The sequence below is a fragment of the Tasmannia lanceolata genome, unplaced genomic scaffold, assembly GCF_043159265.1.
Source record: "Tasmannia lanceolata isolate RefF3 unplaced genomic scaffold, GAP_Taslan_0.1 ptg000025l, whole genome shotgun sequence".
Taxonomy (NCBI): domain Eukaryota; kingdom Viridiplantae; phylum Streptophyta; class Magnoliopsida; order Canellales; family Winteraceae; genus Tasmannia; species Tasmannia lanceolata.
Window position 1 is genome coordinate 13,330,162 of NW_027518702.1, and position 71,199 is coordinate 13,401,360.

Here is a 71,199-nt window from a genome sequence, read left to right on the forward strand (position 1 = left end):
GTGGGGTTGTAGACGACGAATTCCGTTTCATAAAATTTAACATCCCGAGAAGTGGCAACCTGGAGGAGGTGTTGATGTTTGCGTTCAGCCACACCATTTTGTTGAGTTGTGTCCATGCAAGTTCTTTGGTCAGTAATCCATGCTGGTGAAAGTAAGTATGCATATAATGATTATAGGTAACCAAAAGTGGCTCTTAAGGCCTTGTTTGGATTGCAAGAATTTTGTGTAAAAGTTTGGAAGGAAAAATATTTCTAAAATCTCCTACTTTTTTACCCACTTAGAAAGATAATCGGAACCAACTCAATTCAATTTTTACTTAGAAGGACCTTCAATTTATGACAATATCATTCTAAATTAACCATAATCCAATCATTTCCCTCTAAATTGTGAAAAGAAAATATTTTCTCAGGATTTTTTTTTCCACCAGAAATGTTTTTCTTACAATGCAAACACAAACAGGGTTACAGGGCCACGTATGGTTTCAAAGGGAAAAAAAAAAAACCACAGAAAAATAATATCCGCACGAACATGTTCTGATAATGGGACGAGCTCATTTTGTTTTACATTCATTGGTTGGCTGCTGAGACTTTTTTGTGAATTTCAATAGCCTTTGACACTTGCTTGAATCATGTTAGTTCGTCCCATTATGAAAACATGGTCGCGCGAATATCAATCGCCATTGCGGACTAACCCTACATACGTGTGGTAACACCAATTTCCCGCCTTCCAAAACAGGGCGCCAAAATCCTCTTTTCTGCTCCATCATCTCCTTCCCGCAAAAACCCATTTCATAGAATGAAGGGAGGGACAGTTCAGATAAATTGGCACGACACCAAACCCGTTCTAACCCTAGATTTCCACTCTCTAACTGGATTTCTCGCAACTGGGGGTGCTGATAACGATATCAAGGTACAAATTTTTCTTTTTGATCTGATATGTTTCGGCTTCAAGAAACCCTAATTTCTATGTTCTTTTCTCTCTTTTCAATGATACCTTGTAAAAATCTTGCTTTTGCCCATAACCCAACTATGTATAACAAGTTATTGGTTAAAGCCTCTCTTCTAAAAGGCGGCCGCCTAGGCACTGGGTGCAGAAAAAACGCACCGCCCAGGCCTAGGCGCTGGGCTTTTAAAAAAGCGGTCTCACCGCCTGGGCGTTATTAGGCGGCCGCCCAAGCGATGAGGCGGCGCCTGGGCGGATTTGATGACTCAGATGAAGATAGAGTCTTGGTCTTGGAGGGAAATGACAATGATTGGTGAAACTGAAGAAGTGCTTGGATTTTAATTTTTTTTGTCATGGATTTGTGTTATTGTTAATACTTAAATTATTAAGTACTTTATGCTTAATTTCTTATTATGTTTTTGACTTTTTGTTATTATTTAATGTTTAGTGCTTATGCATAAAATTGTTTGGATCGTTATGTATTCAAGTATTTATATTTTATATAAAAAAATGAAAGATATTATGAAAATATATTAATATCTAAAAAAAAAATAGAAAACGCCTCAAAACGCCTGGGCGCTGGGAGGTCAGTTAGCCGCCCAGCGCTTTTTAGAACACTGCCTTCCAGCTGAATTTCTTCAGTGTTTTAAGAAAAATGGCTTGGATGGGTTTTGATAGTTTATCTATTAGAACTTAGAAAGTGGGGTTTGGAAAATGACTTGACGGGTTTTGATAGTTTATCTATTAGAACTTAGGAAGTGGGGTTTGATAAATGACTTGATGGGTTTTGATAGTTCATCTATTAGACTTAGGAAGTGGGGTTTGATAAATGACTTGATGGGTTTTGATAGTTCATCTATTAGAACTTAGGAAGTGGGGATTGAAAAATGACTTGATGGGTTTTGATAGTTTCTCTATTAGAACTTAGGAAGTGGGGTTTGAAAAATGACTTGATGGGTTTTGATAGTTTATCTATTAGAACTTAGAAAGTGGGGTTTGAAAAATGACTCGATGGGTTTTGATAGTTTATCTATTAGAGCTTAGAAAGTGGGGTTTGAAAAATGACTTGATGGGTTTTGATAGTTTATCTATTAGAACAAAAACCCGTTAAAGTAGGGATTTTCGGATGTTTGAGGGAGGCAAGTGAACTTTGTGTGGCACGACCGGGTATTCGTTTAATGTGGTCATAGCTCTAGAGATTCAAAGGAGTTTTAATTGACTTGGTATGCAAAATGAAGATTTAGACAAAAACACGGCCAAGGTAAAAGCAACACAACTCGGGTGAGTTGATGATTGACGCGGAGAGTTTTGTAACAGTGTAAGAGATAACTAGTGGATTTGAAGACATTATGGTTCAAAGCTGTGGTGACCTACTTTTTTTAACAAAATAGTCAAAATCTGGATACGTCTGTTTGCGAGTTAGACACTGTAGAACTTGATCCATATGCTTCAAAAATTGGTTTTAAATTGTAACTGGATTCAGTATAAATCATATAAAAAATTATAAAGAGAAACAATTAGGGTAACAGGACTTAGTAATAGGTTGAGTTGATAAGGCAGATGGCTGCACCATCTTCATGAATTACAAAGCAGTGTCAATGTCTGCTGGTGTAACCTTTGCAGCTAAGTAAGTCTTCTATATAGAAGACAGCTAAGAAGCATGGGTACTCTCCGGAGGTCCACGTACCCGTGTCGGGTGCGTATCGGGTGCGGGTGCTCTTGGGTACTCTTTGGGTGCGTACCGGGTACGCACCCGGGTTTGTGTACGTATCGGGTGCGCACCCGGTTCAAATTAAATCGAAAATTACAGATTTACAATATATGGGTTGTCCAAAAGGGGGGTTGAATATATTAAAATATCTATAGTATATATCCCATAATTAAAAACCTAACAACTTAGAAGTAATATTAGATTTTGGTGATGTTAATGTTATTTGATTGTTTTCCAATTAAATTGTTTGAATTCTTGAACAAAATTTTTTATTTTTTATTTTTATAAATATATAATAAAATATAAAAATATATTATATTAAGCGTACCCCCAACGTACCCGTATCCTATTTTTTTAAGAAATCACGTATCCATGTACCCGTATCGTGTCGTACCCGCACCCCATACCCGTATCTGTGCTTCATTGGAAGACAGACACCCTTTGTTTTGGCAAGGTTCTTCCTCCGTCGACATATCTGAAATCAAAATATGAAATAGAAGAAAAGTCTGGAGAAGAACAAAGATGAAGGCAAGTGTGAGATTCACTTAAAAGATAGGATTCCCAGATAGGATTCCCCTTTTGATGGAGAGTACTCTAGGAGGTAGTGAAATGTTAATTCCACACAGTTCCACCTGTAACTGTCTATGCAGCAGCATGGCATTCCCTATTTTGAACTCTGCACTTTATTAACCACTTTTCTAATTAGCTATTGAGACCAGCTTGGGAATTTTTCAGTGTTCTAAAAAGCGCTAGGCGGAGCTGGGCGGCTGACTGACCTCCCAACACCCAGGCCGCCCAGGCGTTTTTAGGCGTTTTTCATTTTTTTTTATAGATATTAATATATTTTCATAATATCTTGCATTTTTTTATATAAAATATAAATATTTGAATATATAACAATCCAAACCATTTTATGCATAAGCACTAAACATTAAATAATAACAAAAAGTTAAAAACACAATAAGAAATTAAGCATAAAGTACTTAATAATTTAAGTATTTAACAATACAACACAAATCCATGACCAAAAAAAGATTAAAATCCAAGCACTTCTTCAGTCTTCACCAATCATTGTCCTCTCCCTACAAGATCAAGACTCTATCTTCATCCGAGTCTTCAAACACAATCTCCTCATCCTCTGTCTCATCATCCAATTGAAAATTATCTTCATCAAGTTGTCTTACATTCCTGGGAATGGTACGAGAGGAAGATGAAGAACTACCATCAACTCTTCTACTCCTCTGTGGTTCTAAAGCATCATCTGCTTCTCCTGCCTCTCCAACCACTCTCCAAGTAAGTCCCGAACTGGGGTAGACTTCATCTTCTTCTTCTTCGTCACCACCATCCACTATCCATCCTTGAGCCTTACTAGCGTCATTCGCTAGTAACACATTTCCTCCTCGTTCTTCCCTCCTTTTCTTCTCATCGAAGAGCTTAGCATTGAATTGAACATAAACAAGATTGTTCAATCTTGAAGCATCTAGCCTATTCCTCTTCTTCGTATGAATCTAAAAAAAGAAAATGCAAGTAGTTTATTAGTAGCAAAATTTTTAATCTTTAAAATTTTCTTTAAACTATTTTTAACACTTACCCCCTCAAACGCCCAATAAATTTTCGCCTAATAACGCTCAGGCGGCGAGATCGCTTTTTTAAACGCCCAGAGCCTAGGCGGTGCGTTTTTTTTGCGCCCAACGCCTAGGCGGCCTCCAGGCCGCCTTTTAGAACACTGGAATTTTTCAACAGCCTTCAAATTTTATTTTTTTTGAAAAAGTGTAAAGCAAAGATTGGGACTGCCATTTTTGAAACGAGGGTGTGAGGATATCATTTCCCTTCCAGATTTATATTTATGTTATTTTTGTTTGTAGTTTGTACATTGTCATTTTCTCATTTAATTTTTATACTTTTTGTTTGTAACTAGGTATTTGTTGTTCTCTACTCTGTAGTAGCTTGTACATTGCCATTTTCTCATATAACTTTTATACTTTTTGTTTGTAACTAGATATTTGTAGTTCTCTTCTCTTTCGTGCTGTCTCTATTTTTTGACTTTAAAGTTGAAAACAATATATGTAAACATCTTTCCTTTTGTGTCAAAACCTTCAAGGTTGTGGGTTCAGTCTGGATATATCCAAAACCAGAAGGAGCTCTGAAATGAAGCATTTAATTCTGAGTTGTTGTTCTTGTGGATGTGACCTGCTGCTTATGGCTATGATTCTATGAGACAAAATTGTTATTAGATGTAATGTACTTGATTATTATTGGAATGTAGACTTATATTTGACATTCTTGGTGTTGCACCACACTTTTATCACTTCTGTTGTGTAGATGTCTTGTATTCTGGCATTATATAAGACCCTAATGGACTAATGTGCGTGATAAACACGCTGGTCAAGCTATGCGGTTAGCTTGCTGGGGGTGCTGGGGGTAGTGCGCCCCAGCCCAGGTGCGGGGCAGCGCCCCATTAGAAAATTTTAATTTTAATTCACTAAAGGGTATTTTGGTGAATTTCTACATGTAGTGGCGCTGATATATAAGCCACATGTTAGGGTTACGGGATCAAGTTTTTCTTTGTGTTTTCTTGGCCAAGAAGGAAAGAGTTTATAATCCTAGACCGAAATAGTGCAAATTCTTCCCCCGTGGACGTAGGTAGTGCCGAACCACATAAATCTTGTGTTTCTTGTGTGATTGTATTTCTTTGTATCGTTCTTTTGGTGCTTTTTGTTGCACATCACGATTGATCCTTGTCGAGAAGGTATTTCTTAGTTTTTCTACTATTTCTTTGCAATCTACTCGATACATTACTTGACAGAATCTTGAGTTGACTCGGACTTGAGTTCTCATTAGTCAGGGCCAAGTTTCATTTTTGTTAACCTTATTATTGCATTTACTACTTGAGGAGTTTGGTAAAACCATCTGTAAGTTAAGAAAATTCTATTTTACAGCTTTGGCTTATAAGTCCAGGTGAAGTGCAAAAGAATGCTCCAACAGCTTCCTATCAAAGTTGTCTTTCTTACCATGGCTCCGCTGTGAACATTTTGCGCTTCTCTCCTTCTGGTGAGTTCATGTTTATGTTCTTCAGAGCATTGTCTTTTTTAGTGAACTGAAGTGGTTAAAATATCATATATTAACATAGTTCAATAATTTAGGAAACTGTGTCAACAAATAGATTACGAATGCTAAATACTAGATCTATATCTTTGGCCAAGTACAATAGATAATGGTTAGGTGCACTATGACTAATTTAATGATATTTTAATTGTTCATTGGAATTTTGGAATTACTCTATTTGATTAAAGCATTTGTTTCCTTTTAAGAAACAGAAAAGGAGTTCAATGTGTCAATTTGTTCACGCCCAAAATGATATTTTAACTGAAGGTCACTAAATCTTTTAATGGGAGAGAAATACCGAGCAACAAAGGAGTTTATTTCTACCTATGCGATCATGCTTAGGGATTTTGCTAAAAATAATCTGGAAGCACTTGACACAGTCCATAGAAGACATTAGGGACTGTCAGAAAGGATAACTAATCATTAAAATAATAAAACGTATTATTAATCTCCCATTTACTGCATAGATCCATGGATCTGTTGTCAAATCCATGTAGATGCCTACCTACGTAGCTACTGAACTCATTAGCATACTCCTAAAGAAAAATCCCCAAAACTGGGGTATTATTGCATAGTCGGATTCATCGATCTGTGCTTCTATCCACATTTAGCTGTGTTCAATCCAAGGAAAATATGTTTCTCCTTTGATTTTGACCCCAAATTGGCAGAAATAAAGAAGAGTAATAGGAGATTAAGTTTTTACTCTTACGGTGCAAAGTTCCACATTCTGCCAATATCTAGCTTTTAACTTGGTATTTTTAGATGGCAACACACCTCTGAAGTCTGAATAGACTCGTTGGATTTTCTCTGGGTTGAATATCGAATTTAAACTTCAGATATTATCAAATTACCAGGATAAATAATGTTGGAATGCGATAAATATTAAATTTGCGTGACGGATTCTTATTTGTTTAAGCGTCTGTCTTGAACTGATACTGTTTCTAATTCTGCCTTTTAAATTATGCAGGTGACCAACTTGCATCTGGTGCAGATGGTACGGTACCATGTTATTTTGTCATTGGATTGGTGTTGGTTGTCCACCCACAATTTTGTCTTTCTTTTTGTAAACTTGCCATATCTATTACAAAGCATTGAGCTTGATATTTTTGCAGCCTATTAGTTAGACAAGGTCTTGCTAACAGGTTTCTTGAAAGGTAGGAGGTGAGCTACTTATATGGAAGTTGCACTCCACTGATGATGGCTATACTTGGAAAGTACTCAAGACATTATCGTAAGAATCCTTTGTGGGAAATTATTTCTAGTCTTTTGCTACATCCAAGTATAGTTGAATAACTCAAGTGGGATTTTTTGGGGCAGATTTCACCGCAAGGATGTTTTGGACCTGCAATGGTCTACTGATGGAGCATTTCTTGTTTCTGGATCTGTGGATAACTCATGTATCATATGGGATGTTAATAAAGGTTTATAGCACCACAAATGACCATAAAGTTTTCAATTTATATTTGTCATTTTTATAGCCTTAACTGTTATATCATACTTTAGGTTCAGTCCATCAGATTTTGGATGCTCATCTACATTACGTTCAAGGTGTTGCATGGGATCCACTGGGTCAATATGTGGCTTCTATCAGTTCAGATAGAACTTGCCGAATTTATGCTAATAAGCCTCAAGCGAGAATGAAAGGCCACGAGAAGATGTATTATGTTTGTCAGCATGTTCTCACAAAGGCAGAACAACAAAAGCTAGATGATTCTAAGGTTAGAAAAAGCTCTGGTTTCATATTTTTTGACTGTCAGAACTATGAGATGGACTTGATGTACACATTGTACCATTTGCATTTTCTTTCAGTCACTGTCAGCTAAAAACCATCTTTTTCATGATGAGACATTGCCATCCTTCTTTCGAAGATTGGCATGGTCCCCGGATGGATCATTTTTACTAGCTCCAGCAGGTATGGCCGGCGTATTAATCTTACTAAACATAGGCTACATCCATACTTCACTTCTTCATATTAGTATAATGCTCGAATATTAAATACTCCAGAAGTTTTATAAGTTATCTTATTACCTTCCTGGTATAAGGTCTATTGGTAACTACTAGTTGATGTTCTTCATTGGCTGCTTGCCCGTGTTGATCCTAATACATGTTTTTGGTTTTGTTTTTCCTATTTTGATATTAGCATACCAATCTATAAATGCATAGATATTCGATCAATCGTATTTGCTGAAAGTGGATGGCTGCAAAGGCCATAATTTAGTACATGTTTCGATTGGACAATTATGTTCTTCAGTTGAAAGATGTAGCAGCTCAATTAACAATTTTGCTTTTTGAAAAAAAATCTAAAATGGTACAATTGTAGATTGTAGTCCACGACTAAAGATTACACCCTGATCTAGCCACTTGATCTGAATGAAATCTTAATGATTCCTAAGAAACGTTATTTCTGCTCTCTAAGTCTGCTTGCATGAGCATTTGCAAAGTCATTATGCTTATTAATATTAACATTGTATATTTCTTATTAATGGTGTTTTAACTGTTTCAGGTATGTACAAGGATTCACCTGCTTCAGACATAATTAATACAGCATATGTATTTTCACGGAAAGATCTTTCGAGGCAAGTTATCTACCTAATATGTTTTCTTTACTGACGAACTTTCTCCATTTTTTGTTACGCCCAAGGAAATATTGATAAATATCATGATTGCTAATAAGATTCTTGTTCAATCAACCACTGAAAGTTAGCCTGCTGTCGATGAGGTATGAACATGGATTTAAATTTCGGTTTCAGTTTCTGACCAAAATTGAAATTTCGGCCGAAATCCGGTAATAAAAAAAGTATTATTTTATTCTTTCCGAAATTTCGGCCAAAATTTCCGAATAATAATATAGTTTAAAAAATAATTCAATTTCTCCAAATTTTGGCTGAAATTTGGGAAATCTGAAATTTCGGATTTCATGAAATTTCGGTTTCAGTCGCAACCGAAATCCGAAATTTCAGACCGAAGTTTAAAACCATGGGTATAAATAGTCTGCAGGTGTAAACAGAGATGTTCATCATGCAGTCTTCCATGTGAAAGGACTGGTACATGACTGATTTGAAAAGTGAATCTCTGTTTGTGTAAAACATTAGAGGTGTACTTTTAGTCTGCTATGTTATTTATCTTTTTATAAAAGTTAAACTATCTAACTTTAGTTCTATACGTTAGTTTTCTTGTCAGCTCATTATATGATTATTTACCATACCGATTACTGTCTGCTATCTTCTGATTATGTGATAGATTAGACAATCTGAAATTATTTACAATCAGATGTTTGCTTATCCCTTAGTCTAGTTGAGGTATGTAAAAATATGATTCTGAGGGAGAATCAATAACATATTATATTAATTGCTTCACTTAGAACAGAATTGTTTCTTTCTGGCATCCGACCACGCCCTCGTATTTATTTGTACTTTTAGTCAGCAAAAAGCTTGTCATTTGATCATTTACAAAATTTTCAGTCTTTAAAGCCTCCATTTTGCAGGCCTGCCTTGCAACTCCCTGGTGCCAGCAAACCCATTGTGGCAATACGCTTCTGTCCTCTTGTTTTCAGCCTTCGAGGATCTAACTCAGGTAGTTCAGTGCTTTCTCAACATATTGCTCTGAATTCCGAGCAATTCCAATAGTTTTAAAGAGGGATTTGAGTTTTTTTTTTTGTTTTGATTAATAACAGCTGGTTTCTTCAAGCTTCCATATCGAATTATTTTTGCGGTTGCCACCTTGAACTCTCTATATATCTATGATACCGAGAGTGTTCCTCCTATAGCGATCTTGGCTGGTCTTCACTATGCCACCATAACAGACATTGCATGGTAAAGTTCTCACCATGCGAAATGCATCTTTTTGGTCCATTTTATCTGTTTCTTTTGATCTAAGTGATCTATTTTGTCTATTTTGATTGGTTACCCATATGCTTTATGCTTCCTCAAGCCTATATCTTAACGTGTGTCTCACTTCTAAATATATTATTCCGTTGTTGCAAGGTCATCTAATGCTGAACACCTCGCATTGTCCTCTCAAGATGGGTATTGCACCCTTCTCGAATTTGAAAATGATGAACTGGGATCACCCGTTTCGATGTCAGGTTTGTTTCTTTTACTCGTATACATTTAACTTTTTTTTTTGAATGGTACATTTAACTTATTATAGTATTATTGTATTTCTTTGGTCAAAATGTGATGACTCTCTCTCTCTCTCTCTCTCTCTCTCTCACACACACACACACACACACACACACACACACACACACACACACAGCAACAACAACAATTGTCTAACACAAAATGTTGGATCATAAAATGACAAACATATCCTACCGCAGTACAGCACATGGTAGGCTCACCTTTATCGATCTTTCCTTGCTGTGGTGGCACTTATACCTTATGCCAAGATCTCTTTCATGTCTGATTAAAAGCTTGCCAGTGGATAGCGAATGGAAGTCAACGATCTACATTCAACTTCCAAAATATCATATTGATCATACGATACGAGTTTCCAATTAGGGTTTTCTTTGCCCATGGCTAATTTATGCTGATGGTCCCGAAACTTGTTGATCTAGTATGATCCTTTCTTTATATATGTATGAAAGTTAGATGCAAGTCCCAGCCCATGATCCGATGAGTGCATATATATTGATCCTGACCTTAATCAATGAGCATCACATTTAATAGAGAAATAATTTTATGTAAACAATCTCTACTTCCTAATTGGTGAACAAGTCTATACACCTATATTAAATTTAACCATATCTGTCTAGTATAAGATTCCTATGTTTTAGAATTCTTACAACTGTTCTTCATTCTGCTGTAGAAACAAAGAAAATCCCAGAAGAAAACACAAGTACCAAGTCTCCGAAACCCGAGGATGTGGTGTGCATGGAGATTGACAGAGTCGAGGCTACCGTTAACAAAACAGATCTAAGCACAGATCAAGCGAAACAACCAATTCCTAACCCTGTGAGGACTTCAAACACAGATAAGCCTGCCAAGAAGCGCATCACACCGATAGCCATCGACTAATTGTAATCCTTTCCATTTTGTGTCCCCTACTGTTCTAATTTGCTAATGTTCAGAGTAATCTATATTTAAATTTAATCCACAAGAAGTTGAAGGTCTCTTTTTTTTTTGTGTGTAATGTATTGTGTATACTGATTTAATTGGGTGTAGAGAGTAAAGATCAATGTGCCAAAGCTAATCTAGTCACAGCATATGCAAATACGTACTAAGGGCCTTTTTGGATTGCAAGAAATACATTTTCTGATGGATAACATTTTCTTGGCAAATTATTTTTCTTGCCATGATTTAGAGAGAAATGGTATAATAATGTTTAATTTAAAGGGATATGAACATAAGTTGAAGCTCCCTCAAAATAAAAATTGAATAGGGTTGGTTCAAGTTATCTTTTTTTGTGTATAAAAAGTAGGAAATTTTAGAAGGGCAGTGGTAAATTCACTCCCTAAAAAGATGAATTCACTCCTTTGCCGGTAGTGGCTTCACAACCGGTACAACACGGTAACATCATCTCTCTCTCTCTACCCAAGAATTTAATCCAGTAATAACATGTAAGAATAGGAATCCACAACAGATGTGTGTGTGTGTGTGAGTGAGAGAGAGAGAGAGAGAGGACATATTTTCCTCAGCAGATCTGATTTTGGATAAAAAATCTTAGTCTGGCTAACTGAAATCACTCCCCTCACATCGGCTTTAACTTACTCTAATTTTTAGGGTTTAAAACTCAGGGGCCGTTCGGATTTTAGAATTCGGGATTTCTTCAAAATTGTAGCTAAGAGACGAGAAGAAGCGGATCAGCTGTCGTTTTAGACTTCTCGCTCTTCTTTCCGACAGCAAGAGAGTAGCAGTTCCTCCCATTTTTTCAGGTTTTAGAAATCTCAGGATGCAGGAGAGATTTCTAAAATATGAATTTCTCACTTAAAATCCAAGAAACACAGTCAGGACAGCATACAACAGCTTGATCATGAACCCTCTTTTACACTGTTTTCAAACTAAAAACCTGGATTCTAAGATCCGCGTATCCAGTCGTTCGGATATCTAGATTTTAGAATCCAAGATTTCTTCAAAATTGTAGCTAAGAGACAAGAGAATAAGCGGACCAGCGGTTGTTTTTTACTTGTTTTTGACCTCTCGCTCTTCTTTCCATCAGCAAGAGAGTAGCAGATCCTCCCATATTTTCAGGTTTTAGAAATATCAGGATGCAGGAGAGATTTTTAAAACCTAAACTTCACTTTAAATCCAAGAAACGCTGTCTGGACAGCATACAACAGCTTGATCATGAACCCTCTTTTACACTGTTTTCAAACTAAAAACCTAAATTCTAAAATCCACATATCCAAACGGCCACTTAACAGCTGCATTTAAAAAACACAGTATTTTTTACCCTCAGATTGGCAGTAATGGCTTTATATAATGAGAACCTGGCCATCCTTTTCTTTTGAACAAAATGATATAGTATGTTACAAGAAGAAAAAATACAAAGCAAACAAGATCCCTCACAAAGAGCATGCAGAAATTACAAGGCACTTTCATGTAGAACAAACATATGACTGCTGCTCGGATGCCCAAATTATGTAGAAAATATCCAAATTATAATGCAACTTATGACAGAAATAAAATCCAAGAGTCGATGTGTAGCTTTTGATTATTCTTGTAAACAATATACCTCAAATCTGGAATAAATAAAAGAAAGCTTATTGCAGAAAATCACAATAACTAATCCTTCAATGGATAACAAATCAAAATGACAAAAATCTGTTGCAGAAATAGATTTAATCCAGGATTGACTAACACCATATATCAAAACCCATGAAAATCCTAAAGAAAATTGCCACAGAAATCTTCAAAAATTACTGATGATCTTGTGTTTAATCTCAATACCGTTAAGACGAGTATAACTAACAGCTCTTTCCTTCTCCACAATTTTTTTTCTTCATCCAGAAAAAGACATAAAACGATCCCAAGAATCAATTCATTATGTAATGCACAGAGAAATACATTAATCACAAGAAATTTTGTTAATAAAATAGGAATATACGTATTTTTCTGCAACTATCGACTTTAAAGTTTAAACTGTTCTTTTCAATTTCCTATAATGATTAGGCTGTGCTGGTAAAGAACCCTATCAAATTTTCGATACAAACGAAGCGAAAGAATAAATCAGAAAGTAGAATACAATCGAACTAGACGCAAGGAATCAAAGGGAATCTGCAACCGCCACTCTCTTTGCTTTTTGCTTAGTGGTCTCCCTTTTCCTGCTTGTTCTCTGTTTATCTTAACATCTGCTAAGCTCCAAACGCAATGGCTTGATTCCAAATCAAACGAAACAAGCCTGAAAACACCATCCCTTTCTTGGCATGAGCCTGTCTCAGTCACTTCACTGGCATACTTTACATACATCGGCAAGTCCTTGAACCGGTCCAAATCTTGTGGAATTCTAACAATCCTTTCGACACCAGGAGAAGACACCTGAAAAACAGCACTACTATTCAAAGCATGAACAATTCATACAAGTACATTGCCAGGAGTTTATTATAATGAGGAATGATAGAGGCAAGGGCCCTCTTTATGCAAGGGCTGGAGAAGGGCCCTTGAATAGATCCGCGTCATTTTAAAAGTCAGTTGAAAAATTGAATTCAGTTACACTTGATGACGTGGATCTATTCAAGGGAACATCTCCGGCCCTTGCATAAAGATGGCCCTTGCATCTATCATAAAATAATTCATGTGCTCTTACAATCGGGATCAGGGGAATTATGAGGAATTTCTGACTGATTCATGTGTAACAATAATAATAGTAGACAAGCTGGTAGTGTGTGTACTGCATACAACCCACATGCAAATGAAATGTGAGAAAGAGGCTAGAAATTCTTCTATTCCTCCTACTTTGTTTATGAAAATCCTGACTCGTTTAGGAAGTTTCGAACAGAAGTATAGCAAACATTTTATAGTAGTATCAAGAAGTTACAGAAATTTTCTTTTTTCTATTACTTCATTTTAAAAAAAACTAAGACTTCTGGAAAGGAAAATTGTGTGCAGCTATGATCGAGTGGACGAAGTAAATGTTGAGCTACTTAAATGAGCTCTTTTGCTTTCATGGAGTTTTGCATGAGTTGCCATTAAGAGGTGGTAGTGGTACCAAGTGATGCAGCTCTAACTTAAAACAACATATGAAGTCATCAAAGTTTGAATCTATAGGCACCTTTTGAGGTATGGAACATCTAAAGGAATTAGTTCATACTCCGTTCTTTACCTTTTATTCAAGGGAAATGATAAATGCGCCCCTTTTCATTACTTGGGACACCCAGCTGCAGTGTACGATGCCAATCAGGTTCATGCATTCCTTCTCATGTGATATACATCAGCCACTTTGCAGTCATAGATACAGTGCAGCTGGGTGTCCCAAGTAATGGAAAGGGGCCCATTTATCATTTTCCTTTATTCAATTACTCTTTTTATGACCATAATTAAAAAAAAAATACTCTTTTTATGGTCTGTCACGAGCCGGGTACCACAGCCATTTTAGCCATCCCATTTACTTCAACATTATGTAGTCAGCATTTTAAATCATAATTGTATTCATTATCTAATCTTAAATGATGTGCACGATTTTACCCTAATCATCTTTCTGTGTCCCGCATTATTTGTAATTTACAGAAGTTATACTCTTTACAAACTAATTTTCAAAAAAAAGAAGAAGTTATACTCTCAACCCATCTGTATTTTTTTTTTTTGCTTTTATTTACCAAAAGATCAGCTAACCTATCATTATCCATTTTCTTTCCCAGAATTGAGGCTCATTTATTGGCTTTATGAACAGAAAAATTAAGGTTTTCTTCTCCAGCTGCAGTGTTCCAGCAGCTGTTCTGTTTTCCTTCGGGATTTGAATGTTCCAATGTTACGCTAATTTCGGTTTTCAGTTTTGGAAATGAAGCAACAAATTTTGAATAAAAAATAAAAAAATGGAAAATATTTAGACTAAAAATGGTGTCATAGAGCTAAAACTTAGCGATCAAACTCGAGCTTAAAAAGTTCCCTTATTTATAATCAGTGTTGCATGGATTCGGCGTGTCGGGATCCGACACGGATTCAAGGTGTCAGATTCGGCAAACCCCCAAAAGTAGGATTCGGATTCAGTAATTTTTAAATAAAATAAAATTTTCAAATATATATATATATATATATATATATATATGTATGGGAAAAGTGATGCTACTCGGCTGAGTAGATAAGCTTATCTACTCGGTCGGATTAAATAGAGTGGGGGCCCCACATTGTTTGGGTGATCCAAACCATTCATTTGAAAGCCCCTTACCTAGATAGGGTGTCCACAAAAAATCAGATCCATAGGATCATCCTAACCCATCCAACAGCGAAGGGAAAATGGGAAAAAATGGACAGACACAGTTTGTCCACAAATCTGCCCATTTTTCCCTCCACTGTTGGGTGGGTTAGGATCATCCTAAGGGTTTGATTTTTTGTGGACACCCTATCTAGGTAAGGGGCTTTCAAATGAATGGTTTGGATCACCCAAACAATGTAGGGCCCCACTGTATTTAACCCGACCGAGTAGATAAGCTTAGGTACAAGACCGAGTAGCAACACTTTTCTAATATATATATATATATATATATATATATATATTCATGAAAATTTTGAGGGTAGAGGTTGAGGTGAGTCTTTGTATTAAGAGAATTGAAGGAGGAAGAGGGTCGAGGCGCTAGGGTTTTTATTAAAGGAGTACGGGTTGTGCTTTCATATAAAAAAAAGTTAAGAAGAAAATACGATTAAAGGAAAAATACACAGGATTCGCATTTCAAAAGAGACAATGATGTATTGGATTCGCCTGAAAAAACAGGATTCATGTGAGACACGGCTACGACAAGAATCCGGGTGTGTCCCAAGTGAATCCATGTCCGATTCGGATGCGGAGACGTGTCGACACGGATTCGGCATAGGGGGCAAAGAATCCATGCAACATAGTTTATAATCATATGTTGCATGTCTCTGTGGAGCTGTTTAGCATTTGTCGAGCAACTTTTGTGTACTTGGCCAGTATCATCAAAGACTCAATATATTGAAGCAAGAAATCTTACTCTTAGAACCAATTTAAGTATTTCAATTTAGGAACAAAACAAACAAAAGATGTTTTGGACTACATCAACAAATAATTGGAACAAGCATCCCTGTTGCAACTAACTCATCCCACATCAATCAGTTCAAAGGAATGGAGAGAGATGGGGTTGAAAATCACCAAGTCTGTTCCTACTGCAAAAATGCTGGTCATAACGTTGACACATGCTAGAACATACAATAAAAAAATAGATGATAGGGCTAATAATACTAATACTCCACGAGAATTATCTAATAATGGTTCCGTTTTCATCAGTCTTACAATTGCTTACTGTAAACGAACTCAATAAATGGGTGATAAAGTGCTCCTTAAACCTGCACTAATGATGTGGGTATTTCATATTCTTTGCACCCGTGACAGTTTTTTTTTTTTTTTTGCAAGGCCCAAATAAGTCGTGGAAGTTGACAGTGCAGAGAACATAGCTGTGGCACTACTGACAATAACTAAACAGTGAGTCAATCCAGTTTCATAAATGATAAATATAAAATATAAAATCTAGTGACTCACCTCCAACAATATGTTATCTGGTATAGCTCCACGACTTTCGGCTTCATCCAGATGTGATCGATAGGCAGAGGAGAAAACTTCAATATCCGTCATACTGGGGGATCCATACCTAGAACATGTCCTTGTCAATTATAAACAGTTCTAGAACGTGAAGCAAGCAAAAACTGTTAAATGGTTAAAGAGAAACAAGCAAAAAATATTTGCAAAGGAGCAGAATGAATGAAAACATTTACAACCTGTAGATGGTTTCCCCAGAACTACAGTTCAGGTTTATGCCATTTGAAAAAAAAAACACCACATAACTAAATATGATCAAAGTTAGGTTTGCAATGAAACAATTATCTGAAAATAAGAGGCAGATGCATGAATGAACTTCCAAGTATCGAAATTGCTTTCTAAAAGAAATCTTACAACAGATTACAAGTAGATTGGATGAAACACACAAAATTGAATAAGTAATAACAAAATAACAAACTTTGAAAAGAGGCTAGGGCAATCATAATGTAGAGATCCAAATGGGAAGAGTAGACTTGGGAAGGCTCCTTTAAATTTGTGAACTCCAAAACTGATCATGAGATGGAATGCCCTCGTCATGGACTTCATGATGTACCTCCAAGCAGTGATCCCCTACGGTGAAAGAGATCCACCATCGCCCACTCACGAATTCCAACCCCAAACTTCTCCATTATCACTGCTCACCACAGCAATTCCTCTCCTCCCTAAATCACCAAATTTGTTTATTGAGCAGCGCAGGGTTCATCTCTCTGAGAACCCACTCCTCAGCTCAACAAACAAGCTTCAAGCCCACCAAGTGATGTTTCTTGCTCTCTTCCTTATCATTCCAAACAAACTTCTTCCTACCTCGGACCAAACTATAAGAGGACCAACTCTAGTAGTAGTGTAGAGGCACAACTGTGATAAAGCCTTAATAGCCTTAGTTGTAATTTCCATGCTTAGTAGGTCTTAACTGTAATAAGGCAAACTTGTAATAAGAATGTACTAGTAGAGGGTCATTTAGTGAGTTAGTTTGAAAAAAGAGAGAGAAAAGTGGGCTCTTCGTCCATTTTAAATAGTAGAGTAGTTCTTTGTTTTGGGACTTTTGCTGAATTTTAAGTTAGTGTTTAGAACTCCAGCTTGGAGAAGAGGCTGCTTATTGTGGCTGCAAGCAAAGGGATCTTTGAGTGATGTTACAAGGGAAATCCTGGAATTTGAAGGCCTTCCTCCTCTTCTTCCTTTCAGTTTTGAGGTTTAGCTAAGTACGCCCATTCCAGTTTACCTATACATATTGAATGAAATTTCAGTTCCTATCCATGTGTTTTTGTTCTTGATCATTTTCTTTCTGATTTTCATCAATTCTCAGCCAAATTTTCGCATTTTATTGCTTACTATCTATTTTGGACAGCAACTTTCTGTTTTGCACAGTTTTCTTCTTAAATTTCTTCATTCCTTGTTAAATTTCTGCAGTCCTTTGTGGTTCTTGGTTGAATCTTGGATAAATATGAAAGCTATTAGTAGATCTACCAAAAATCAACATCACCAGTCTATCAATCACATTGATCAGACATCAAAAGTGGGATATGTAGTACAATGGAAATTTGAACATTGCATTGATAAGCATAACCCTCCCTAAGAAAAAAGAAGCACTTCTTCCATTGAGAGAGCTACTCCTCTACCCTCCCAATCACCGAGTCCAAGAGGCAGTTTGGGTGGGGTTGGAGGGGGACACGAATTAGTCAACCCAATAGCCAAGCAAATCTATTAACCCCACTCTCAGCCACACCCCCATGACAGGATTTGGAGAAGTTGATTCGCAAGCCATAAATGGCTTCATAGCATCTGAAGACCGGCTTCCTCTCCTTATCATTTGTAGCTCTAATGAATAGAAGGGTGTCACCCGCATAATGCAGATGAGAAATCTCCACGTCTACTAATCTGGCTCTAAAACCCTTGATGAGACTATCCATATGTGCTTTTTCCATCATGCGGCTCTGACTCTGTGATCATGAACAGGAAAGAAGACAAAGGGTGCCCTTGACCAAGACCCCTAGAGCTTTTGAAAGAGCCTTTGGGAGTCTCGTTAAAGACGGAAAACCAAGCAGACAAAAAACAACCATGCATCCACTTTCTCCATATATTCACAAAACTAATGCAGCCCATCATACTATGCTACCTGGATAGTGGTGTGCTTATCCTTTAGTACGTTGTCACATGAGTTGTACAAACCAAGAAAAAATCTAAACAAAAAAATGGGTGGAAATATAATAGATGATGGTGAAGCTAAAAATATAGCATGGTCATGCCATTCAATGTGCATTTTTTGAAGATCACTTAGCATAGACATATCAGTTAGAAGTTCAAGGATAGTAGAAAGAACAAGCTGGTTCCAAATATATGAAGGTGAAGGTAGAGAACTACTGATTCAAATGGACTCAACCTTTTGCGTGCATGCCTACTTAAATTAAACTTAGATTACATACTTATTAGAAAGCTTCTCAATGCGCACTTGAATCGTGAAACTTGTAGTCTTGAAAGCATATATTTTCAAGTCACCATCAAATGACATAGAGACCTTTTCTGCTATAGACAATGCTTCTCTGTCCCACCATGTCCCAGCAAGCATAATTCCGCCTCCTCCGCCTCCATCTCCAAACTATAAAAATAATTGCTATCAAGAAGTGGTACCCTTTAATTACTGAACAATCAAATATACAGAAGATAACTTACATAGAGTTCTGTGTCCTCCAAGTCATCCTCAACATAATCATCACCTTCAACAAATGTCCCTATGCCATTCAAGAAATTCACTCAAACACCTAAGTTTAGACCTTGACACCATATTTTTTATATCAAGGCACAATCATTTTGCTAACAAGGAAGACATGTCTACTATTATCTTAGTAATTATCTATTTTTATCATTTGGTTATTTTCTATAGGATTCATTTCATAGAAGAGTGGTAAAGTTTACGGCCAGCTGCCAACCTGACGCCAACCCTCCTCCTTTATCCTGGTTTGGGACAGGCTGTGAAAAACACATGCGGAGTTCTAATACAAAAAGAAGTTGTAACTTTCCATTGAAAAACATGAATGAAAATTCGTCTACTTCTTCCCCTATTCTTCTCTTCTATTGAAAAATATAATAGATGATGGTGAAGCTAAAAATGGGTGGCATTCATATATCTATTATTAGGAACAACCATCAAGGGAGACACTACCAAACTTTTAAAAAAAAAATGGAACTTAGGGAGGTAGGAACTTACCATCTTCAAGCTCCTCCTCCTCCTCCTCCTCTTCTTCTTCTTCTTCTTCTTCTTCTTTAGTGGTGGTTTGTTTGAGAAGTGGTTCGAATTGTGAAGTTTTCTTTCTAGAGTACCTCATGTGAGAGCTCTTTGGAGAATATTGAAATGGGCGGGGGCAAAATGGGAAGGAAAAAGTATATGTAGAAAAAAGAGAGCTGTAAAAGAATGAGGGACTGGACACAGGAGAAACCCTCAGGCCACCCAAATTCGTAGCTGTACCCATTTCCATCTATGGGGAAGATTTTCCTTCTTTTCTTTTCTTTGTTCCTGTTTGCGTGTGGTATGTGGTAACTGCTAGGAGATATAGAACATGTGAGGGGCTGGGTAAATAAATTTTGGGGCACAACCTAGGTAAGACTGTGGCCCCACGAATGAACGGTTTGGATCATCATATGAAATGGGCTGTACAGTACTTTGTGAAAAATACGTTCACTATATAAAAGGAGACATTATATGATGAAGGGCCGTATAAACAAACACATACCCATCATCCCATCCTTGATATTTGATCCAATAGTTGGGTCAAATATCAAGGGTGGTACTTCTATCGAGCCACACCCTTGTAACATGTATGGGTGTGGCTCTTTAGCTTAAAGTCATAGGCATGCTCCCCATTGATGCAAGTTCGAATCCCCTGGGCTTACCCGGCGCGTGCTTTATGGGTGATTGCACGCATCCACAAGGAATAGACCCACGCCAAAATTGGTGGGGATACCTATGTCATCGGAAAAAAAAAAGGTGGGTGCGTAGGGTGGGTGGGTGGGTGGGGGGGGGGGGGGGGGTTACTACCCTTGATATTTGGTCCAACTGTCGGATCAAATATCAAGGATGGGATGATGAGTACATGTTTATACCGCCCTTCATCATATAATTTCTCATATAAAATTTCTGCTAAACAGAAGGATACATAGGGCGTGAGGGCATTTCATTCTAGCTGGAAGATTCGGGTAGAAACGGATTGATGAGAATATGGCTGAGTGAACAAAAAATAGAAATAATAGAAACATGCTTTGCGGGCCATGTTCCTGGACAAGATTTTCGAGATTTTATCGCTTTCTCACCTTCTCACCTACAAAATCAGTGAAAACCCAATCTATGATGGTTGCCCAACACGCCCTTACTTTCTTCCGATTTTTTGTTAGAATGGAAAGAGTGTGTCCAAGGAGGGAGAGAGGGGTGACCCTGAAATTTGCGATTGTTTATGTAACTCGATTTAGTTAACATTTTTTTAGTAAAGTCCCTATGTTGTAGCCTTTTTTTGGTAAGCCCGTGAAATTCTAGGTAGCAACCCCAGAGGGGAGTGAATTGGATTTCTTAAAAACTTTTTGTTAATTTTTGAAATCAATTAAAGTTGAACCCGTTTGGATACCTCATATTTTGTATTTGGATTTGGAATTGAGTTTTGAATGTAAAATGAATAGATCCGGCAACTCATGTTGAGGGAGGCAGAGAGGGAATGGCGTACTTCCTAGTGGAGGGGAGAGGTTGAGGAGCAAAGATGGTGAAGGAAACTGCCAGATTTGTGGATTTCCATTTACTTATTTCCACAGCATATTTGGAAATCTGAATTTTTTCACTGTCAGTCGCTGATTTGGATATCCAAGGATTTGGTCCAGATCCAAATCACAACATAAAATGGGCTGCAAAGGTGAGAAATCCAAATCAAAATCTTCTCGGCATCCAAACCGGCACCTAATTGAATATAAATACTCAAGGAATAAAGAAGAATAAGCGAAGATGTTACCAAGCACCACAAGTGTAGGAGATGAGATAAGAGAGAGCTTGAAAGCACAATTTTTATAGTGGTTCGGGAAATCACATATATGAATATACATAGCCTTAAGTTCAATTATTGAGAGATTAGGACGATAACACAGTCTGATAATGCCCCCCCTTGACTCCATCCCTCCCTATGATAAGCACATTGCCACGTGGGAAGGCCTCATGGCCATTTTCATTCATCAAGATGAGATGTGCAAATGGAGGGATCAATAGTAGTAGTGTACAAGGCTTGTGTTGGCCTACCACATAAGAGGATCCAATCAAAATTCAAGTAAGCGACAAAGTTATTGGGCGCAAATGTCAAAACAAGGGGCTGTGAATATCATTTTATCATAGAATCCCAACATGTGAAAGACAATAGGCAACACTGAAAAAATCTCCTTTATAAAACTGGGATTTGCCAGGGACAATCCTAGAAAGCATTTCACGGCATTGCTAGACCCGGCAAGAATTGACCCGGACACGGGTCGACCCGGCCCACCCGTAATTTCCGGGTCAACATTTTGTGATCCGTTTCTAAGTTGACCCGCGGGTGCCCTAGAAGTGAAACAAATTAATTTTTCTGTAATTGTCATATTTCTATACCTCTTCTTTGTAGTTTTTTCCATAATTGTCACATAAAAGTACCATTTTTAATACTTTTTTCCGTAATTCTTCTACATTGTAGCACTTTTTCCGTAATTTTTCTGTGATTATTACTACTAGCCACCTTTCCAGAAATAGTATTTCCGTGCAGTTTTCACCACGTCTAATAAGACTAATCTCTCAACACATACAATTTGCAAAGGATGGTCGAGAAGTAGCCTTTGGAGAAGGTGGCTAGCAAATACCTATAAAAATCTTGAAAAAATAGAAAAATACAAAAATTCATTAAAAAAACCGGGTGACCAGTAGGTCGACCCCCATACGGGCCGGGTGTGGGTCCAAGCTTAGTGACCTGTAACCCGGTCCGTTTGACCACGACTTGTACTGGCCAGATCTAACCCAGCTCGGCCCGCCCGTTTGCCAGGTCTAGTCGTTGCATGTGAGAGTAGCCTCACGGGTTTAGTTTTCTGCAGATTTTGTCTTGTTCATGAGAGGCTGCTCTCACATGCAACAGTCCATCCGCAAAATGCCTTCTGCGATGGTCCTTAGCAAATCCCAAGTACGTCCTTGGTCTGATCAATGCACTATAATTGCACTGTTCGTGAGCTGGAGCTCATATAAGCTTATATAAGCTAAGTGCTCAAACACATGGATCCCACATTTTTTGTGGTGATCCAATCCATTCATTTGCAAGGGCCATCATAGATAGGGTGTGTACCAAATTGTGGAAAAAATTTCCTTCTCCCGTTTCTTAAGATGTAAAATGAGCATAAAATGGGCGTAAAACAATGCACTCAATGCGCACCTGATCGAATGGCTAGGATTGTCAATCAGATATTTGTTTGGAAGTGGGCCCATCATGGGTCTTTGGTCAAAATAACGTTCTGTTTTTTCCTGACTTTTGTATCCAGTTTCCAGCCAAAAGTAAGAAAACCAAAGCTCACGGCCTAAGACTAAAAGTAAAGGTCATAGATAATGGCACTACCTTGTTTTGATAAATGCACTAACTCAACTTGTCTTTTCTGTTTTTAATTGGCTTAAGATTGCTTTTTGGATTTGTAATAGACATTTGACAGCTGGATAAGTAATAAAAGACAAGAAGAGTTACTGCAATTATAAAAATGTGGAGGTGCGAATATCAATAGCCAAAACAAAAGTCTATTTTTAGTCAATAACAGCCTTCACTCACACTGCTACTGAAAAGCTGGTACTAAACATCAGAATTCCACGTGCATATCTTATCACAATTGGCATAATACACTTCCCTCTGCCTTTTCATCTTCTTCTTCAACCCATGGAAGAAGATAAATAGATACATTCTCTAGTTTTAGCTCATATTTTTGCAGTTTTTCTGAGATGGGTCTTTGGTTTTGTGGGTTTTTCTTGGTGTTATTGGCTTTGGGTGTTGATGGTTACCCAAATGAGGATTTGGTTTCTATGTTACCAGGCCAAACAAAGGTGGATTTTAGACAGTTTGGTGGGTATGTGGATGTGGATAAGAAGGCAGGGAGGAGTCTCTTTTACTACTTTGTTGAAGCTGATGGGGATGCAGACAAGAAACCCCTTACTCTTTGGTTGAATGGAGGTTTGTTCCTCTGTTTTATTGGAATGACTTCTATGTGGGTCTTTTTTGCGTTATCAAACTTTTGCTTATTGTTTATGGTCCCATTCGATTTTATTGTCTTTAATTCATGGTATGACATGTGACACAAAAGCAAATAGTCCCACAACGGCTAAGTGACTTGCATGCGGATGGGTTACAAGGGAATGGGCACCCTCCTTCTAAAGGCTAGCTTTTAGGGGTGACTTCTACCCAGTTAAATTCACTACAAATGGTATCAGAGCTCAGGGCGTGTTAACCCCGATTTCCCTCCGGGGGCGGGAATGTCCCTTCATGCAATTGATTCTAGTTTTCAAAGAAAGAGGGGGAGAACTTTAATTTGAATCTTCCCTCCAAATTTTAAACACAAAGCAAAAGCATCTTTGACTTTTCTATTTAAAATATTTGAAATTGTCCAACAATCCCCTACAAGATTCAAAATACAGTTACAGTTTTGAAAACGGAAGTATCTGAGCACATTAGAATAATAGAGCGGGTTCATACCGGTGTCTTTTGGACTTCAACCGATATTTAGGATAAACAGATTACGTTACCGATTACGAGTAGAGTTAGACTCCTTCAACCTTTCCTCGTAGGTGTAACCAGACTTGAACCCAAGACCTTGATGTGTGTGTGAACGTTGTGCTCTCTAAATCAAGGCAAAATAAATAGTCCCACATAGGAGCTTAAGAGAAATTTTCTCATCCATATAAGATGGAGAGTTGGAGAAAGGCTTGAGCCTTCAAGGGGTTTTAGAATTTGTTGGGTCTTGGGCTTTTAGAAGAGTACAAGCCCATGTGTAAAAAACACGCGCGCGCGCCTCACCGGGCAGGCCCGTGGCCCGAGGTCTGGGTTTGGGTTTAAATGAAAAGGTTATTTTTATTGCAAAAAAACCGTTTTGATTTTTACCCTTTGGTTTTGATATGGACACACCACCTTAATTGCAAAGAACCGTTTAAAATCTCAACGGTCACAAAAATGACTGTTGGGAGAAAAAAACGTTATTGGCCTTTAAGGGTGTGTTTTAATAGTGGATCTCCTCAACAGACACTTTCAGGTCTATAAAAGGGGACGAGACAGATTGTTTTGAAAACAAAAATTACACAGACGTTTTTGCATATTCTGAAATTTATAACTCAAGGCTTTATGTTCTGTTCTTCTTCCTCCTTCGTTTCGTTCATTCTGAGCACAGTTCCGTTGGTGATTCTGGGTGGACCAGTCAGCGAGTGCACGTGGACCGGTGCCAATTTCGGCTGTTTTATCTTGGAGCGTCGGTTCGCAAATCCCGGTTGCACCGGTAGGGGGCGGATACGATTCTTAAGGAGAGTGACCAGTGGCACGACTCAGCCTTATTCTTTTCAATCCGATTTCCAAAGGGTTTTCAACCAAACAGATAAGTTCTATTTTATTTCTGATTTCCAAACAGAAAGAGTTTTTTTCATTTCAAGTTGCAGATTTTTTGGGTTCGAATAAACCATTATCCAACATAGTATCTCGTGGTTCCCACGTTGCCGCGCGTGGAGGGGCGAGATTGTCCACGTTGCTTCCACGTGGAGGGGGGGATTGTTTGGGTTCCATGCAAAAGCACATAGTCCCACATCGGATAAGTGACGGGTGATCAGGATGGGTTATAAAGGAATGGGCACCCTCCCTCTTAAGGCTAGCTTTTAGGGGTGAGTTCTACCCAGTTAAATTCCCTACAATATGGGGTTTGAAGATGGGATTGTTATGTTTACCTCATTTTCTTTCTCTTAGCTATGTGGTTTCTCTATGATTATTTCATATGCTTATTGAGTGGTTTTTTGGGTTTTGGTAGTGTAATTTAGCTTCTTCCCTGATACATTTGATTTGATTTGATTTGTCACTCCTAGTTTGGTATTTATTTCATGAAAAAGAATTACTTGTTAATCTGCCATTTTGGATGTCAATTTCTTATTTCTTTTTACTTTTTGGTTTTCTGGTAAATCATTACCTGCGAATTTTCAACTGTTGTAATACTTATCAGTATAAGAAATGGCTGATTAGATTAGCATTTGAAATTTGGGTTAACATATTAATCCAAAGAAATCTTTTGTTTCAGTGTATTAGAGGTAGGGCTGTTAAGAAACTGTGGATTTTTTTCCAGAATAATCCAAAGAAAACTTTTGTTTCAGTGTATTACAGGTAGAAATGTTAAGAAACTGTGGATTTTTTTTTTCCGGTTCTGCTTATATATTACTTTCCATGGCCTAGAACATTAGGTGATTAGTTTCCATTGCAACATGATGTAGAAAAACTAATCATGCGGCTTAGCCTATGGCCCATGAAAGATATGGCAAGTTTTGAAAAAATAATTGCAAGGCTCCTATGGTAATATTCATCTTGAAGATGTGAAGTATCGGACCTTGCAACAAAATTAGGAACCTTTCCATTGGGTTTCGATTTTGCAGTCCTCCTTCAGTTCTCATGAAACTGTTGAGCGTACTCCACAAAATGTATTACTCGATCTAGTCCAATCAGAGGAAACTGTGGATTAATATTCACTTTCCCATCATAATTGAAAGTAGGAGGTTTAGAATTCCTAACTTAGTGTTTGTGCTTAAGAGGATATAAGACATTTGTCACATTTTTTAACAATATTTTTGTAGATTGTGTGTTCTTATTAGCACAGAAGTGCAGGAATCACAAAGATATTCAAGAGTTTTTCCACCGAAACTGACATACGATGACCAAAATATTTTTGTTTCAATCCCCACTGAAACACATACCGAAACCAAAACCCAAAGTGCATTAGTGGTATACTATATCAGCATGTTTTACATAGTTATATTTATATTAATTGCATGTGAAATCTGGTAATGTAATATGTATCAGGGATTTCCTAGGGACTTTCGCAGAAAGGCATTTTGCAGCTGACTGTTGCATGAGAGAGCAGCCGCCTAGTTGAATTAAATGAATAAGACAAAATCTACTGAAAAGTGAGCATGCGTGGTTGCTCATGCAACAGCCAGCTACGAACTGCCTTTCTAGGGAAGTCCCTAGCAAATCCCTATATATAAATATTTCTATGAATTACATGTGAAATGTACAGAATTGTCAGACATGCACGGCAATCCATTATACTAGGTTTTCGATGTTGTTAAACCATTATAGATCTTTCTCTTGCTTATTTGATGATTTTCAAGTGTGTTTTTATGTTTATTCCAGTATTTCCTTAAGTTTCATTTTAAAATTCTATCATTTGCATATGTTTCTATATGTTTTCGTAATTTAAAAGAATTTTCACTGAAATTTCCAACCGAAATGAAATATTTTCATTTCCATGGTGACCGAAATCGAAACGAAAACTGAAACTGAAATTTAAAACCTCAGTTCTCAATAGTAGCTACCGTAGTATCAAAATTCACGAATGTATGGACTGAAAGCTTTTCCTTGAAATTTTCTTTTCGAAAGAAATTTTTTTGCTAAAAATGTTTTTCTGATTTTTTTTGGTAATTTTTAGTTTGCATCCATCTATCAACTTGAGTTTTAATTCTATTTTTTGGTTGACATTGGTTAGAATTTTCACAGAAAATTATGTCTTAACAAAATGTAGGTTTTTTTTCATATTAGTATAATTCTATTTTAGGATGTGATTACTAATTAAAGTACATATAAGAAAGGAAAATAATCCCAATATCCTGAGAACTTTGGACTATTTCCCCATACTGTGGGTCTTATTGGATGAAACATATCATCCCTATTTCTTTTATATATAAAATTATCACTTGTGTAGCCTGAAGGCTAGCAATTAAGTTCTGTTAAATCCATTTGTGTTCATTAGGAGTTGTGTGACTTGTGTCCCATCATCAATTTTTATTAATGGGAAAATGATGAACATACATATCATTAACTCTATTAACCTTTGCAGAGAATACCTATATATGGCTTGTTGCCCCAGGGACCAGCTTTGAGATTATTACCTAATAACCTTCATCTCCAATCACATTACTTTTTGAAGATCCGAGCATTTTAAAAGTAGGCTACAGTGACTAAAATTTCTGAAAGATAGTATGATTGTAACCATAGAAAATTAAGAGGGATAACATTTTTCTTGATCTATGCATTGTCATTGATAGGCTACAACACTTTCTGCTAACAATAATTTACGGAACATTTATTACATTACAATAGTCAATAGCCAAACATATTCCTTTCGGCAAGGATCCATGAACCATCTTTTCTCTTCTGGATTTTCTTTGATTTGAACCAAAGGTTACTTGCACTGATTAGTTGAACATGTCATATCAAATTCACAGTTATTCTCCAATTTCTTTTTTCTGTTCTCAACTAATATGTGATATAACAAAAGGCAAATAAGTCAATAAGAAAGGTTCACAAGGCGGAGGGCATTCTTGTCATTTACTATGATAAAAAGAGTCATAATGGAAAGAACAAAAGAAAGGGAAGAAAAGGCAATTAACATAATGAATGAGATCAATTTTGGTAGATAAAAGAATGATGGTAAATATTCTTTGACCATATTTTCGGAGCCCCAATGGCAGTTATGAGAGCTACATTTTCCAAACATTGACTGCGTTAGAATTATGTATTTCAATTCTCTACTCATTGTGGGTTGTTCCTAGGTTGCATAGCTTTAATTTTCATCGTTTCCTATGTTTGTAAGTTTTTCAGAGTTTTTAATGCTTGCCTATATATGCTAAGGGAGCTGGTTCATGTGGGGCACTGGTATGTACTGGGTGCTATTCACCTTCTTTCTGTTGTTATGTATTGTGGCAACGAGAACGAAATGGGGATTTTCTAAGTTTAACAGTAGGTTTCTTCGAGGGAACCTGTACCTCCGTACAGAACAATGCTCTGAGTTAAAGTTGTCTACCTTTATTATCATTCATGGCTGCTCTTATGCTATGAGAGACCAACATCACAATGCTTGAAAATAGGAGAAGGATAACACTTCTAATTAATCTAGAGACATGGACTAACGAGACTTAACCAAGTAAAAGGAAACCCAACTGGACTTGTAATGTTACAAAGAACGCGTCCATGTACACGTCTTTATTAATAGAAAATAAGGGAGAGAAATATGGTTGCATTAGGACGGTCCATTTGGCTGTGATTCATCACATCATTAACTATATTAAAACCACTTTTCTTGAGCTCATGTTCTTCCTTTGTTGTAATCATTCTAGTTAAGTGCTTACCCAACTCTGATCGAAATGGTTCCTTCTAACCGACGTTTGTCTACTTGCTTGTATGTATGTTAGGTGAATTGGCTTTTATTCCAATACTCTTATTTCCAAGAAATGCAAGAAGTTGCTCATTCCACTCTATCATAGATATCTCTATTTTCTTTTGAAATCTCCAAAAAATGAATGTCCCAAGAATTTGAATAAATAAAGAAGAAACAATTTTTGAAAGTTTTTGAAAATCTTGCAAGATATGCATATAGTTAGTTATCTCCACGAAAATGTTAGAATGTCTCAAAAATTTCCTAGGAGGGAGGGAGGGGAGGGTGGGGAGGGGGTGAAAAAATGGAAATGACATCCTTACCATTTCTTTACAGCATACTGGAATCCAAAATTATTAATGGCAGCCACTGAACATGATATTGATCTGACTTATATATTTGAAGCATGTCATCTTTGTTTCAAGGTTCAAGCAGAACTCTTCTCACAAGAAATCTTCTTTTGTTGTTTTATCTTGGAATATTTTCCTATTGATCTCTGAGTGTTACAAATTATAGCACCTCTTATGTTTAGGCCCAGGTTGTTCTTCAATTGGCGGGGGTGCCTTTACAGCGTTGGGTCCATTTTTTCCTAGAGGTGATGGTCGAAGTCTTCAGAGAAATCCAAAATCCTGGAATAAAGGTGTCCTTTTCTCATAATTTGAATAAAATATTTTTCTCCAGCATGACAAAGTTTTATAGGGCTTCCAGCCCTGTCTATCATTGTTTCTTCCATGAATACTGTCATTGTATTTGATGCCAATCCGATACCGATTCTACTTAATATAATAGTTTACAAATCCATTGACTTTGTTTCTTCTGTAGCATCAAATCTCCTTTTTGTTGAATCTCCTGCTGGAGTAGGATGGTCTTACTCAAATAGAACTTCTGATTATACATGCGATGATGCCTCTACAGGTAAGTGAACTACCCACATCCAAGATTTACTTTTTTTTAATTTAATGAGTGGTATTTAAGTAATCAGTTTCAAACTTTCTGTGCCAAACCCAGTTAAGAATCCTCCTGAAAAAGCCAATGGCTTATTGTAACTCTCTCTAGAAATATTTTGTACAGAAAATTATGTATCTTGATAAGGCAGTATGTCCATCTTTTTTTCTTTCCAGCTAATGACATGCATGAATTCTTAATGGGATGGTTTGAGAAATTTCCAGAGTTCAAATCCAGGGATTTGTTTCTATCTGGAGAAAGCTATGCAGGTCTGGGTAACATTTACAACATTAGAACTATCTTTGTTTCAAACTCCTGTTTGAGTGGTTCTGACAGGGATTGGCTTGATTATAGGGCATTACATACCACAGTTGGCTATTGCTCTGCTGAACCACAACAAGTATTCAACCGGTTTCAAGTTCAAGATTAAAGGAGTAGCTGTAAGGAAATTTTGTACACTAATAAAATTCTCGTTCTTTAGCTTTGTGCTTATGTATGTATGTATGTATGTATGTTTGTTAGTAGGTATGTATGTATGTATGGAATTTGCTAGGCAATTATGCAGAAAGCCATTTCGGGGTCGACTTTTGCAGGTGAGAACAACTGCATCAGATGAATTAAACGAGTAAGACAATCTGCTAAAAAGTGAGTCAGTGAGGGTGTTCTCTCATGCAAAAGCCAGCTGCGAAATAGCTTTCCCTGAAATGGCCTAGCAAATCCCTATATATAGTTACATATAAATATATACTATATACATACATATATAATATGTGTATATGCATATGCATTTGCTTCTATAAATCATAAAATGAATGTTATCACGTCTTTAATTTTAGTCCCCTCTATGTTCATATCGATATTTCGGTTATGATTGTTATGATTTGCTTAAACAGATAGGGAATCCTCTTCTGAAGGCTGACACGGATTTTGCTGCAAGTTTTGAGTTCTACTGGTCACATGGGATGATTTCTGATGAAATTGGACTTGCCATCATGAAAGAATGTGATATCAATGATCACATCTTTGGTAGCCTCTACAATGTTTCTCAGGAGTGCTTCAAATTAATTTCTGATGCGAATCAGGTGGTTGGCGACTACATAAATTCATATGATGTGATCCTTGATGTTTGTTATCCATCAATTGTCGAGCAAGAGCTGCGTTTGCGGAAAATTGTATGTCCTTTAATTTCATCGAATTGGATATTTCTTCTATTGGAAAGTTTGTGTTGCCTTTCGTTTGTGTCATTAAACCATCTCTATTATATTGCAAACTTGTAGGCTACTAAGGTCAGCATTGGGGTTGATGTATGCATGACTTATGAAAGAAGTTTTTATTTCAACCTGCCGGAAGTTCAACATGCTCTTCATGCTAACAGGACCAATTTACCCCACAGATGGACAATGTGCAGTGAGTGAGTACACTAAGCTTACCTAAATGACCGATACCTTGGTTTATTCTATTAGACAGTCTTTGGTATTTCCAACATTAATATTGTAGCTAGGCGAACTCCTGAAGTCACACTAACTTATGTGTGCATGGCGATGGTGTATTTGATTCAAAATTCTAACTAAAGCAAAGTTGCCAAGAGTGTTTAGAAATTCCATCGGGCAAATCCGATCCAATCATGCACAAATAAATAGAAAAGTAAAAATAAACACAAGCCACAAGATGAACACCAAGATTTTTACATGGTTCGGCCAAATGCCTACGTCCGCGAGCGAGGACACGATCTTCCACTATGAGAAAACAATATACAAGGATTATAACGGGAATACCCTGCAAACCCACAAACTTGCAAACCACAATCCTTTCCTTGTCCTCTCACCCAAGATAGTACACAAGAGAATCCCAAGAGGAAACTCAAGAGATAAACTCAAGAAGAAGCATTCTTCTCTCTCTCTCTCTTGCCTCCTCTTTGCAGCCACACAAAGAGCCTCCCCGCCAAAGAGAAACACATTTCTTCTCCCTTTTATAAACACAGGTTTTTAGAAAGAGGAAATTTAGAAAAACTTTCCTCTTTTGTTTCCCACCACAACTAGGTTACCTAGTTAATTTAGGAAACAAGACAACTTTCCCAACAAAGAGAACATGAAAAAAATGCATTTGCATCGCACAGTATTTGTCAATTTAGATGTTTCCTCCGTCTATGTTACTTGCTGAAAAAAAATATAGATGATTTTATTCTGAGTGACCAGATGACTGAGTTAATCAAACTGACTTGAATATCCAACTTATACGAATGAATATCCTGTATGATATTCTATGCCACTCTTTGAATAACAGTGGTAAATAAATTGTCTCATTTTCTCTCCTTATTTCAATATTTAAGTTATTTACTTTTTTGTTTTTTTTATTTAATGACCCTTGTAACTTTGCAATTGTATCCGCCCCCCCTGGTTGAGAAGGATCAAACAAACTTGAGTTTTTCCCCCTAGTCATTATGGCTTCAAGTGTGTGATATTGAAGACAATTATTCAAATTTCATCTCCTCTGCCAGAACAAAAAAAAATTAATGGACTCAAGACCAAAATACCATTAGCTTACAATGCATACTGAATGTAAGGACTTAATCACTATATTTAACGGTTCTCAAAACTTGGCAATAGTGAATTAACACTTATTTTCATGTGGTAGTATAATAGCAGCGTGGGAAAATAAGGACTTAATCATACTGATTACTGAATGTAAGGACTTAATCACTATATTTAACGGTTCTCAAAACTTGGCAACAGTGAATTAACACTTATTTACATGTGGTAGTATAATAGCAGCGTGGGAAAATAAAAATTAACTGATTTTTTTTTTTTCAAATGGCCTAGACTACTGGACTACAATCCAACTGATGCTGAAATCAACATCCTACCTTTGCTTAAAACAATAATTCAACATGGCATACCTGTCTGGGTTTTCAGGTGAGCATTTCATTATGAGAAACTTTTGTCTAATTGAAATTTGAACAACACACCATGATTGATAAGTCTCTTGAACTGCAGTGGCGACCAGGACTCTGTGGTGCCACTGTTGGGCTCCAGAACACTCGTCCGTGAGCTAGCCCGTGATCTAAAGTTCAAGGTCACAGTCACTTATAGTGCTTGGTTCCACAAAGGACAGGTTATCCTCCTTTATTCTTAGTTATTTTCTTATAATAATATTGATAAATGAGTTGTATGACAGGAACCCAATCTGGCCAAAAAATTTTGGACCCTTGCATCTCCACCACAAGTAAATGGTTAAACATTCTTGGGTTTAAACTTTTTAACACGTGAAACAATGGTCAAAATACCCTCCTCCAAAACAGATGTCTAGTGGGTATGTTGGGTCCCAAGTTGTTTAGGACCACTGATGAATGCTACAGTAGAGCTACCTCATTAATGTACAGTGTGGCGCCCTGATTTGCTCCCTTCTTTGGTTGATTCAATCGATAGACCCTATGCTTGATCATCAATGTCCAAAATCACATATTCAAACAATCCTAATATCCAATAATATGTATTTGTTTTGTTGAACAAGGACCAATGCCTGTATATAGTTTTTACTGTCCACATTCAATGACCAAAAATACATATTGGATGATTAGTGTGATTTTTGAGCCATTGAGGATCCATCTTAGGACCCATCTGATGGAAAACCCAGATCAACCAAAGGTGAGGGGTCCAACTATGCAATAATGGGCATGCAAGCTAGATTGTTAAAATGTAGAGCCAAAATGGATTTCTGTTTTTCATCTTTTTGATTCATTTTTTAACTCTCCATCTTTTTCAATTTTTGGTGGAAAGGTTGCTGGTTGGGCAACTGAGTATGGAAATCTACTGACCTTCGCTACTGTGAGAGGTGCTGCTCACATGGTACCCTATTCGCAACCTGGAAGAGCATTGCTTCTGTTCAAGTCATTTATATCTGGTAGAAGATTGCCAAACACAACTTATCCTTCCATATATTGAGAATATCTCAGTCCACCCTCAACATTGTGTGATAATGATAGCTTTTGATCGTTTCAAGTTCCAACATTTTCCTTGCTCTAAGAATAAAGCGAAAGAAAAAAATTATAAGTTTTTGTGTTTCATTGACAATTCTTATGTCTATTTAGTGGTGTTGTTTTTGAGATTTCCATGGGAAGATCGAATACTTTTTTTCTTTCTGGAGAAAAATAAGATATGTGTACAGCATGAAGCATTAGATTATGCTTGTGGTGACCCTGGAACTCATTTAACTTGTGAAGATATTATTCTTATTATTATAATTAGGGAAATGGTGTCTGTTAGTATTTTTATTACAAAAAAAAAAAGATTTTATCAAACACTCTTTTATTTAGTACTCTGCCACTCTACTCTAAATTTTTTTTTTTTATCTCTTCCCCTAATCCCTATAAAAAGAATAGTCCCGCATTGGAAATTGGGAAAGATGCTGCTAACGTCCATGATGAATGCATTTTGCGGATGGGCTATTGCATGTGAGAGCAGCCATACAGTCTCACTTTTCAACAGGGTTTTAGCTAAAGCCAACCAATAGGTTTTCACTTAACTCCTGAGCTTTAATTAAGCACGCGCTCAATTAATTCACTTAAATCCCATTCAATAGAATTTAGGCATGAATCAACCAATAGAATTCAACTTAAACTTCCAACCAACTTAAACTTCCAACCAATACGATTTAAGTATTAATTAAGCACATATTAATTAAAACAGGTACCCACCATAAGTATGGCGTATCTCCACTGTAGTATATGTGTATGCACCCTATATATGGTGCGTGTCCTCCTTGTATCACATACCGTGGATCGAATCCATTCGACGCGTACGATCAAATCCGAAACTTGGATTGTCCAACAATCCATAAGGGTCTAGAGAGTTGTGAGTGTGATCATCATAAGGATCCAATGGTCGTTCCTGCAGAGCCCGCCACGGTCCCCACTGTGAACTCACGCAATGTAGTTCAACTACGATAGCATTAAGAAATTGGCACCCACCGGGACATTATCCTGAAGAAGACCATTATATCAAATACCTGAAGCACATCCAATGTGCACGACCTTCTTCCAATATTCCTACATTTATCAAGTTGATTCCTACGGAGCCACTCAATGTTATATCTTTCGATCTACCAACTTGGGCCTGCAAATGCATTCACAAATTCCCCTTGACAACATCCAATGCTTTTTAAAAACCTTTTATAAATAATTTATCAAGCCAACTGACCATTCATTATTTAAAGGGCATAGCTGAGATCGAAACTGTATATGAGTTTCCTTTACAAGAGAGGTGGAGGATTCCTTGTTGGGCATCACTATTGATTCCATGGGTTTGCGACCCGCTGGCAATCCTATTTGGACCGCGGTTAAATAGACCAAAGCCATAAAGCACACCCATAAACCAAAATGAACCCTCTGGTCTAAGGACATATCCAAGGGTCCCGTCTGAGACAATAACTTTAGCCAAATCCTTGTCCATAGGTTATTTTGTAAAGTGATCCAATCATCATACATATTCCACCTGCTTAGGGTCAACTACCCCAGTGACCGAGATAGGCCAACCCAATGTGTGTATGGAGATAGGATCGATGCTGGTTGTCTACAGGTAAGAGATGCCCAATCTCAGCCCTAACCTGGAACATTCTGGGTCTGCAAAGAATTGGATGGTCAATCTCCTTGCCACATAATCTCTATGCGCATGGCCCATCATATGATGCTACCTAAGGACAAACATGTGTCTAGAAGCACATCACACACTCCTGTAAGTACCTAATAGATGTCATTAATCAATAAAATATAGTTTTCAATATGACAATGGCTGGCTTTTAGGGCTTACTTTCTAACAATTGGAACTAGGTGTGATTCTACGATCGAAATTATTCTCGCTCGGGACTCATCTCATTCGATCGCCTGATCACAGTATTAGATCTAGATCAACACTTATCATAATCAATAACCCAAATCCAACTAAGAAAATTTTAATGCTTTTGATCGCTCCTTGTGACAATGCATGCACCCAAAGTGGGAAAGTGTACCTAAAGTGCAAAAGTGCACAAAAAAAGCACCACTAGCACCCTACAACACACTGCCAAAGCCGACCGTGTCCCCGAACATGGTCACACCACTTGCAAAATGTCATCTGGTTTTAAAGGGAAGATAAAGGATTGGAAGGGTACTTAATAACCCCTCTCCACTCTTCTCGTTTGTGTGGGATTCTTTTCCTTAGTCACTTTTACACCCACTTCCAAAGCACCCAATTTCCAAACTAAGGACTTTTCATTTCAAAATCTTTTTATTTTGAAAACCATTAACACAATTTACATGCAAATTGCTCCCAAATTACAATCGAGTTCCAGTTGATTTAGAAACTGGAATCAAAGAACAATTTCCATATAAACTACAAACAAAATGCAACTGACGTCTAGTTTGGAGTTGAAACCCAAACACATTCTGTGATTGCAAGTTTACACATTGTTGCGGTCCAAAATTGATTGAGTGCCTTGATAGGTCCTTTGAGACGCTTAGAGGTTCAGAATTGCCTCAAGGGACCTGAGTACACTGACAAAGGGTTAAGGCCACCAGGAGTTTGGGGACTCAGGGGACCCTTCGACACTCAAGTCAGCTCTGGAGGTAACAAATGGAACTTAGATTCAAACTAGAGCTTATGTGTACCTTGGCTTCAAGCTACCTTTCCTCTCTTATTCCTCCTCTCTCTCCTTCTCCCCTAGCTGCTAGGTGCGGGTCCCCTTTTATAGATGAAGTTCTCTTGAATTTTGAGTATGCCGTGTGTTCCCGGTGAAGAATGGAATTGGTGCCTTTGGTTGGTGTCGCCGGTCTGCTCAGCCTTTTCAAGGTGGCTCTGACCATGGACGGGACGTTTCGGGTGAGGTCTGTGATTGACATTGTAGTGCTATTTCTGAGATTGGTCGATGGCCTCTGATTGACTTTCTGGGAAGCGCATGGCCTGCTAAAAGTGGTGTGTTGGAAAAGATTGTGTCACCTGCATGGGGATCGTTATTGCTGGTGGTGACATGTCTCGCCACGTGACCTCAGGGCCTCAGTGGGCTCAAGGACCATGTAGGAGGACATGTATCGCCTCTGTGGCCTCAAGGAGCACCTGGGATGACGGGTCTCACGACTCTCACCTACATGGCCTCAAGAGCTAGGTGGGATGCAGTGAAACGCCGCGCAGCCTCAAGACCCTTGTGGGAGCAGGAGGAAGATGGCGCTACATGGTTGGTCCTCTATTTTCGTCCCCAACACACACAAATTGCATTTTCCATGCCAAAAATAGCCTCGGGTATGGAGGATGACTTATTTCACTCTATGACTTGTACAAGTTGCATTTCTAATGAATATTATTCTTTCTCATGAATGCCACATCTTCACTCAAGACTTCTCTCTTAAGTGGCTGTTGACTCTGCTGGGCCTAACTATGTGGTTACATGGATTAACATAATTAATCCGCTAGGCTGGAAAGTGACAGAGCTTTGTCCCATCAATCCCCTCAGTTCTCTTTTAAGCCACATTAAACTCATCATTAGATAAACTGAAAAGATTAAGCTTTATTAACAAGTTGTGATAGGATCAAAGAGGCATGTTTTGTGCAATCATAAACTCTTAGGAGCAAGCAAAGTCATGAGTCATAACAACGCCATGCTTTCTTATGGGCTTGTCACAATTGAACGCAAAGAGGCAGAAGTCTCACCTTTTCAAAGGCTAGGGGTGTGACATCTTCCTAAACAATTTCCAATTCCACCATAAACATATTTTTCCCATGCATGTATCTGGGACCCACAAGAAACTGGTTTTCCATGTGAAAGATGATTATAAGGTCAGATGGTTACTAGCTTATTAAGCAAAGATTTTATAAACTTTGATTAAATAATATAATTTTTTATTATAATCATGGTTGAAGAAAGGGAAGTAATATATTTGCCCTCTTTTCTTCCTTTGGGCCACCCCCTTTAGCATACTCTTTTGACACTACAAGGAGGTGGCCCAGGGAAGAAAAGAGAGTGAAGATGTCCCACCCAATGAGAAGTCCTTTTTGGGCCTATCCATTTTATTGGACAATTGATGGGCCCATATGACATCAATTTTTTGTCACAGGTTTCATCATCTGTTCGAATTGAAAATATGCAGTGAGCCAATGAGAAGCGCGAGTAGGTTTGTTAACTTACCCGCCCTTCTCATTGGCTGAAAACAGGGGACCCATGCAAAATCATGGACCGGCCGGGTCATTTTAGGTCTGATTCCCTTTGTTTGTGCGAATGAGGAAGGGAGGGTTGGCTCAGCCCTAATCATTTTTTGTTTGGGGTCATAGCTTGTTTACTGCTAAACTGAAGGGAGCCCCTGCGAAAACCAGCTGTAAGGGCGCTTCCATTTGTGCATCCAATGGGGGCGCCCTTGTAGCTAGTTTTTTTTTTTTTTAAAGGATACCCTTTAGTTAGCATTCCTCTAATCTTATATACAAATAATTTGAAGCTAATTTGCCATTTGCAAATATAAATAGTTTTAGAAATAACAAAGTTTACGCGGGTATTTTAGTACAAAAGTGAACTCTTTTGGTATTTGAATACAAAAGTGAAATTTGTTGCTATTTCAAAAGTTCACTTTATTTATAGTTTTGCAACACAATTTTCAAAACCTAACTTATCACTCTTCCTTCCCAAAGCTTTTAGTCCCACATTGGAAAGTAAAAGTTCATAGGTACACAGAGCATCTCACTTCTCTTGCTTTGTGAATGAGAAGAGGAAGACGGGGGCATATACACATGAGTCGCTAAGTAGACTCAGTGGACTTTGGCTATACCATGCAAGCCGTCCAGCTCGTTTTTGGCTAGTGTGGCTCGGAGCTTTTTCTCTTCTATTTATTTTTATTATTTAAAAGTCTAATAGACTTCATCATTTCTGTCGTAAAGAGACAATTTCTGCAGTAAAAAAAGTTTCCACCTTCAAAGAGAAATTTCCGTCGTTAATTTGTGAGCTGTTTTCTGTTAATTTGAACATAAAAAAATTTTACGTCCATTTTTACGTCGAAAGGAACGGAGCCTAAGTAAAAAAAAAATTCTGCAGAAGGAGGTTTCCATGGTAAAATCGTGACCGTTTGAGTTTTGACCCTTCACCGTGCGATTTTCCACATAAAAGGAAAGTTTCTGCAGAAAGCCTCCTGTAACATCTAGAAAACGGATTTTCTCCTAATGACCATTTCGAAGGGTGTGTTTGGCGTACCGTTTGAAATAGCGTTTGAAACGCCGTTTTGCAAAACGGCGTTTTCATGTTTGGTTAGCCAGATCAAAATGGCGTTTTAAACGGCAAACGGAGGTATATTGTGTTTGGTTGCAAATACCCAAAAACGGAGTTTTAGTGGTAAAATGACCAAAAAGGGCATTGTTTGGTTGGAGAGAGAGAGAGGGGGGGGGGGGGGGTTAGGGCAAAAAAAAATGTGTAAAAATGGGTTTTGGTGAGGGCAAACACGTAAAAACCCACAGCCCAAAAACTCTGTTCAAAACGGCGTTTTGCAAACGTACCTCCCCCCCTCTATTTGCAAAACGCTGTTTTGAGGGTTTAAAACGGTGTTTGAAACGTCGTTTCAAACGATGGCTGCACACCCAAATACTCCCAAATGGCCGTTTGGTCCCAAAACGGTGTTTCAAACGCCAAACGGTATTTTAAACGTTATGCCAAACACGCACGAAGGGGATGTCTTTACCGATCAAAGGGTTGGGGGTGTTTTTGAACCGATACTTTTCTCTTATAAAAACCATTTGCACGCATTTTGCGTCAAAAGAAACTGTGCCTATTGGTAAAATAGATTTCCACGGAAATGAAATATATTACATCCGAATTAGTTTTACCATAGAAACGTATGGGTAAAATCAATTTCCGTGAAAATAGAATAAATTTCATCTGAAATAGTTTTATCTCCATAGGGGGTAAAATCAATTTCCATGGAAATATATATTTCATCGAATAAAATATAGAATAAATTTCATCAGAAATTGTTTTACCTCCATGGCGGGTACAATAAATTTCCATGGAAATAAAATATATTTCATCGAATAAAATATATATCATCCAAAATAGTTTTACCTAGTGTTTAAAAACTCCTTGACTCGACAAGGAACTAGCCCGAGTTGACTCCTTTTTAACTTGGCCGCGTTCCGCTTTGCACCACAACCGCATTCCGCGCTTTGCCCTACAGAGTCAATAAACTCCTTTGACTCTCCCGAGTTGTGACTGTGTCAACAACGTTCTTGGTCGTGTCTGCTCTGAGTTGACAAGGATTTTTCTTGGCTGCATTCCGCGACACATCCACGTTTTTAAACACTGGTTTTACCCATAGTTTTAAATTTCGACTGAAATCCGAAATTTTGGTCCAAAATTTCGGATTTCAGTGGGGTCTGAAATTGGTACCGAAACCGAAATTTAAAACCTCGGTTTTACCTTCATCTAAACACATTGCAAACACATTTCTCACATACGGTTCTTCTGATGACAACATACATGATTCAATGCTTACATAAGCAGCCACCCATAAAAAAAATGCCCCTTTGCTTTGTGTCTCAACTCTCAAGGCACCCACAAGATCATCAAAACACCAAACCAATAAAAAATATAAAAAATGGCTCAAAGCACAGAATAGCATACAGTGCTGCTTGGGCTCCACCTTCAGCACATTATTTCCCATCAAATAACCAAAACACGTGCTTTACAGAATCTCAATGAAATAAGAGAAAACAAAGCAAAGAGACAATCCATCTTGAAAGAATATCATACTTCTAAATAACATACTGAACTGTGTCATTAGAAACATAGTAGTGCTGTTACATATTGATTAAAGGGGCATAATTAAAGATTAAGACCTCAAATTTTCGATCTAATTCGGTAAACTTATTTCATCCAAATCGTCTAATGACAAGAAGACTTCATCTAAGCACGAAAGCTCAGTTCCATCATTGCAGAAGCTCGCCTGTGGACTGCAATTCATCTCGTATACTCGACATAGAACCCATTCATTAGATACCTGAAAATCAGACAATGTAATTTTATTTGTTTTTCCAATTATGATTGGCACTGCTCCCCTTCTTTTGAGGTAAAATAGGCGTAAAATAAAATTGATGAACATTTTTTAACAGCAATTTTAGTTGGTAAAGCTCCATTTTTTCAATGTCAAATAGGCGTAAATCAAATTCTAGACCCATTTTAAGTGGAAAATGGGGGATACCATTTGTTTTACACCCATTTTATGTCGAAAGAAACGGAGTCTAACCAATTTGATATCTTCGAAAAAAATCGTAAAAATCCAATAATATGAAAGACATAAAAAAAATCAGTTATGGGTGTTGGTTTAGAACATCTAACTAGCATAAAATACTTACTATTTTTGGGTTCCTTTGCTTTTGCGAAGATCTACTACTAGTAGAACAATCCAACAGATGATACTCATGCATGATCCAATTGGTTTTAGCACCAACAGGAGCTTCACCAATGTAGAAAACAAGTGATTTCTTCACACCCACTCTCTTACTCCCACTTGTAATGGGTTCATCCGCGCCTAACACCATCCAGTAACCCTTCGAGGAGACTCGGTCTTGGGTCCTAGGAGTGAAGAAATACCATTGATTATCTTCTTCTAAAGCCTTGCCTACACCCAAATGAAAATAAATAAATAAATTCCATCCAATTTAGAGAAAAATTTGATAGGAAAAAGAGCGATAAACAAGCTAAAATGTGATCTAACCATTGAGTTCCCATGGATCATATTGGTGGAGATCGAGGGCAGGGATGATATCGGGATGACAAGGTAAGTGTGCCGCCTTGCGATAGAGGAAGTGCTCGATGAGCTCTTCGTCGGTCGGGTAAAATCGAAAACCGGGTGGGAGGTTGATGTTCTCTTCGGCCATTAAAATATGGAGAATGGTGTTTGAGAGTTAATTTGGAGAAGATGAATGAGAGTTAGTTGAATGGTTCTTTTTGTGTCTAGTTGGATTCATATTTATAGTGTGGGAGAGGAAGAAAGTGAGAGAGATTAACGTGAGAGAGAAGGTGGTTTGATCACGAATGATGGAAAGAGGGGAGTGGTGGAGTTTGGGTGGCGGCTGGCAACGGAACGTTGTTGCTTGAAAACAAAAACGGGATTTGTCAGGGGTTGAGGAGGGAATGGACAATTTTCCAAGTCCTCTTTTTGGTATATCCACCTTTTCTTTTTATTTTGAATTTTATAGAACTTTAACAACTAGGGATTTGATAGGGATCATAGAAGGCATTTTGCAGGCCGGCCGTTGCATGAGATTATGGTTTTAAATTTCGACCGAAATCCGAAATCGGGTATACCCGAAATGTTATAAATTTTCGGTCAAAATTTCGTCAAAAATAGAAATTTGACCCAAAAATCTCGATTTTGTTCATTATTTAATACTTTCCCAAAATTTCAGTAATTTCAGCTGAAATATTGTATGAGATAAAATATTATTTTAATTGATTTCAGCCGAAATTTTGAAATTTCAGTTTCGGTGAGGAACGAAATGCATTCTGAAACCGAAATTTGAAACCATGCATGAGAGTGCAGCCGCCTTAGATGAATTAAATGAATAAGACAAATTCTGTTGAAAAGAGAACCTATGTGGCTGCTCTCTCATGCAACAGCCGGTCCGTGAATTCTTCTGCGATGGCCCCTAGCAAATCCCCAACAACTATTGTTTCAAGACTCTCTTCTTAGTCATAGTTTTAATACTCCAGTGTCATGGTCGACTCACCGGAGTCGACTTCCTTTTACCTTGGTCATATTTTGTGTGAGTCCACATTTTGACCTACAAAGTCAACAAAACTCCTTTGATTTCTCCTAAGTTATGACCGCACAAACTGAGTACTCAGCCGAGTATGTGAGCTATATTTTTCTTGTTGAGCAATCCATCAAGTGTACTCCAAATATCACTCTCCGATTTACGTACACTCATTGATGTGCTAAACAAGTCACGCGAAATAGACCTCTTAAAAAGAGATTCGTCATTATCATGCATCATCCTTCATGATTTCAATTCGTCGTCATTTTCTTGTATATCATCCGGAGCCACATTGGCAATACCACAAACAATGTCCTGTAAATCTTCTCCCACTAGGTAAGACTATGAACATGTTCCCCATATCTTGTTGATTGATTGATTTAGTAACTCAATGCCAAGTTCACTAACTCTTCACCACATATCCCGTCTCCAAAGCACCAATTGAACCTACCCACTAACGAAATCTTGACATGCACCAATTACCCATATGGCTCTAATACCATGTAGAGAAAGACGGATTTTGCAACATCGGAAGACCCTTTTCTCAAATAATGAAACCAAAGTTTGCACTAGCCCAAGATTCATAACCAAAAGCAAAAGAAGAACAAATACCAAGATGTATCCAATATAGAAGAACAACACTACAAGATAAGAACAATAGAAAAAAAACAAGCATTCAAAACCTAGAGAAAAATAGTATAATTAGTTGACACTTTGATTCAAATCACAAGCTCGCATATAATGGAGAGATCTTTATAGTTGAAATCTCTCCAAAAATCCCACCATATAGAAGTAAATAGAGATAGGGTTTGTCAATGGAAACTAGAGAGTTTATGACTTAGATAAGTGGTGGTGGATGTGGAAAAATAGAGACTCAATGGCTTAGTTGTTGGGTTTAGAGTTTCTTAAGGGTTGAATTCAAAATTGAAAGGGAATAAGGTTAGAGCAAATATGTGTTACTTACACATAAGCCAGCTAGGCCAACAAAATGACCAAAATGCCCTTAGACACAAAATTACAATTTGATCCTTGCCACATCTCTCAAAAATAAAATAAAACTAAAATAAGAGGGTGGTAATTCCAATCCCATCCAATAGTAGCTATTCTATGCAAATCTAGCTTAGGAATTATTCCCAAAGTGGGGAGTGGTGGACCCAATGGAGAGATTTCTCAAAAAGAAGAAGGTATTGACTCTTCTTGCTTGTGTACTTCAACCTCATATTATTCACCTTTCCTTTCAATGGAAAAAGAGGGTGATATTGACGCCATGTTTGGCTGCGAGTGACATAAAGTAGACGTGCCTTATTTGGGCGTGCTATCTTGAGTGCTCTTGGCAGGGCCACAAACCCTGACCCAAGGCCGGGTGCGTGATTATTTTTGTTCTAGTGCACCCCACATTTAGGCTTTCTCCTAAGATGGACTAGTATCCTTCTAATGCAGACAATCAACGGTAGGATCATTTTTGGGTCCCACACTATCTGGCCACTTTATCTTCCGTGAGATGATCCACTCCGTCGGTTCGGATCCCATGCTGAATGGCATCTCATCCGTCAAATTAAGTTCTGAAAAGCCAATGCTTTAGCTTTTATGGGAAGAGTGTAAACAACTGCACTAATTAATTAGATCAAGGGTTAGGATGATCTTATCAAAGTCGGTCCGATGGATCAACGGTCTCGATAATGTGTTCATGGAACGGCGCATAAAAGTGGTTTTTGGAATGAACTTGATAGTCACTGTGTTCTTAGCATTTACCAAAGAATAGATAAGGCCCGAACATTTATTTTCTTTGGTGGATGTAACCAAGGTTTAAAATTTTGATTTGGGTACTGGTTTCGGACTTCCGGAAAACCGAAATTTCGTTTGAAATTTGGTACTCTCATTCGAAATTCCGGACCGAAATTTAAAACCATGGATGTAACTATGAGGAGGTTGATGTGGGTCCGACTATTTGGCATGATATTTGAGAAATATCACTCTGTGGGCCCAGCAAAATATGCAGATGACATCACAGGCAAAATGAGCTCATGTCAGGTGATGTCAACTACTTAATTTGTTACAAATGGACGGCTAAGAAAAAAAAGGAGCACGAATCGAATGGTCAAGAATATGAGTCAAGGTGGGGACCTTAGATGAAGGATATAGAGTCATGATGATGTCATTTCGTTCCCACAATAGCCGTGTATATGATCATTACACTACTTTTTTGTTTGGTAGAGAGAAAGAGAGAGACTCCCTTGGGTACCCTCATGGTTTTCAATTTCTGCCATTTCGGAAGTCTGAAACCGAAACGTACCGAAACCGAGATTCCATAAATTTACCAAATTTCGGCCTAAATTTCGGGTGAATTTTCGAAGAAATGTCTTTTTCAATTTCTTTACAGAATTTCGGCTCAAAAAATCAAAATTTGGGGACTTTCTACGGAATTTCGGCTGAAAATTCGGGATTTCGGCCAAGACCAAAATTTTACTGAAATCAAAAATTAAAACCATGGGTACCCTAGTGCTTGGTGTCCTAGCTTGGACACTTTAGGAAGAGAGTGAACCATTTGTGGGTAACCTTGTGCTTGTTATCCTAGTTTGAAAAATAGATAGAAAGAGGCAAGCAGAGATGTGATTATACTGATTCATAGTATATATAACACAAGAATACATTGGGTCCATCACTTTGCACCCAATTACTGACTCTGATGCTTCCACTTTTCACTCCCCAGATCACTACTCAAATTTGGCACCTCCTCACCCATAGACCTTTTCTCTATTTTGTGAAACTATATGCTGTCCACCACTATTTTTCACCTAGAAAATAAGGACATGTAAAAGTACACTATTTCAATGATCTAACCTTTTAATTTCTCGGTTTCCATAATAGATAGGCCGTTCCCAAAGTTGCAATATCTTCTCAGTTGGACGATTCTAACCATTAATAGTGCAAGGTACTGCTCAGAAGGTTAAAATATAATGCTATAGAAATCAACATGAGAGATAAGATTGCTAGATGCATGTGTATAGCGTGGCTCCTTATCCATCTTTCCAGATAGTTTTTGGGCCAGTTTGCTGATTTTGATATTCTATCTTAATACCTCAGGCTTGAAAGGGTTTCTTAATTTATCAATGGATAGACAAGCTACACAAGATGATCTTGATTATAAATTTTTTTTGGGTAGGTACACGGGGATTGAACCTACGACGTCCAGGCTCTTGATAATAACTAGGTAATCAAAGTAATTGAAAAAAGAAAAGGAAAATTACAAAGATTACATGGCTGAGATTTGATTGTAATATTTACGCATGATGGAATGAAACCAACAAGATGAAGGGAGAAGATGAGATTCAAGTGAAAGAAAATTGTTTTCTTGATGTCAAACAAACAAAGATTGAAGCACAAGTTTTTACACTAGTAGAGAGACTTCAAAATTCACTAAAATGACTTGTTAGAGAAGAAGATACAGGCCCCAAAATATAGGCTACAATTCAAATCCTGAATTAACATTCTTAACTATACTTAGCTTCCCTAAGCAACCACTAATACACTAACAAATGTAAAAACATTAGTAAAGTAAAACACTTGTAGAATTCCAAAATAAGAAAGTCTCAAGAACATTAACTCTCAAAAAAGTAGATTTTGAACATAGCAAATACCATGTAGTAGGTTCAAATGTAGCCGAGTAAATGTAGGGAACCTCCAATGTAGTAGTGTTAATAATGCAAATGTAGTAGTGTGTGCCTTAAAAGCCAGTCCTTGATGTATTGAATTCATTGTTTAATAATAAATATTTTATTTCATGACATTCACTCTAGGTACCATAAAGGAGTGTGTCAGTTCAGGGTAATCAGTCCACCAAAGCAGTTTGTAGTTTATGTTGGCTTTCAGTTAATCTGTAATTGTGTGGTAGAAAAAAAGGAATTTTACTAGCAAAGCTACATGATTTCCCTCCAAGTTGATAGAAAAAAGGCTGGTAGAACCCTTTTTTCAACCCGACCAACCTGAGTTTTTAAGCTTACAAAAGAAAATTTTGACAAAAAATGTCGGGTTTCACTTGGATTGGGTTGCCCAAACCCCCAACCCGACCTGAACCGACATTTTTTCGGGTTGAACCTGACCCTAGTTGCACCCCTAAAGCTAAGGAATAGAGTTCTTGCGCTCAACATCCCAACCTAATAATTCATTTCCCCTCAAAATTAAATAAATATAACATTCTTCATCACTGTAATCTCCTTCATTCTTGGACACTGAGGAGGAAATACTTGCATACTTAGACCTTGACTATTCTTATCTAGTAAGGCACATATGAGAAGCAAGCTCTGCTTTAGAAAATCAAAGCATCATCCATGTGATGTATTATATCTTTAAACTTCATGAATCCTATGAAATTGCAGTGAATACAGTGATAAACTTTGTCTTAGGTTTGATAAGCTTAAGCTTTCAAATTTTTGAAAGGTTTAGCTTACAAAACCCTAGAGAAAATTTATCACTGCAGTTTCAAAGGATTCAAGAAATTCAAAGAAATAATGTATCACAATGATGATAAACATCGATGCATTGACATTTACTAGGCTCTATTTTCACATTGTTTAGGTGATCAAAGGATCATATCTTTTAATCCTAAAGGCAACCATAAGGCCATCAAAATGCAATTTGACAACATAGGTTGATCCAAGCCTCTTGATCCATCAAACCTCGTTTAGGGTTCCATTAAAAAAAAGCTAAATAGTTGAATTTTTAGTCTTTTATCCAAAATTTACTTTTACCATTGATCATAAAACTGACTTTGTAGTCCTTCTCATTGGTGACCCACTTCTTAATCAAAGATAAATCCTATTCGTTTAGATCGCCCCAAGCGTAAATATGTTGGGCCCGTAAAATCATCTCCAGAATGTGATCATAACCGTCCGATTTGTAAGAGGATCTATAACGTACCGTCCAAAAGATCATAGATCTAGAATCATCCTATGTATGGAGATGATATTTGCACTACCATGTTTTGATAATTGCACAAACTGATCTCATGTTATAAAATCTCATTTAAAGACGCCAAAAGTTATTACAGTTCCCAAACTCAGCATGCCTTATCTGTTTTTTAATAGCTAGTAGAGGAGTAGAAGATCCCACACAACAGCCTTCTATTATTGTTAACAACAGCTGCTTGTTGATGCATCAGGTTGAGGCTTCTGTTTAAAAATGTTCCTCTTCACACCTGTTGAGCCTGCCAATAGACTTGGTGTATCCAAAATCTGCATTCATCATTCATTCCATGAGATAAGTTTGGCTAACAAATAAGTTAAAACTATATTCCCACTCCAGTGGTCTGCTTAATAGACTGCAAACTTTCCCCTTTTTTATCCTTTGATTTTTCATTTCTATAGTATCATTTCTTTACCATGCACACTATTTGCTACTTTGGAGAACTCTTTTCTCTGCAAAAGGGTTCACCTATGAATTCACTGCATGATTTTATTTTACTTGGAACAATTAATCAAAGAATTTCGCAACAGGGTTGAAGCAGAAATATAAAAAAATTAGCTATGATTCCAATGAAAATTATGTAGACATCATATTAATATCTTGATCTTATGTTTTGTTCAATATGGAGGATATTAGTCAGGGTACTGGTAGGATATAACAACAAAGCCCGAGATGGAAGGCAAGGCCAACTGATGGAAACAAGAATGAGGTCCAATGATTTGTATATGATGGATGGAAAAGGTAAAAAGGAAAATATGGATGAAAATGCAAAAAAATTGAAAATCAAGACGAGGATTGAAGATCGGAGACTACAATAAATAGAAATGTAAAAGCAAATTAAGAATCACCTGATTTCAAGATAAGTACTCTAAACTTAGATTTGAAAATCTTTTACTTTTTGTATTGTTGTCAAATGAGGTCACCAAATTCAGTTCTAGGGACTAAAAATGTAAGGTTTCTTCTCGCTTGTCAAGATACAGAGGTTGTAAATGCAGATGATATTAAAGAATTTGGGCCCAGTAGTCCGGTAGGTGAAGTATACAAGATCAAATCAAAAGTTCTCACTCTAATGCCTAAATTGGTTTCTTCTAAACAAAGTGGCTTCGTTGATTAAAACATCGACTGCCAGGGGTGATAAAATAGCTAGATCAGGAGAAAACCTAAGATAAAGTAGAATGGCCTATGCTGTTAAGGATTTTGGTTAAGATAGGTTTCAGGATGAAATTGAGCATGTGTATAAAATGGATATGTGTTTTTAATGATACCATCATCCTAAGGGTCGGGCGACTCAGGCCTGTAGCTCAATCGATTGAGGTTTGTATCTCAACATTCAGGTCCAAAGTTCAATCCCATCCTACCTAACATAAAAAGAAGATACCATCATCCTATCTGAAGCCTCAAAGAATCAAGTATATCTGCTCAATATTTTGATAGCATTTATCAAGGAGACCTCCGGGGAAAGATCCACAAAGGTAAATCGTTTATGTCTGATGTCAACATTGGGTAAGATGACAGAAGAGCCATATAGCATATCTTAGGCTTCAAAACTGCTACTTCCAATAATATATCTTGGGATCCTTTCGAAGAAGGGGGCCCTAAGTCCCCATGACTTGCATTTGGTAGTTGAGAGAATGGAATTAAAGCTAAAGAGTTGGAGAGGCAAATATAAATCTGTTCTTGGAAGGGTAATTGTTCTAAATAGTCTTTGAAAATGCGGATGTGGCGCAAAATACGGCCACAGCAAATCCTAGTCTACTCGGCGCGGCGTTATCAAGTACTTGGATGCCGCAACACAGTACTCGATAGACGCAGTCATAACTCAAGAGAGTGAAAGGATTTTTGGTTGAAATTGTAGGGTAGACAAGAATGTGCCCTAGGTAAAAGGGAGTCGACCCAGGAGAGTCGATGATGATGCGAGGAGTTTTGTGAAACTAAGGTTCTAAAAGATTTGCTAGCCAATATTCCAACTTACTTTTCCTCTATTTTCCCCATCCGCGCAGCCATGGAAGAAAAGATTGAGAAAATTCAAAAAAAAGAAAAGAATGACAATCCTACCATAAAGAAAGTTCACTTATAGGTTATAACTTATAACTAGGGACAGGTCAGTCATTCAAAAAATTATGGTGCAATTGGTATACAAAAATTAAAATTCAAAATGGGCTTTGTTAGCTAAATGGCGATGGAGACTACTTCAAACTAGAAATGAATTGTGGTAACTGTAGGAAAACTATTATGTCTATTGTTGGTAATAATTTGGTTACTTTTGATAGTGTATGATGGCTTATTCCTAAGAGGCTCTAATGATTTCTTGGCTCTATCTGAAAGCCTAAACTCCAAAGTTATCCCAGCTTTGGGTAAGCCTGACGAAACTATGGAAACCTGATCAAAGAGGCTTATGTTTTCAGTCAAATCATTATTCTCACTTGAACAGTAATACGGAAAGAAATTTCCCGGATATTCTTGCATCTCCTAAAGCCATTGCTTTACTTTGGTGTGCTATGCAAGATAAAATTCTAAAAGGAGATTAGCTCTTTAAAATAAATATTTGGTACCCAACTAATTGTCTTTTTTGCTAGGGCTGTTCACTATACGGTTAAAACCGAAATAACCGACCGAACCGAATTTGGTCGGTTATTTCGGTTCTGTTTTTTTATGCTTCGGTTCGGTTTCGGTTAACAAGTTGTACCAATTTCGGTTTTCGGTTTCGGCTTCGGTTTTTGTTAAAAAAAATCGGTTATACCCGATTAACCGTATAGTAGCTTTTGTTAAGATTCAATCTGCTCTTTTGTTTGTCCTTTTTTATCTTTGCCCATTTGTTTTTAGTGAAATTCAAAATGCTTTTTGCCTTTTGGCAGCTTTCGAGCACTAATACCATTTCTCCAAAACCGCTGGTCTATTCAAAACCATGGGCTTGTTTTTACATCTTCCAAGAAAGTTATGACAACCCACATGAGTCGCCTGCAAGACTCTCTCTGCAAAAAGAAAGAGAAGGGAGAGAAGCATAAGAAAACACCCATTTTTTCTGCTACTGTTTTTCTCCCTTCTTCCAAAAAAACAAACCCAAACTAGCAAGGGCAAATATAGAGAAGCAAAAAACCCAAATCATCCAAAACCCCTCTTCTATTCTCCCTTGTTCAAAGAACCCAAATCATCAAAAAAAGATAGAATAGAGAGAGATATGACTTCGAGGGATCATCAGGTAGGCTACCCACATGGAAGGAGAGGGAAAATAAAAAGAGAAGAGAGAGGAAGAGAAGGTATGGGAGATGGGTTTATATTGATCCGTGATATTTGCATGGGGATAGTTTGATCTCTTTTGGGTTATGGAATTTGGGGTTTTGGTTTTGTTGTTGGTTTTTGGTTTCAATTGGGTTTTTCTGGGTGGTGTGGGAGATGGGTTTTAAAGATGGGTGAGATTTGGGTGGGGATAGACTGATAGTTTGATCTCTTTTGGGTTATGGAATTTTGGTTATAACCGAACTAACCGAAGAACCGAATTTTTTTTCGGTTTCGGTTCAAGTTCGGTTAGAAATTAATTTGGTTCGGTTTCGGTTATCTTTTTTCCCTAACCGAAATATTTCGGTTCGGTTACTTTTGGCTAATTCGGTTCGGTTTTAACCGAATGAACAACCCTATTTTTTGCTATGATTTGTGGACATGGAGTGTCAGACATGGCAAACCCCCAAATTTTAGAAATGGGACACTGTTAAACCAGAAACAGAGATACAAAAAAACCAAGAACATCCCCACGCAATATTTGAGCTCTGGTTAGTAGGGGTGTACATTATTCGGTTAAAACTGAATAACCGAACCGAACCGAATCGGTTCGGTTCGGTTTTTTTCCTTTTCGGTTCGGTTTCAGTTCTCTCAAAAAAAAATTCGGTTAACTGAAATAACAGAAATTATGATAAAAATCATTATTTTTTTCAAAAAAAAAGTGCTATATGGGCATTCCGTAGGATGATCAAAACCGTCCATTTGATTGATCACAACTTAATTAGGTTGTGGTCAAAAAATCATTTCGATTGGATGATCCTAGCCCTCCGATCGAAACCAAGATTTTGCTTTTTTCCCTCTTTTTCTCCCACTATTCAGTTATTCGGTTATAACCGAATTTTTAATCGGTTCGGTTTTTTAAATTTTCGGTTCGGTTTCGGTCACCGAAATTTGATAACCAAATTATTTCGGTTATCAAATTTCGGTTATTTCAGTTCGGTTATAACCGAATAAACACCCCTACTGGTCAGGCGATACAAAAACCAATAGGATACAATGAATATAATATTGGAATAAGAGTTTGTTTAGGGTTTTAGATTTATGAGGGGATATAACAACAAATATTAGTTAAAGGAGCTCTTTTCATATGAGGGGATATAACAACAAATATTAGTTAAAGAAGAGCTCAAAGAAGAGTTTATTATTGTTTTTTTTTAAAGTTGACATATTTCATTAATATTCAGATAGCAATCAGGACCAGGAGTCCCAGCCTGCAATACAAAATATTAAAATGAATTGGGACGGGCATGCCCGAGACAAATTCAAAGACAACCAAAACAACATTTACAGCAAAGTGTAAGCATTCATATTCTCTATTTTGTAGATTGCATTCTTTTCATCTTTTCTTACAAACATGGGCAGCTATCACCTGTACCTGCTAAGACTACAACTAACTCCTAACCAGCAACCTGAGGACTCGAAACCAGCACCCTCTTGGACTTTCAGGATGATTGAAAACTCAAAAACTACTAAAATTTGCCTCCTTAAAGTCCGACACTTCAGAACTAAGACACTCCCAGAAAGAATAGCAGAGCTAAAGTATCCAGACAAGAGGCCTAAGCGAAAGAACGAATCTCTCAAGCTACGGCTATAAGAAAAAGAAGAGTTTATAACATAAGAAGAGTCAATGATAAAAGAGGTAAACACAATATTCAATACTTAAACAGAATGTCATACTTGACACAATAGAAAAATCTGTCGACAAGCCTACATTAAGCCTGACACTTCTAGCAGTACATTTACAAGTGCCGAAAGGAGTGTCGACATGTTTGGACACGGTGTTGTGTCGGACACAACATGACACGTGTGTCAACATTAAATTCAAAGTGTCGGCTCAATCACAGCTTTTTTGCAGTTACATTAGTGAAAATCCTACTCAAATCTTCATTATTTCTCATGGACTACCTAGGCTCGGGAGTACATATTTATTTAATATGAGTAGGGACTTGTCAAATTGTCTTAACAGAACTGATCTTTGGGGAATGTGGAACAATAAATCTTTTTATAACAAAAGATTTTCTTGGATTTGGAAAATTCTGCTCCCATGCATCTTCCGTATAGATCATATAGGGAGAATGCAATCATCGAATATTCAAAGGAAAAGTAAGTTGTATGGGCAAAATAATAAATAAGATAATCATAGAGGATTTCCCCCCCTAATGCACGCTGAAGATAGTTGGGAAGTTACTCTAGCTAAATGGATACAACTGAATTTTGATAGACAATCAAGAGAATCGTAAAGCTAGAATGTGGGGTAAATATTAAATTGAAATGGAAAAATTGTTATGGGCTTTCCACATTTATGTTGCGATTGTCATGAAAATGGTATTGAAGTAATGGAAGACATGGATCATGATGAAGTTTTCGGCAGGTTATGCCAACCCAAAAGTTTGGATTGAAGGCCATTATCTTAATATAATTAGATTGCTCATGGAAGAATGTTCATCCTTGGCGTTTTAGAAAATATTCCACAGAAATGAAAGGGCTCTTAGCTGCGTGTTATGATTTTTCGTTCACCCACATTCATCAGAAATGAAATACTAAAGCTTACAAGTTGGCCAATTTGGGGGTCGAACGCAGAGTTAAGAATGAGGGATGCCCACTTTACAAATTTTCTTTTTTTTTACCTCTTTTTTGCTTTCTCCTTTTTGGGGGGCTATTTTTCAAGCTTGGGTGATCTTTCTTTCTTTATTTAACATAATTAACCACTCGAAAAAAAAAATGTGTAGCACCTTGCATGCAAGAGTTGCTTACCTTAATCCACTTTTGTTTTTAGGCTAAGATGCAGAATATGGATGCAGAAATCTGAGGAATGGATACAGTGAATCAAAAGATAGAACCACGTGGAAAAGCAAAGAGAGCTTTACAACTCACAAGGCATCCTAGATGTTATCCGAAAACCTTTGGAGGCTTTGCCAAAAACTATGTGAAGGTCATCCAAGTAAGTCCTTCGGCATGGACCTATAACTTTACCTTACGTTTTTTAGTAAAAAAATTCCAATGTAAAATAGGATTAATATCTAATTTCCTCTTGCCTCTTTAGCATTTCTTTGGGGATTCTGGGAGAAAATATTAAAGATTGTAAAGTACCACATAGATCCTACATAAGAGATTTTTCACCCTTACTTCCAAACTTCTCATGGTAATGACCCTTACAAACTTGATTAGATTGAAACTTTAGGATTTGATTTTAGATTTGTACTTTGGTCAATGACTTATTGAAATGAGACTTAAAAGATATGAATATTGGTAATGATGAGATTTAAGATTGTGTTCATAATTTAGTTGCAACTTCTATGATAATGAATGTGTTGGATGCCATGTTCACTTTTTTGAGCTTTCTAAATAATGTAATTTCCTTCATCACTTTGAATTTATCATCTCATTTGATTATATTTTCACGTCTTCTATAGCTCTTTTTTTTGGACTTTTAATTTTGTTATATGTTCACTATTTTACTTTTCTTATATTTACCTGGCAGTCTCCTCAAGAGTTAGGATCATATACCCGAACTAAAAGAGTGGTTGAATCCATATATACAACACAACAAAGCAAAACATGACATGATGTTCTGGGTTGCACCACAAAGATATATGGACCCAAATATGTACATGTTTAGAACACGTGAATTTTGGTCACTTGGATGATTTTAACTACAACTCTCATTTTGGATTTGCAAATTATAGCCCAAGCAAAAAAAATCTACAAGTAAAATCACAAGGCATATTCTGAAAAAATAATATTCCATGTTTACTTGTTCATGAAAGAAAATAGAAACATGAGCAAAGCGCTTACCTTCAAAACAAGCTCCTCAAAACATTGCTTAACATTAACTCGAGTTTTTGCACTACATTCAAGAAAAAGGCATCCATATTCCCGAGCAAAGTCAATTCCCTCTTTCTTTGTGACAACCCTTTCACTTTCCTGCTAAGGTTGAACTAATTAGGTTTGACCTGGCACTTAAATTATGCATTTTTTTTTATAAATCCGATAGAATGATAATGCTAACTAACTACATATCATTGTATACATGGGGACATATTTTATAAATATCTAGATGGATTAAACAATTGGAACCTCCTAGAGTTCCTACATAAAATCAAAGCATAGTATTGTAGAACTCCATAGGACATACCTTATCAATTTTGTTTCCAACAAGCATCTTGATGCAGTCTTGATTAGTCGAATAGAGGTCCACTTCCTTGGCCCATATATCCGAAAGATTTGTAAATGTTTCTCGCCGTGTTACATCATAAACTGCGACCCCAAAATAAAAATAAAACTACATGAGTTTCACAGTACAATTTCTGGATTAGAAAATTTTAAGACGAGGAAAAGAAATAATAGCTAGTAGAAAATGACCAGACAATAAAGTTACACCGGGAATCTCATAAGAAAGATAATTCTTAATTGTAGAAGTCAAACTGTAAGTAGATTAAATGCTATTTTGCAAACATAACATAAAAGAACCCTATAATAAATTTTGTGCCTGAGTGGTGCCATTTTTTATACAATATATACCTATCAAGTGAAATAGGAAAAGGTATTCAAATCTATTGTTATACAACCATTGTATTCACTTTCCATTGTTCCTACATTGCGATGTAGATATTCCTCTTACGAAGGCAGAGAACTGTTCACTAAAAGAATTATACGAGCAATCATACAATTAGAGGGTTTCTGAATGAAGCTAAGATGGGTTTCAACCTAACTCTCCCCGCCCTATTTTTCATTTGATCATCATTATATGCTACAACTTATTGAAAATTGCAAATCTAAATATTCTTTAAGGGGCACTAGAGGTGTAAATAACTAGGGTTGATTAAACATCATCCTTACTATCCAACACATACACAATCAGGGTTTTAAATGTGCCCGGAAACCGACAAGAAATGAATGAAATGTTTATATTTCCATCCCCATTGAAACAAATACTGAGACAAATCATATGTATATATTACATTATTTCAGCCGAAACTTGCAGTAAATTTCAGTAAGTAATTTTAGTGAAAAATCCTATAAAATCACGAAAATGTAGTTCATTTAAAAATAAGAAAAAATTAATAATGATTGAAATTTAAGATGATATGTCTAGAAAATTGTTTATGTTATTTGAAAATAAGAAAATTTTAATTTTGTATATTAAAGATTTTAGAAAATAATAAATAATATTTAAAATGATAAAAAATATGAATGGACTAGAAAATTATATAAATAACACAATTTACAATATTGTAGTATATATTTTGTATTTTTATTGAAAATTTGAAAAAAAATCATTACACTTCTCAAAAATGAATAAAATCAAGGCATGTACAAATTTAGTTGTGCCTTGTTCATGGTTTTAAATTTCCACCAAAACTGACAAGAAACGACCAAAATGTTTCTGTTTCCATCCCTGCCAAAACGAAATCTTAATGGATTCGTTCCTCTTCATTATTTCTGTCGGACCGCAATCCTAAAAAATTGACCAAAATTACCGAAATGGTTGAAACGACAAAAAAAAATAAAAATGGAAGCCAATCGCTTAAATGGAAAAAAAATTTCAGATGCAAATTGGGTAGGATCACATTCAGACAGACTATCAACTACTGCCTCTTGTACATTCGTTAGAGGAACACTAGTTGACACAACAAGAAGCAAAATGTAGTCACTTATCAAGCAATCACTCACACTAAGTGCAAGTAAATATAGCTAAAGAATCGGATGGAAGAATTGGGTTTCAAGGATCCTCAACCTATGAAGATGCTTTGCAACAATCAAGCTATATTATACATTGACAATACAGTGTTTCATTGAAGGACCAGGCACATAGAAATTGAATATCATTTTTCTCCAAAATGCTCTCAGTAATGTGATTTATACACCATATGTTAAGTCCAAGGATCAGGTGGCAATTGGCGTATACATTTTACAAAGGCTCTCCGCACAAAGTCAATTTCGAAGTATTTCTTCCAAGCTGGGAATGGATGAGATCTACACACCAGGTTGAGAGGGAGTCTTGAAGATAGGCCCACCACTTAGTTGTCATTTATGTTTTGTGCTTTTTGTGTAAGTTGATATGGCCCATCATTGGATGCACCTAGGGGCATTCTTGAAATAATTTTAAAAGGCTATTTGTGTAAGTTGATAGGGCCCATCATTGGTTGCACCTAGGGGCATTCTTGAATTTTTTTTAAAAGGACACACACACACACACACATACACCAAGAAATTATCTATGACCCGGGTCGTGCCTTAAAAATTTTATTGCTGAAAAGAAAAAAATAAACAAAGGGGGGTTTAGGCCTTTTCTTAGAACCCAAAATAAAAATAAAAATAAAAATAAAGGGAAATACAAACAATAACAATTACCCTCATACACTACCTCTACAGCTGGCCATACCCAGTGCATCACATCTTAGCATCACATCTTACAACTCTTGTATCTCTAGGGAGCTCTTCCCATGTCTAATAATGGCGACTAGAATTTTTTGAGCCTGATATATAGGCTAAGGAATCATCTGCTTGATTCCCCCCTGTATTGATGAGAAAATGAGTTATTTGATTTCCAAGACAAGATTCTTAATTTCACACCAATAGGAATAAATAGACTATGGGTGATCTTTTACATTAAAGAAGCAAAATCAGCACCTAGCTGTCAAATTCGATCCACACATCCGATAAGTCCAAGGCCTTAAGAGATCTACATTTTGTCTACATATTGGAACCCACTCCATAATAGTGAGAGAGAAAAAACTACCTTAGCTGTATCATTTCGAATTATCCCTCCTCTCCAAGATGCTCCATTGTTTCCTTTAGGGGCTCCATCAATGTTAAGCTTGAGACGTGACCCCAGAATTCTATTCCTTTTAACTCATTTCAGTTTAGGAAGACTAACTCTTATACATGATGAAGAGCAGAGGACTCCAGGAGCGAGCAATCTTTTATAGGCTTAAAGTTCTTAACTAGAACCTTAACCCATTCCAATAAAGATCTGATAACAACTGCAGTAGGTCAAAACTTATCTTCCATGCGCCTTTGCATCTTTCCTTCCACATCTCGCACATGATAATGGAAAGAGTAATTCCGAGAACAAAAACATAAGCCAAAAAAATGCCGCTTCTTAGAAGCATTGTACCAATAATCTTTCATGACTACTTTGAAAATGGATTATCGAAATATCGAACTCCATTGAGAAAAAATTCCAAACTTCTTATACCAAAATGCTATCAATAAAGAGATTATAGAGCTCCTCTTCTCCGCTAATATCACAGCAATTGCACTTAAAAGCAAAAGAACAAAACAAATACGTGGCTTTAATTTTGATGTCCACTGCAATTGCATGGTTAAAGAGCGTCCATATAAAAAAAATTTGGAAGGAAGGTCCTTCACTCGGAATTCATTGAAATTTATTCCCTTTCGAAGGTGTCGAAGTGTAGTTTAAAACGGAAGAAACGGAGATGAAAAACTCCAAGTATTTTGAGAGTTATGATGGAAATAGTTACACTCGCGCTTTGGTCTAGCATTTTACAGACCTACCTCCGATTGATTGACCATGACTCACTCAATTCAACTCGGAATTCATTGAAATTTGTTCCATTTCAAAGGTGTCGAAGTGTAGTTTAAAACGGAAGAAACGGAGACGAAAAACACCAAGTATTTTGAGAGTTATGATGGAAATAGTTAGACTTGCGCTTTGGTCTAGCATTTTACAGACCTACCTCCGATTGATTGACCATGACTCACTCAATTCAACTCGGAATTCATTGAAATTTGTTCCATTTCGAAGGTGTCGAAGTGTAGTTTAAAACGGAAGAAACGGTGATGAAAAACTCCAAGTATTATGAGAGTTATGACGGAAATAGTTTGAATCGCGCTTTGGTCTAGCATTTTACAGACCTAACTCGATTGATTGACCATAACTCACTCAATTCAACTCGGAATTCATTGAAATTTATTCCATTTCGAAGGTGTCGTGATCAGGCTCTACTGCCAGATTATTAGGGGAAAAAATGAAACAGAGAACTAAGTTGTACAGAAATCAAGTCAACGTTAACAAGAAATATAAGTGGGCTGTGTTTCCACCCATAGGTATAGCTAATTACTCCCCTGTTAGTTTGTCCTATTGAACTGTTCGGCACCAGCATTCAAAAGTACAGGGATAGTTGGATTCTCGCTGGTTTCGCCAGTCACTCAAGGAGGGTGGAGAGTCATGCTGAAAAGAGCCACCAACACTGCAAGTAGAAGATTTGAAACCATTGCTCCCAAGGGTTTTGAGAAGATTTGAAGAGCATTTTTCTCCTATCTTCACCGCTGGTTTCGCTGGTCACACATAGGTCAAAGAGGATATTGAAATCTCAGCTCCGCCGTTAGATTTCAGTATCCGTCCCTTCCCTAACCACCCTCCTAATGTGACCGGCGAAACCGGTGACTGCAAGCGATGATGAAGGTGGCATCAGAGAATCCCTTTCAAAACCCAAGGGCTGAGACAGAAGCAGAATATGATTTGAGGGCTTGAATGACATACAAAATCAGTGAGAATCCACCTATCCCTAGATTCTCGAATGCCAGTAACAAACATAGCCATTAGATATACTTTTAGTTTCTACATATAGGAAAATTGACATAGGTGCAACTGCTTAATGTGAAGGGTGGAAATACCAGCCTCCAAATATACTATCAAAAAATAAGAACTGTGTTCGTGTATGCATCTCAGCAATACAATTGAATGTTAAGAACTAATTTTAAAGTATGTAATATTGTGATGAGTGCTATGATTCTATCCATTTGGTCAACAAATAAATGGAAAAAATCAGAGATGCATGGATGAGTTCACAATAAATAACAATAGGAACCCATCTTTTAGAAATTTTCTGCAGGAATCATCTTATGACAAGCATAAATCAGAACCAAGATTAACTTCACTAACAGGCAGACAATACTAAAAAAGTAATAGCAGGCAAAAAGTAATAATAATTGTAGTATTCAAACATATTAGAAAACAATGAATGAACTAATGCATCTTCAGTGGTTTATAGTGATGAATGACCAAGTAATTAGTAATCCAAATATTGTCCCTACGTGTCTATAATGGCAGACAATGACTCCAGATCCAAATACTTGTATTTCTTAACTGTCTATATATTTCACTGGTGAAAAGGATTTTGAATGGATTACACAGATCCTATCTGTAGGTATTTACTCAGAGGTCACTAGTTGTGCCTAGATGAAAACGGGTAGAAAAAGCAGTCTGACCACAACATGAGAAAGTAACCCATGTCTGCTCTGAGTAATACCGGAATCCAAAAGTAAACAATGTTACCCTTAGCTCCCCATCGCCAAATTAACGAGTGTATCTTTAAAAAAAACAATCTCACAAAGTTTGTAATCCTCACAAGTAAATAAATAGAAAAGAAAGAGAAGAATAGCAGAGATTTAGAACTGTATCCAAGTTACAACAAATAAAAAACAGCTTAAAGCTCCAACACTGATGGGTAATTTGTATCTTTCGCTTGCCGAATAAATTATAGTTATTGGTAAACAACGTACTAGGAAATCTTATTGCAATTGAAGAAAAACAAGATCAAGGCAGATGACAAGAAATGATCACAAGGAAGATAATATGAAGAACTGAAAAGAAGCATTGAAGTAGTGTTGAATATTTATTCAGCAGACACAAAAAAATAATCCAATTGCCTTACCTGTGTCCCAGATTGCAAGCTTTAATTTTTTGCCCCCAATGGTGACGATTTTTACCTTGAAGTCCACTCCTATGAAGAAAGCAAATTAGGCCATAAAGGACATAAGCAAAAAAGCAATGACATTTTGAACAAATCAATATTGCATAAATGCATTGTTCAATAGAATTTCTCACTTTGTGAACACTTGTTGAACAATGAAAATATACTTTGATGTGGTTTAGAAAGAGATTTGATGGGATTTGGAAAAAGGAATGCACCACAGTCATATGTTATAATATGTGACTTACAGACTAAGAGTTCAAAGCTAACAAAGGTATTCCAAGCATATGACTAAGGCATGCTTTTATTTTCCACTCTGTTGTAGATGGAGTTTCCAAACATTCTATTCCGAAAGAATCTGAAACAGGAGCAGAACAAAATGTTCCAAACAGAGCTCCATAACTGGTCATTACGGACTCTTCCAGAAATCTCATATGGTTCTACCCACTGAAATGCAGATTTAGTGAACTTGAGGCGGGATTCCAGATTTTTTGGATTCCTGCAATTTTCCTCAAAAATTAAATGGAACAAGGGGTATTTGAGGTATTTATATTCCCAAATCAAGTGGTAGGATCGAATGTATCATAAACCGAGAGTATGGGGCGGATATTCTTAAAACCCATCACAAGCAAAACATGACCCATTTCACCATTTTTTGTTGCATTTATTCTTTGTTTTCTTCTACAGAGTTGAACTAGGGCTCGGAGCAACGACATTGTTGCCATGCAACTAAGTGATTTGAAGGAGTTGCAATTTTCTTTCAGTTATCCATATTTTTTGTTTTTCCTTCTTTTTTTTTAAGATGTCCCAGATGAATATGAGGGCTTCAAGATTTGAAGGCTTCATATTCTTTCAGTTATCCACTTTCATACTAGTTAGATTTGATAGATGATTTAACTAGTGAAAGTGTTTCGTTTTTAAATTAGGGTGTCGTAATGTTTTTCGACGTTTATTTTCGTAATGTTTTTCTACTTGTAATGTTTTTCGGATTTATTTTATTTTTCAACTTTTTTAGATAAATGCATTTTTTCCTGAAACAAAACACTAGAATGAGCATACATCAAAACATGGCTATCTAGAAAAACAGAGTGGCCTCCAAATTGAGATGGTCTACTAGCTTTCCTACTAGAAAAATTAAAGTGACCCTTTAGCAGATTTTTTGTGCATATTGGAAAAAATCCAACCATGAACCACCTCAAAAAGGCCCATGACGCTTGGACTACTCTCCCTGTTGGCTGGATAAAATTAAATTTAGATGGGAGCAAAAACAAAGTTACTATGACAAATAGTGTTGGAACCCATAAGGCAGGAATTGAAGGTTTAATTTCAGATGTTAAAAGGTTGTGTATTGTTGGCTTATGCAAGTCCATGTGGCAGGCTCAAGTGATAAAGGTGAGGTCTTGGGCGTTTGGACAAGGGTCCAGGAGCTGAGAAGTTTTTCGAAGTAACTAGGGAACGAAAGATTTTCGCGAGTAGAAATAGGGATTCTCGCGAGAATCCGAACTCAGGATTCTCGAGAGTAGAAATAGGGAACGAAGTAACTAGAAGGATTTTTTAAAATCCCCTCTTCTAGAGGGATCATCTAGAAAGTGAGTTGTTTTGTATGCATTCATATTCATACAGAAAAACTGACATAGATGTTATGGATCGAATTTTTTCTTTGAATTCGGATTTGCGATGACTCCCCTTTTTCCACACATCGTATCGTATTCAAAAGATTTTTTCACAAACATTTGGGTCTATTAGAGCTACCAGTAAGTTCCTATAAATTTCATGTAGATATGTCATGGGAGAAGGGAATTTCCCTATGGGCATCTGATAGAGATCAAACAATCAACCTTACATTATAAATTGCACCCAGTGAAAATACGGGGAATGAGCTTGACTCATATTCATAAAGAGGCAACCTCCGCCTCACTTGCGATTTTGGTTGGATTAGTGAAGGAAAAGATGCCTTATTCTCCCATATAAGAGAAGCACTCTCTAATCATTCCAAGCCTCAAAGAACCATTTAGCTTCAAGAGAGTCATACAACTATCATCAAAACTTAGTTTCAGCTACCACCCATGGGAAGATTCCAGTGATATACATTGGTAACTTATCAAAGCTCATATCACTACAAAACATAAAAAGGAAACAAAACAAAAATCTGAAACACTAAGTAACACAGATTGGTTCAGCGAAGCAAGGGTGTGCATTAACCTCTACATAGGAAGAATGTGGATATTTTTATGCACAATATTTCCCCATTGTCTATATAGAATGCAAATAATGTCTACACATGAAGGATGCAGTAAGGACAGGAAAGAGTCCATAACTGCAATTCTTATAAAACAAAGAATGCAAAATTGTTTTATCCAACCAAAGCAACATAAAAAATCCGTTACCATCTTCGCACTTCCATTTAAAACATAACGCAAAGCAACCGCTTAACTAAACAATGTGAAGAGGAGTGACAAATAATACCAAACACTAGGCAAATTCATCATTCTCATTTCAAAATAACATTAATAATTATGTATCAAATTCTTCACTACCTCTTTGTGTGATCCCTTTCTTATTCAAATCCAAATAATTCAAGAAGAATAGAGTGGAAATACCAATAGTGGGAGAAAGATCTTCAAAGGTATCAGATGTAAAACTCAAAAGAAGGCTACTCTTCCCCACCCCAGAGTCTCCAATCAGCAACAATTTAAATAAATAATCAAATTCTGGTTGTTGATTTGAAGACAAATCCATCAATTTCTCTCTCCAAAAACCCTAAAAAGAAAAACCCAATTCCAAAAACACAACAGATCCAAATCTAAACCTGCAAAAGGAAAGGCCTCAATCAAGAACAAAAAAAAAAACCCAAAAAACCAATGTAAAAAAAAAAAAAAAAAAAAAAAAAGGCACTATTTTTAAGAGAGAGAGAAAATTTTCATACCCGTTTAGTGGAATTTAATAGGAAAATGATGAAACTGAGATTTGGGTTTGAAGAAGAGAAGAAAAAGAAGTCGAGAAGGTTACTGAGATATGAAGCGAAAGTCATAAAAAGGGCTCGAAAATATATGACGAATCAGATACTCTCCCACTCTTTTTATAGAGAGAACCGCCTTTGCCACGTGGCAGAACATGTAGGATTTTTTATTTTTCCTTCTCCTCTTTTAATAAATTCTCCTTTCTAACTTGGGAGTTGGTGATTTGGTGAGCTGCCACTGATTGTAATATGAGATTGGATTTGGTTTTTTTGGTTGGTAAGGTGGGGTTTGGGGGACCCTACGAGTTTATTAAATGAAAAGAAAACGTTTAAGTACCATAGTCATCATCCATATCCTTGAGACACTAGATAGGGAAATAAAGGGCTCAGATTGTCTAAAATTACTAGTGACCAATGAGCAAACTAGTAGCGAAGAAACAGATTTCGATTGCTTTTGGTTCCCAAAGGAGCTAGATACACCTCCTTTCCATATGACTATAGTTAGCATTGAAATGCCAGTCTGGGAGGATAGCTTGGGTGAACTTGATCCCCTAATGTTTCCGAAGGTCTATCATTTTCCGACTCAACTTTCAGATTCTCTTGCTTTTCTTCAACTTCTGAGCCTTTGGCTATTAATCTAGATTAGATGTGGCTATAAAAGGCTGGGACCTGCTATACCACCACAAATAGGTGTGCAACTTGGGTCGGGCTCAACCCGAACCCAACAGGTTCGAAAGGATTTTGGCTAGGTTGAGTTGGCATTTCCTTGATTTGGATTGGGTAAGCGTTGGGAAAAGACAACCCGGTCTAATTTTGGGTTCGGAAAGGGTTTGGGGGCTTGGGGCCTTGGCCAACCCAACCCTGACCTCTGTGCTCTAATGTTATCGTGATTTTTAAAATCTTAGGGACAGGCTGTTTTGTATTTTGACCTCTGTGCTCTACCAAGTCACTCTAAAGTTTCAGCTTTGTCTGTAAGTTATGGATGCTCTTGATTCTCAAAGCGTTGCTAAAATCCCTCAAGGACTTGATTCCAAGGCCTCCTTCATCTTTTGGCTTACATAGGTTCTCTCATGCAACCTAATGATGGCTGTTGCTGTGCGCCATGGTTCCCCACCGAAAGTTAGCAAAAATACCTTCAATGCGGCTAATAACAACAATTGACAGCTTTAAGGCAGACAATATGTATATAGGGATGGAGGACATAACATGGTTAAGAAGAATGAGCTTTTCTCCCAATGATAAAAGCTTCTCTTTCCATCCTTCAACCCGCATCCAAATTTTGTCAATAAGCTTTTCAAAGTACATAATCTTTAACCAACCCTTGAATTGAGAAGCTCCTAAGTAGCACATAGGAAGTCTTTTGAAAGTGAACCCCTTAACCATACAAAATTCTGCAAAGAATCATGTGCATACAAATGAATTTACCTGGTCAGCCTATAGGAAGCACCATATGAATTTATGATTTTACAAAACATATCAAATGACAATGGTCTTTTTTCGTTGCCTTTTTTAAAAATAAAAAAACAAACAGGAATATCGACAGATTGTTTTCGTTGCTTTATTTTTATTTTAAAAAGTGGCAACCGTTAGATCGAATCTTTCATTACTATTGACATTAGTGACGGTCACTGCTGTCACCCATATATGGTGGAGATTGCGATGGTACAAATCCGTCGTAATAAATCATTTATTAGTGATGATTTTATTTTAGCGACGAATTTGTATCGTCGCTAATAAAGTCCACATTAATTTTTTTTTTTTTTTTAAATAATCTTTTGGTACATAAAATACGGTCGCCATTACATATAATAAGAGACGGTTGCTTCACCATTGCCGTTACTCTTTAGCGATGATAAATATTGGGACGGAACAACAACCGGCGCCAATAAACAATTAGCGACGGTTTATTGGTCTTTTGTGACGGTAATGAGCCTTTTTTCCAAAAAAGAGGTTTTTCTTGTAGTAATGCATGCATATGAATAAAAGAATATTTTGCCAAATAGCCTTTCTCTAGTCCACATATTGTTTGACTTCAGATTATTTGCTTTCTCATAATTAACTGCTCCTTTAGGCCACATTGATCAAGACCACAAGAAACATCCCAGAGTAGCACACATCACACTTTTGCTTTACAACGTAGTTATGAGTCATTGCGGTCAATAAGATTACCTACATAACCACTAATCTCACATAGTAATGAAGTATGGAGTTAAGACTTTGTTCTTCAACTTGGAGGTCGGAGGTTCAATCCATGCTTACCTAACAGAAGAAAAAAGTAATGAAATATGGAGTCATTCACTTGTATAACATTGTTCTACATCTACCATACATTCTTTGTACCATGGTTTAATTACATCTTTATCTCATCTTCCTCCTATTCTATGCGCCAGAGTTGCAACAGTATGAGTGCCACAAACACCTTAGCCTATGCAGAACCAATATCCTATCCGTAAGATGAAGTTCTACAAAGATCTAGGGTCTATCTTTTCTTGGACGAACTCTTATTGAGACTAGATGGATCAAAGGAATACGATAATCCATTCATTGTAGGGCCCAGCAGATCAATGTCTTGGATCAACAAGCTATGGAAACTATACATTTTCATGTTTTATCTTTTTAAGCTATTTTTTTGTTATTTTCATCTACTTCAAGGTAGAGGTAAGTATCTTTTGGACATGGGACTGAAATAGGAGAAGATGAATTTGTGCTTTCTTAGAATGTACAGGCCAGAGAGAAAAGTAGAAAAGGATTGCCATTCCAGCCCTAGCTCTGAGCCCGAGCTAGAGGTGGAATTTGGGTCGGGTTGAGCTTTTTCTAAAGAAAATGAATTGGAATCAACCTGGACCCGACTTTTGAGTTGAAGAACATAGTCTTTACCAATTGAGCTAGAGGCTCAACCCCAATTGAATCAACTATCGATTTCAGCTTCAGTTTAAATTACCATGCTATCCCATATCTAATTCCCTAAATACCTAACATCTCCCTACTTTCTTCCCTAAAATTCTAATATTGCTCTTAAAACACATAATTTTCCAAAATATAACATTTTCTTTTTTAATTTTAAAAAAATCATTAATGTGATGTTGGAAGGCACAACATGTAGGGATGACCCTGACATGAGTGTGTCTTCCTAACACGTCTTTTCTTTTTCGTCTATTTTGATGAAAATTGTTTTAAAAAAGAAAAGAAAAAAGGAATGGACGTTTGCATTTTTGCCGAGATTTATGCGCCCCATATGTTCCATGTGTGTATGATCAAATTTGTTGATCCAACAGGCGTAAAAATTCCGTCTTATTGCCACTCAACCCTCCTCGATCGGACGGTTCTTTAATCTATCAAGCCTCTCTAAACCATTGATTTTCGTAGGACTTACTCTTAGTATATGTTCCAGTACGAGTAAACAGGGGATAAAGTATGCATTCTTGCAGGACTTGCTCTTAGGGTATCTCTCAAGGGGTCATAAGTAAATTAGACCTTCTCTCGGGGTCATAAGTAAATTAGACCTCTGCTAGTCATTTTCCCTAAAAGTGAGGTAAGTCGCATACCACCTTGGAGGTGTTGGGACTCTTAACAGGGTAGAACTCGCCCCTAAGAGTCCCTACAAGTGGTATCAGAGCTAGGGCGTGGTAACCCCGGTTTGTTTCCGAGGGCGGGAATGTCCCTCGGGGAAGATCTCAGTAACCTCGATAATGCCTGCGAGGGCGGAATAATCCCTTGGGGTAGATCTCGTAGTTCCCATGTTGCACCCGCGTGGATGAGCGAGATTGTCCATGTTGCTTCCACGTAAAGGGGAGATTGTTGGGGGTTCCACGTGAAAGCAAAAATAGTCCCACATCGGAAAAGTCAATGGATGTGGATTTGCTTATAAGGGATGGACACCCTCCCTCTAACAGCTGGCTTTTAGGGGCGAGTTCTACCCTGTTAAGAGTCCCAACAGGAGGTACTAATTAGAAATGGGGTGTAGCATTCTACTAGTAAAATGTAAAGTGTGGTGATCATGAGAATTATCACGAAGTATTGTTGATTTTCTAGCTTACGAAGGAGATATATTCTATTTTTCTACTTCTTTATGAAAAAAAATATAATCAAATGATCATGACCGCTTAATAAGCGTGGTGAAAAATACACTCATTGATGATGTCTCTAAGCCGTTGATTCTTCGATTCTTTACATGCCTCTAGCTGAGAGAGAGAGAGAGAGAGAGAGAGAGAGAGAGCCTCTATACCGTCATCACAACTACACATTCTACATTGGTCCACTAAAGTTTGGTTTATGCATCATTCATGTAACACACTTTGTGATAGAATAATAATATGAAGACATAGTTGCGTTAGTGTATTAATTTGTTGATATGGTTCCGTTATGCCACATGTCTAGCTTACATAAGCTAGAACCGGCCGCCCATTGGAAGTACCTCCCATTTTATATTAAACTCATTGTCATGTTTTTTTATGTTTTATGTATTAACCCTTACTTGTTTGGCAGTTTCGGTCCGTTCCTTCTATGTAAAATGGGTGTAAAACAAATTTATGCTCATTTTTAGTGTAAAAATGGGTGTAAATTTTGTTTTTATGCATGTTTTTTGTCGAAAGAAACATAGCCTTTGTGATTAATGCAACTTGTTAATATGGCTTGTAGTTAAACCATGAACATTGATCATTGACTAAGGGCAAAATTGTCAATTAAGAAGGTTAAATTATGACCATTGATCATAGATTGATCAATGGGCATTGACTTTAATAGTTAAATCAAGCTTGCTTGTGTTAACTAATGCAAGCAAATAATTTCTTTTTCATATTTTCAAACCATTCAACCCTAACCCAACATACACCTAAATCTCTCAAACCTAATCCAACCCATCTAATCAACTTTTCTAAATCGGGTCAAGTTGTGTTGGGTTTGGCCCACGGCAAAAACAGAAAAAATATAAAAAACCATAACCCCAAGGCCTCAATCCCAACCCAACCCGAAATTGAATCAGGTTGGTTTTTTCAACACTAACACAACCCAACCCAACCCAACCTGACCCGAGCCGAAATCAGGTTGAACTAGCCCCTAAGGCCCTAATGCAAGGTAACATGGAAATTTCACCAGTGATTTCGCTCTATTATCCTTATTGGAGATTATTTTGGTAATTTGTTTGAAATAAATTTCATCTATATAAGAAAGTGATGAAGGGAGAGGATTGATCTCTTCTTTGATTTGAATCTACCTATACCAAAGCTACATTCTTCTCTTTCCAATCTGGCTCATTGGAACTTCTTTGTCCCAACAACTTCCGTCGCAAAGTCTTTTTAGTGTTGACCTCAATTGATCTCACCCTCAACTGATGAAAAAATTCAAATTTTCCATGCCAATTAAAGGGTAACTTTGGGATTCCATAGTTGTTTTCATTTGATTCAAACAATTTGATGGTAAATTGGTCATTCTAAAAATATAAATTTGAGCCATTAGATCAAGGGTGATCTAATAATGCCAGACAAGAGTGTATATATATAATTTGGTGTGTACAAGTGAAGCAATTTACACCACTAGTTGTACCAAAAACAGCAAAGCTTTTTTCCTACTGCAAATCTCACACCCATACCCCAATTCTCTAGTCGAAATTGAAGGGACACAATTCTAGAAATCACAAAACTCTACCCACAACTGAATCTAAATGGACAAGTGAATCAATTTACCCAACTATTTGAATCAAAATTAGAAGAGAAGAATTGTTCCTAGTGCAAATGTTACCTCATATCCCAATTCTGTAGTCAAGATTGAAGGGACCCAATTCTAGAAACCACATAACTCTGCCCTAAACTGTGTGATTTGTTGAGCAAAAGTGAATCAATTTACCCAACTAGCTGTATAAAAAACAGCAAAGAAGCTGTGGTCCTACTGTAAATGTTACCTCATAACCAAAATCTCTAAAGATTGAAGGGACCCAATTCTAGGAATCACAGAACTCTGCCCTAAATAGTGTGTAATTTTGTGAGGACAAGTAAATCAATCTCCCCAAGTAATGGTATAGAAAAGCAGCAAAGAAGCTTTAATCATATTGCATATGTTACCGCATATCCCATCCTCTAGTCAAGATTGAAGGGGCCCAATTCTAGAGATCACAGAACTCTCCCCCAAACTGTATGTAATTTGGTGAGATGTGAATCAATATACCCAAATAGTTGTATCAAAGTTCTAAAATTTTCATGTCCAATAGCACAAATCTAACATAATTAATATAGATATATGATTTGCCCAAAGACAATCTCATTATAACACAAGTCTATAACATTAAGACATTGCAATCTAGCTTGCTATATATCATCACCAAAAACAGCACAATCAAGCGTAGAACTCCTCCAACTGAACCCCCCTTCCCTTCAGTGGAACATAATCTCCCATATAAACTTCCAAGTGATCCGCTAAGCACGACTTGTCGATGCTCTCGTGGTGATATGACTTGCACATGAAATAGACGATCGTCTGGATAACCAGGCCGAGGAGAATCAAAACGGAGAGCAAAACGAAGAAGATGATTGCATACGCGGCCCTAGCTACGAGACCGAGCAAAGGCCCATGTACAACAAATTTCGCAAACCCAATATTAATAGCTATGAAACCAAGGTTAAGGGTAAGGAATATGGCGCTCGTGACCCATACCTTACCCTTAATCAAAGACTTGGCCTTCATCATCGCTGCAATTCCATACGAGTCTTCCAAAACCGATATGACACTGGCCAAGTGCCAGACGATACTAATATATACCAATCCAATAATGTAGAGGATGAGGAGGATGATGACGACTGTCAGACTGGCCGCGTTCGGGCCAATTAACAATACAGATAGTACCATGGAAAGTATTGCCAAGGTGTTGTACCCCAAAAGAATGAAGAAGTTCCATAAGAAAGTCACCATCAATCTCATCCAGACCTTGGGAACGATGCTAATGACAGTTCTGAAGGTCACATCTTTGGCAGTGTACAGACAAGCAATTGTGTACACAACGGCCGAGGTTGATAGGAGAGAGAAGACGAGGACGAAGAGGAGATATGCGGCTTTGAATAGAAGGAAAGCCGTCCATTCGGAGGAGAGGCGATTGAGGATCTTGTCTTGGGTGGGGCTTCCTGATTGGGTGTAATCTAGTGCTGCTTCATTGTTGACTATCTTGGTGAAGATCAAGTCAGAGATTTGGATGTGGGCTAGGAAGATGAAGGAAAGTGGGAGAATTAGAGCTAGAGTAATTTGGGAGAATAGCCTCCTACAAGTGCTTACACTCTTGTAGGCTTCCTTGTAGATGCCCACAAAGCCTAGAAATTGAAGCTCTTCTGGTTCTCTATCCATGGTTTCTTTTTTTCTTCTAAGCAAGGATGTTGGGTTTTGTTGTAAGAGGGATGGAGATGGCGGAGGTGGGTTTTGAAGATCCAAATGGTTTATGATCAGACATAAAAGAGATATGCTTGGTGGACTTTGGGTTGTGAAATCGCCCCAAGTCTTTGATTAAATTACCAGAGGATAGAGACAAGCTTAAACTTTGTAAATATCATCTCAAGTCACTACAAGCAGTTGAATAGAACAAGAAAAATGCTAAAATGACTGGCTGTTAGGTTCTTTGCAAACAGTCACCTTTCGTGCCCCATTTTTGTTGACCCCAACTTGTTCGGATGATCCCAGCTACTTTATCTATTAAAGCTTCATTGTAGGGTTCTATCAAGAAAA

The 71,199-nt window shown here is 37.2% G+C and overlaps 6 protein-coding genes across 6 annotated transcripts; 2 read left to right on the plus strand and 4 right to left on the minus strand.

The window, feature by feature from the left end:
• The first annotated feature begins 620 nt into the window (after positions 1-620).
• On the plus strand, positions 621-11,054 carry FAS2 (Transducin/WD40 repeat-like superfamily protein). Its single transcript, XM_077368386.1, has 12 exons — positions 621-909; positions 5,593-5,704; positions 6,726-6,752; positions 6,917-6,989; positions 7,076-7,179; positions 7,262-7,476; positions 7,568-7,670; positions 8,262-8,334; positions 9,243-9,331; positions 9,432-9,570; positions 9,742-9,842; positions 10,568-11,054. The coding sequence occupies exons 1-12, from the start codon at positions 796-798 to the stop codon at positions 10,774-10,776; spliced, it is 1,359 nt and encodes a 452-aa protein (XP_077224501.1). The 5' UTR covers positions 621-795; the 3' UTR covers positions 10,777-11,054.
• Positions 11,055-12,762: 1,708 nt separating this feature from the next.
• LOC143858294 (uncharacterized) lies at positions 12,763-20,104 on the minus strand. The gene is made up of 5 exons (XM_077368944.1): positions 19,668-20,104; positions 19,133-19,191; positions 18,886-19,058; positions 16,409-16,517; positions 12,763-13,236 (listed from the first exon to the last, which is right to left on the minus strand). Exons 1-5 carry the CDS (start codon positions 19,933-19,935, stop codon positions 12,928-12,930), a joined length of 918 nt encoding a protein of 305 aa, XP_077225059.1. The 5' UTR covers positions 19,936-20,104; the 3' UTR covers positions 12,763-12,927.
• A 3,171-nt stretch (positions 20,105-23,275) lies between these two features.
• Positions 23,276-33,928, plus strand: LOC143857978 (serine carboxypeptidase-like 42). Its single transcript, XM_077368548.1, has 10 exons — positions 23,276-23,658; positions 29,412-29,519; positions 29,702-29,794; positions 30,001-30,093; positions 30,179-30,264; positions 30,718-30,996; positions 31,102-31,235; positions 32,644-32,736; positions 32,818-32,935; positions 33,601-33,928. The coding sequence occupies exons 1-10, from the start codon at positions 23,430-23,432 to the stop codon at positions 33,763-33,765; spliced, it is 1,398 nt and encodes a 465-aa protein (XP_077224663.1). The 5' UTR covers positions 23,276-23,429; the 3' UTR covers positions 33,766-33,928.
• Positions 33,929-40,607: 6,679 nt separating this feature from the next.
• Positions 40,608-41,865, minus strand: XND1 (xylem NAC domain 1). The gene is made up of 3 exons (XM_077368959.1): positions 41,538-41,865; positions 41,176-41,441; positions 40,608-40,820 (listed from the first exon to the last, which is right to left on the minus strand). The coding sequence occupies exons 1-3, from the start codon at positions 41,698-41,700 to the stop codon at positions 40,674-40,676; spliced, it is 576 nt and encodes a 191-aa protein (XP_077225074.1). The 5' UTR covers positions 41,701-41,865; the 3' UTR covers positions 40,608-40,673.
• A 5,717-nt stretch (positions 41,866-47,582) lies between these two features.
• On the minus strand, positions 47,583-63,620 carry LOC143857665 (ras-related protein RABC1-like). The gene is made up of 7 exons (XM_077368102.1): positions 63,466-63,620; positions 63,140-63,348; positions 60,501-60,569; positions 57,185-57,229; positions 54,953-55,074; positions 54,613-54,741; positions 47,583-47,810 (listed from the first exon to the last, which is right to left on the minus strand). Exons 2-7 carry the CDS (start codon positions 63,276-63,278, stop codon positions 47,709-47,711), a joined length of 606 nt encoding a protein of 201 aa, XP_077224217.1. The 5' UTR covers positions 63,279-63,348; positions 63,466-63,620; the 3' UTR covers positions 47,583-47,708.
• A 6,077-nt stretch (positions 63,621-69,697) lies between these two features.
• LOC143858166 (uncharacterized) lies at positions 69,698-70,916 on the minus strand. Its single transcript, XM_077368806.1, has one exon. It carries the CDS (start codon positions 70,822-70,824, stop codon positions 69,826-69,828), a length of 999 nt encoding a protein of 332 aa, XP_077224921.1. The 5' UTR covers positions 70,825-70,916; the 3' UTR covers positions 69,698-69,825.
• Positions 70,917-71,199: the final 283 nt, after the last annotated feature.

Excerpts from the sequence above, each read along its gene's own strand:
- FAS2 (XM_077368386.1), top strand. The coding sequence starts at position 796 with ATGAAGGGAGGGACAGTTCAGATAAATTGGCACGACACCAAACCCGTT. Across the intron at positions 7,180-7,261 it reads CATATGGGATGTTAATAAAG|GTTCAGTCCATCAGATTTTG; the intron begins GTTTATAGCACC and ends ATCATACTTTAG. Across the intron at positions 9,571-9,741 it reads ACCATAACAGACATTGCATG|GTCATCTAATGCTGAACACC; the intron begins GTAAAGTTCTCA and ends CGTTGTTGCAAG.
- LOC143858294 (XM_077368944.1), bottom strand. The coding sequence starts at position 19,935 with ATGGAAATGGGTACAGCTACGAATTTGGGTGGCCTGAGGGTTTCTCCT. Across the intron at positions 19,192-19,667 it reads GGAGGAGGAGCTTGAAGATG|GGACATTTGTTGAAGGTGAT; the intron begins GTAAGTTCCTAC and ends TGAATGGCATAG. Across the intron at positions 16,518-18,885 it reads ATTGAGAAGCTTTCTAATAA|GTATGGATCCCCCAGTATGA; the intron begins GTATGTAATCTA and ends GACATGTTCTAG.
- LOC143857978 (XM_077368548.1), top strand. The coding sequence starts at position 23,430 with ATGGGTCTTTGGTTTTGTGGGTTTTTCTTGGTGTTATTGGCTTTGGGT. Across the intron at positions 23,659-29,411 it reads TACTCTTTGGTTGAATGGAG|GCCCAGGTTGTTCTTCAATT; the intron begins GTTTGTTCCTCT and ends TCTTATGTTTAG. Across the intron at positions 29,520-29,701 it reads TCCAAAATCCTGGAATAAAG|CATCAAATCTCCTTTTTGTT; the intron begins GTGTCCTTTTCT and ends TTTCTTCTGTAG.
- XND1 (XM_077368959.1), bottom strand. The coding sequence starts at position 41,700 with ATGGCCGAAGAGAACATCAACCTCCCACCCGGTTTTCGATTTTACCCG. Across the intron at positions 41,442-41,537 it reads TGATCCATGGGAACTCAATG|GCAAGGCTTTAGAAGAAGAT; the intron begins GTTAGATCACAT and ends ATTTGGGTGTAG. Across the intron at positions 40,821-41,175 it reads AGCAAAGGAACCCAAAAATA|GTATCTAATGAATGGGTTCT; the intron begins GTAAGTATTTTA and ends TCTGATTTTCAG.
- LOC143857665 (XM_077368102.1), bottom strand. The coding sequence starts at position 63,278 with ATGGATTTGTCTTCAAATCAACAACCAGAATTTGATTATTTATTTAAA. Across the intron at positions 60,570-63,139 it reads AGATCTTTCTCCCACTATTG|GAGTGGACTTCAAGGTAAAA; the intron begins GTATTTCCACTC and ends CTTTCTTCATAG. Across the intron at positions 57,230-60,500 it reads GCTTGCAATCTGGGACACAG|ATGTGATGCTAAGATGTGAT; the intron begins GTAAGGCAATTG and ends AAGAGTTGTAAG.
- LOC143858166 (XM_077368806.1), bottom strand. The coding sequence starts at position 70,824 with ATGGATAGAGAACCAGAAGAGCTTCAATTTCTAGGCTTTGTGGGCATC.